We start from the raw sequence: 72,089 nt of genomic DNA, 5'->3' as shown, positions 1-72,089 counted from the left end.
GATTAAAACTCTATTCAAAACTCTATTTATGATATTTTAGGTAAATTTTATGTATTACTTTTTGAAAATTTGAATTGAAGTATATCTAGAGTTTTAGAGCCCTTATATTGTCTGTTACTAAGCTAGTGAGGATTTAAGTTAATTTTTAGAGTTGCTTTATCAAGGTCTTATTTACTTATGATATTTATGTTGAGTGTTAGAAAACCTAGTTGAGATATAATTCTATAATTAGTTCTATATGCAACATGTTATTCTTGTAAGACCCCATGAGTTTTGGTTTTGGTTAATCTTTAACTAGGAGTTGGTGTTTACTAGTCTCATAGGAATTGGTTTGGTTTTGACTATGTATGTTCTCACAAATGGTGATTGTTCTCACATTGAGGATATATATATATATATTTTTTATATTTGAATTTATATTTTATCTTCGGTTTTGGTGGTCAACTGTTAATTGGAGTTTCTTCGATAAAAGTTTCACGGTTATAATAATTGATTTAAAGCTATTTAGAGTTTAAAATATTTCATATGTAGATTAAATAGAATAAAGAAGGAATTTTAATGGTTATTAATTTTCTAGGTTTTATGGGTTAAGTTTTTTTTTAGTTTGGTTGCTCAAGCTTTAGGTATTATAACGTGTATAGTGTGTCTTGACTATAGTGAGAACATATATTATAGTTTATTTGGAATTCTGGATAGTTCTTCAAAAGATTACGAGAAATTGAAATTTGGTGTAAGTCTTTGGATTGTATGTACGTATCATCTGACTTCCTACTGTACCGGCCCTACTGTGAGTAGGGAAGGTCTCGGTCCTTAAGGGGAAAAGATAAACGGGAGATGTTGGTTCTAAATTTGTAGATTTGATTGGTGGAGTCGGTTTTGAAGTCGTTGTCTCATCTAGAACAGATCTAGTCTTAGGTCTCTACGCCACGACCAAAAGTGGCTGAAGAATTCAAAGTGTGAAAGAGGAGAAAAAAAAAAATCATGCCTAGCATTAGACCATCTAGCTTTCTCTTAAATAAGTTAGAACAATTGAGCTTAAACTTCATCATGTGATTGAATTAGATTGATTGAAATAATGAGGATGTTATATTATCCTAGGTTTATGTGATTGAGGTAGTTTATATATGATCGTGAAAGAGAGTAATGACTTTGACTGGTTGTAGGAATCTTAATGGTTGTTGACTGAGTGTAATATTTTGATCTTTCATAACTGTGGCAATATTTAAAATTTTGAGGACAAAATTTTCATAAGGGGAAAAGAATGTAATATCCGGAATTTTTAGAAATATTTTTAAATATGGGGACTAAATTATTTATTAGTTTTCCTTTGAAGAAATAGAAAAATCAAACTTCTACTTTATAAAATTTGAAATATATATATATGAATAAACTATATAAGTTATTTAAATATTTAATAGATTTGTTTTAATCTTATTAATATCACTTTCAATTCAACCGAAAGCCTCTTAGTTTATTTTTATATAAACAAATAGTTTATTTAGCCAAAACCTATTATGTTTGAGTAACCAAACATATTTATTTTTCAAAGAGAGAGAGAGAGAGCCGCCACTCTACTGCTCTTCTCTAGCTTGGTGATTAAACAAAAGCACTCCAATTTCGATTCTCAATTGGGTTATTGCCATCAATTACAGAAAGTTTGATGTTGTTAGATGGATTGAGGAGAATGTTAATTAACTCAGGCTTGGATCTAGCTCTTACTCTGAATATCAGGTGAGTGGTAATTATAGTACATGGCGCTATTTGATTGAAATATCAGATTAATTACTGTTTATCAAAAATTGACATTTGATTTTATATTATCTTTTTAAAAGCGTATAGCTTGAACCTTCTGTTTACTAAATATCCTTAGTATTAGAGCGTATATTCTGGGAACAGGCCTTTATATTTGATTTGTTTTACTATCAGTTACAATGAAATTGTTAAGATTTTGATTTGATATGATTTGTACTTTCTGATACGCAATTTGTCGCAGTTATTATTTTTATTTTATAAATCTGATAATTCGTTCAATCAGTTATGATTTTCTGATTTATATATATATCCTATATGTTTTTCAAACTGGTACAAGTGCTCAGTATATCTGTATCTGTTATCTGGCCTCTCACCGATCTTCATAACATTAGGTCTTTGCATCTGTCTTTGAGTCAGGTTGTCAGTTGTCAGTTTGTCGTCAGTTGTGTCAACATTAGAATCATGCATAAGATCGGTGAATGCAATTATCTGTTATATGTATCTGTTATTTGTAGCGCGCTTACCATTTATCTGGCCCTGGTGGTGTGCAGTATCACCACTCTGTTACACTGTACCATGTGTTTTAAAGCTTTTGCCTTATTTTCTGATTATTCTATTATTTGAAATTTTGAAAGGCTTCAGGATTGTGTTTGACAATTGAATTCCAGTATTTTGAATTGATTATCTTATATTGACCATTTACTTTAACTGATTTTGAAATACTATATTTTGAACTATAATCGCCATGATTTAAGGGTATCAGCCTGCCTGTCTGTTCCTTTTCTGTTGTGTGCTGTAGCTACTACTCACTGAGGTTTTCGCTCGCATAGACGAAAATCTCATACCACGTTGAATCTTTTTTTTTCAGATTAAGGTCCCTGTTCGTGAGGTAACCCTTGGATTGATGTTGAAGGAGACTGATTAATAATTTAGATTTATATTATTTTTGGAGACTTTTGATTATTGAGATTTGACTTGAATAGTTAGGTTCCTTTAAGGTGTATGATGTAATTTCAACGAATTTGATATTCTGTTAGTAAATTTTGGAATTTCCATTAGTTCAGAATTAAGGCTAGCATATGTTAAAGTTAATTTAATTTATGCGCCGGTCATGGCCTGGGTTGGGTCGTGACAGTTGAAACTACGAAAGTCCCTAAAGCCCATTCCACCTTTAGATTTTGATGTGCACATTTGTTTCCAATTCATCCAAAAAATGCCCCTACTGGTATTATTCGAATTTCTCCACCAGAACTGACTTAGGATACTAGTAACTTCACTACAGAACTGATCAGGTAAAAAGAAGACACTCAATATGAAAGTAGGAATAGACTGCAGCACGGCTTTAATTAATACCTCTTTCCCCGCCTGAGAGAGAAATTTCTCCTTCCAGTTCAAAACTCGTTGTCTGATTCTATCCTTCAAGTATCCAAAAGTGTGCAATTTATTCCTTCCCACCTCGATTGGAGCTCCGAGGTATATGCCATGATTTTCGACTTCCCGAACTCCCAAGGCATTCCGCACCATATCCCGATCTGCAACTGACGAGTTCTTACTGAACATGATGGCTGATTTTTGAAAATTAATTTGTTGACCAGATGCTTTTTCATATAGGTGAAGGCACTTCTGAATAATCCTCGCTTCTGATATATTAGCCCTGAAAAACAGCATACAGTCATCAGCAAAGAACATGTGAGATATCTGCGGAGCATTTCTTGCTATCTGACATCCGTGTATCCTTCCTGCCCGTTCCTGAGTATAGAGTATGGCAGATAATCCTTCTGCATAAATGAGGAAGAGAAATGGAGACAGGGGATCACCCTGACGTAAACCTCACGTCGGAATAATAGCCCCAACCTCCCTTCCGCTATACATGATTGAATACTTCACAGTGGTCACCCCCATCATTATCCACTCAATCCATCTATTAGGAAAACCCATTACAGCCATCATTGATTGGAGAAAGCCCCATTCGACCCTGTCATATGCCTTACTCATATCCAGTTTAAGTGCCGCCACTCTATTCTTACCATGACGAAGCCCCTTAAGTTTGTGAATTGCTTCATATGCAACAATGATGTTATCAGTGATTAATCTTCCAGGAATAAATGCACTCTGGCTGTCAGAGATAATAGCGGGAAGGACAATTTTCAGTCTTTGTGCCAACATTTTGGAGATGATTTTGAATAGCACGTTGCACAGTGAAATGGGACGAAGATCAGTGACTTTTCCAACCTCTTTCTTTTTTGGAATTAGGACTATATGTGTGTCGTTCAACTTGGGCGGCAGGGTAGAATTATGCAGAATGGATAGACAGGTCTTCGTTACATCAGAACCGACAATACTCCAAAAGTGTTGGAAGAAAGCAGGATTGAGACCGTCCGGCCCCGGACTCTTGTCAGGATGCATTGAAAAACATGCATTCTTCACATCAGCAGCGGTAAACGGTTCAGACAATATTTCCCGATCTTCCGCCGTCACTCTTGCTGTAACATTACTCAATATCTCCTCCGTCTGGCTTCCTGTACTAGCAAAAATATTGGAGAAATAATCAGTTAATAAGTCTTCCAATCCCATTCCCCATTCCATCCATTCTCCAACAGAATTTTTCAAAGCTTTAAAAGAGTTATTCCGCCGTCGAGAAGAAGCTTGAGCATGAAAATATTTGGTATTACTGTCACCCTCCCGAAGCCAAAATAGTTTAGTTCGTTGGCTCCAAAACTCCGCCTGTTGTTTAAGCGTCAGTTGATATTTATCTGAAAGAGCAGTAAACAGTCCCCTACTATATACATCCAGTTTACCCCGAAGACTCTCAAGCTCACACCGGATGCGCACCAGGGACTTGCTGAAGTTCCCATCGAGGGATTCGCTCCAATCACTTAAAGCCTTTGTACAGCGATTAATTTTCCCGGAGATGTCTACCGATTGATCAGAACCCCAAGCTTGTTGAACCACGCTGCTGCACTTTTCCTCTAACAACCAATAATTCTCGAACCGAAACCGCTTTATCACGCTGCTTTTAACCCATACCTGAAATTTCAAAACAAGGGCAGAGTGGTCGGACACAATCGTGACAACATTACGAAGGTCAGCATTAGTAAACAGTTCCTTCCACTTTGGATTGATAAACGCTCTATCAAGGCATTCTTCAATCCATCTTTCAGTTCCCCTGCCTGATTCCCAAGTAAATTGGTGTCCCTTCATATATAAATGCTCAAGCTCACAATCCTCGAAAGCCCCTTGAAAGCCTTCCACCAGCCAATTAGGTTGTCTATCTCCACCTCTCTTATCCGAGTGACTTAATATGTCATTAAAATCCCCAATATAGCACCACGCCATATTCCCCGGTCCCTTCAAAGAACGTAAAAGCTCCCACGAGTCCCCCCTCCTACTCCTTTTCGGGAACCCGTAAAATCCGGTCAGTCTCCATGGGACAATTTGGTTTAGAGTAACTGTAACATCAATATGGTTTAATGAGGAAGAGTTTACAGAAACCCCAACCCAATCTTTCCATAAAAGCGCTAACCCACCTCCATGCCCCTGCCTGTTAATTACAAATATCCCTTCATATCCCAGCCTTTTACCAATCTCAACAACTTTATCTTCAATTGCCATTGTCTCCATAAGAAATAGAAACAACGGCTTATAGGCCCGAAACCAGGTCCCGAAGGACGTTAACTGTCCGGGGGTTGGCCAACCCCGGCAGTTCCAACTTAGAATACTCATTGCCCTTGGCGGGCCTGGTGACCAGTTCCCGCACCTCCTCCACTTTTTGACTGATCGGTACAGTTAAAATCAACATCCATATTACCTGAGGTTGTTCGCTGGCGTTTTGGGTCTATGATAATTACATCCTCTGGTTCCCTGGATGAATCAGCAGTGTTTTCCTTATCCCCCAATGCTACATGCCCCACCTCATTATTGTCCCATTGTGCATTACCTTCCGTTGGATCCCTGAGCCATTCCCTTCCCACTTGAATTCCCGGTTTCCTGATAACTGCGCGGAGACTACTGTCAAAGAGACGTGTAATACCTCCATTTGGATCATCAAATAATTTGGGGCAGAATTTATCAATGTGTCCGATTATACCACAAAAGAAACAGAATTGTGGTAAGCGTTCGTACCGGAAAGAGATCCACAGCCACTCCCCTCCGCTGCGTTTAATCTTCTGACCCTTTCTAAGGGGTTTCCGAACGTCCAAGGACACTTTAACGCGCAAAAAGCTCCTCCGAAGCCCAGTGAAATTCTTGGGATCGGCTTCAATAAACTTGCCTATGTGGTTGCCGATTATCTTACAGGTTTCTTCAGTCTGGAAACCAATCGGTAAATCAGCAATCTGAACCCATATTATCAGTTCACTAATGTCTGCTATCGCGGCTTGTTCGGTATCCAGAAGTTGTCGAACCATGATAGTGTTTTGGTTAAAGGTCCATGGACCGTCATTAAGAACCCTAGCCAAATCGATTTCATGATAGAACTGAAAAAGATACCGCCCCTCGGTCTCTGTTTTCGTAATTGTAACCCCTTTTACCGGTCGCCATATTGTGGCCAAAGTATTTTTCATAGAGTCAAAATGGGTGGGTTTAGCAATGAGAAACTGACCGATGATGAACAATAGTTTCTGATTGGGATTCTGAGTTGACGCCTCGCCAAGAATTATGACGTCCGAATCATCTTCAGCAATACGGAGATGAGCGTACGCGGCATCGAGCCCCTTCCCCTTATTCATTAGGAGATTGATTGAAGGAGCTAGAATGATTCTTTTGGATTAATCGGGAGAGAAATTGGAGCGATATCACACTCAGATCAAGAAAGATACCAAGAAAATTAGGGTTACTCACCGAAAACACTCCACCCAGGAGAGACCATTAGTTTGAATATTTAATAGCATAAAAATATGCAGTCGATGATGTGTTTAAAATTGCCTCATCCAATTGTTATATAAATAGCTCAATTCCAAATGTATTCCTATAGAGAGATTTTACTATATAAGTTTTACGGTAGAATATCTCATGAACAGTTTTGATTTAGAAATAATAAGAAGTCTTAATCAAAACATGTTTTTTTATCCGTTTATACATTGATAATCTAGTTACTTACTCATATCAGGCAATTATATAATTAGCAAAATACGATATTTAGAATATTAATCAATTGCGTGTAGAATATAATTAACAAAAAAAACCATGGTTTAATAGAAAAAGAGCTAAAAAATTAATAATTAAATTGATTTGCAGTTGGGTTAGGTTTTGGATTAGCGTAAATTTCACGAAGTCCCTACAATTTTACTAGATACTGTTTTTATTATTATTATTTTGAACTTCAAAGCCTATAAAAAAAATAATAAAAAAATATATCTATGGTTAAAAATTAATTAACTATGATGGATTATTAGTAACATATAAATATTGTAGTTTCCAATTAATAATTAAAGGGATAAGGGCTAAATTTGATCGTAACGATTTTTTTTTGTGAAGTGCAGATTTAGCTCTAACGTATTAAAGAGTTCAAATTAAATTTTAATGTTTTCAATCGAGATTTAACCATACGTTACTGAAAATTTGAAAAGATTGGTTTGACTGTTATTTAACTGTCACATCGGACCATCAAAACATCAATTATATTTAAAATATTTAATGTATTGCTAATACAATGTCCGTTAAGATCTAATAATAGTTTTTTATACTAATATCTGACATATTCTCGCATGTGAATGCTTATTGGGCTTGGAGCGTGTACAACACAAGCTCATCTCACCATGTTTTTTAATTCTATCAATTAATGAGGTTGTCGGGATTCGAACTATCAGTTTTTTGGTCTAAGAAGCTCTAATTTCATATCATAGGACCAACTGAACCAAAAGGTTAAGCTCATAGTTAAAGCCCAATAATGTTTTTTTATATTAATATCTGACACACAGTGATAAACAAAAAAAAACTTGTTAAAATATTAACAATTAAGTCCACCATATATGAGTTAATCGTAATTTTTTTATCCTAAGAGTTTAAAATATTTACAGATCGGTTTCGGGACGGGTTAGTTTTAATCGTAAACTAAGAAAAATATTTTTTCTCAAGCTAAACTTGAAGGAGTTAATCCCAATTTATGGACTAAATCTATACGAATAATGAAATCCTCATTGTTGAAGGTGAAAACCTTAACAAAGCTTCTTGAAGAAGATTATAATTTGATTGATAACAAGTTAAGGAATTACAATGAAAGAGATGAATTTATATCATCTAAAACCTACTGTAATTGCTAAATTACAATAAAGGGTAAAGCACATAGCTAATTAAAATATCAAGATAATGGTAAATTGGGTTAAATATAAAGGGGTGGCATGTATGGTAAATAGATAGTGGCATGAGTTGTAGATAAGGAGTGGCAGGATTAATTGTAATTAAGGAGGAAGCTGGAGTAAGGAGCAAGTTCCTTAAAATAAAGGTACGCGGAGCGTGCCTAATTCTACGCGGTGCGTATGTGACCTCCTGGACTTCTCTCTGAATCAGTATTCATTCTACGCGGGGCGTGCCCAAATCTGCGCGGTGCGTATTTGACCTTCTGGGCTTCTCTTCGGATCAGTATTCATTCTACGCGGAACGTGCCCAAATCTACGCGGAGCGTGGATTGGCTACTGAAATCTTCTCCGGATCAAACCTTCCTTCACGCGGAGCGTGCTTTAACCCACGCGGAGCGTCCCCGAGCTGCTGGTGTGTTGTGTGGCACTATTTTGAGCCTCTTTACTCGCTTGTTGCTCGTACTTGGTTCTTCCTCCGACTTCCTTCGTACGGACCCGATCCCAGAAGGAAATGCCCCGCATCAGTTATTAATATAAACTAATAAAAAAATATATGAAACAACTCAAATTTATCAATTGGAAAGTCAGATATGACAGCAAAATTACCGTCAAACCATTTTTTTCAAAATCTAGTAATATATGGGTAAAATTAAAATTGCTTCAAAAAGTTACAGTGAAATTTACAAATTTCATACATTAAGGTTAAATTTGTACTTCTTAAAAATGTTAGGATTTTAACCCATAATTAAAAGATAAAACAATTAATAACATATGAAAGTAGCTAGGAAAGTGAACATAAAGGTAGTTCAAAAAATTTATTTGATTTAATTTTTTAATATATGGTTCATGCATTAGCTAGCTAGAGATTGGTATTTAACTAGGTTTTAGATATTTTGTTTTATAATAAAATAACTAAAGGAACAAAGATGCTCCCCCTTTACTTGCAAGAAAGTTTCTATTCAAACATGAAAATATTATAATATAAATTAATATCATACTTACTCAAAGTGATTAGTACCCTTCAATCCTATAATTTTTATTATATTACTATTATTATTATTTTGCCAATATAACTCCAAGTTTATCAAGTTAGTGAATTGTTAATGTTAGAAGTTTCTATTATAACAAAGGAAAAAAAAAACTCAATACGCTAATTACGGCTCCGTTTGTTTCAGTTGTTCCTATTTAATGTTTGATGTTTATTGTTACTAACATATAGTAGATATTAATTATTTTTTTCTACAAAAACAACTGTATCAGAATTTTACTAAACATTTTTTTATCTCATTTTTAGTATTGAAAGACAAATAATAGATCCGAAAAATGAAACAAACGGACATTACATTTAAACTTGTCATGTTTCTTGTTTCACACTGTAAACTTATACTTGGATTTATCGTATATTTAAATTTCTTAATTTTAGATTTCTCATATTGTTATTTACTGATGTAATATGAAACCTACTTAGATCGAAGTTTGATTTTGAGGTATAATGTTAGTTTTGAACAGTGGTGGATTTAGTTTAGTTTAGGGGTTCCAGCCTCTCTAACTACAGTTCCACCTCAAAGTAACGGTGATTTTGGCTTTAACAGTTCCTCTAATTTTGATTTATATTTATAGTATTATTTTAATATTTTAAAAGTTAATTCTTTTAGGAGGTATAATTTAATATAAAAATTATGAGTTTAAATATTATGAAGTTTTTTTCTAATATATAGTTAGTAACTGAGGTATGTAATTGTTGAATATTTTTATTTTTTAACACCTCCAATTAGTAGGGATGCACACAAAAATCCGAAAAACCGAAAAACCAAATCAAAACCGAACTGAAAATAAGGTTAATCGAAACGGATGGACTAATGTACGGTTTTTAATTTTAAAAATAGTGGTTAATGGTTACGGTTACGGTTTTTGTATTTTAAAAACCGTGGTTAACCGAAACCGACCAAATATCAATTAAATTTTAAAAAATATAAAAACATATTTATATATATAATTGCATATTATCTCACTTAAAATAAATACAGGATCAATAACAAAAATTTAATAAGAAACAATAATTATTTTCTGCGACTAAGACTCTCCATTCATACTACCAATTTGTCACAAATTAGATAATGAGTGAAATTAATACACCTGAATAAAGCTTAGTTGGTAAAGCATAATAATTCTAGTCTAAAAAACAAGCATAGAAATTTGATTCTGGAAAGGGATGTTGTAAAGGGAAAATACAATGACTGTTTGGTTTATCTGATATTTGTTATTTGTTGTTACAGTTTGTTGTTTCCTTCTGTTTTTTGGGGAAAAAACAATTTTTCAGCTATAAAAGACAAAAAGTAGTTCTCTAACTAAACATATAAAACTCTCATTTTTAATATGAAAAGGCAAACATGAGGTAAAAATGGAGTAAAAAAAACCCTCTATGTGTCCAATCCATAGTTCATAGTCCACATAGACACAATGTATGCACATCTCCTTCTCTACGGTTAATTTTACCCCTAACGTCTAAAATTATGCAATTTTGCCCCTAACGTTTGTAGCCAAGAGCAATTTTACCCCTAGCGTTGGTAATTTGGGTCAATTTCAGACACTATTATAAAACACATATATTTTTGTTCATTATTTTGCACCAATTGCATATCAATTCATTCTAAAAAAATGATTTCATGTTTTTTGTAATTTAATAATAGAATTGGAGATTAATATTTATAAATTCGGTGAATTTTTTGAATTTTTTTTGTCTAATTCGTACAAGAGACAGTGTATTTTTTATTATTTTTTTTCACATCCCAACATATGTTTATGATTTGTTACTGATAAAATGACGCACATGAAGTGTAGATGATAAGATTCATGACCGAGAAGACAGTTTGATGAATTATTTCTGAAATTGACCCAATTTATCAACGTTAGGGGTAAAATTACTCTTGGCTACAAACGTCAGGGGTAAAATTGCACCCTTTTAGACGTAAGGGGTAAAATTGCTCCTGACCCAAAACGTTAAGGGTATTTTTGCACCTTAACCCATTAATTAATTTGATGAATCAGAAAAAAAAAGGGAAATTAATTATATATCCTTGTTTTCCAACAGAACAGTGTGTGCAAGCTGTCTAGCTTTAAGGTATAGTATCTTGAAATTGCATTAATAAAATTAAATTAAATAAAATAAATAATAAAATAAAAGCTGGAACTTTGTATTAAATTGCAGTTGATGTGTTCTGTTGTGTTGTACTCAGATTGCACGGCTATAATAATGCTTTCTTGCTGTATGCAATTTATTTCATTTTAATAACTTAATATTTTTGTTTTGGTAGTTTTTTAATAATTTATCCGATTTTTCATCTTATTAAATATCTTTCGATAGATGTCTCTCAATTAACGTTTTCTGCATACGTAATACTTGAATATGAAATCTATAATTTAAGTAATTTGAGACCTTTAGAGCATGTTTAGTTCAACTGTTAGCTAATAACTGTTACGGTTGCTGTTAGCTGTTTGCAGCTATTGTTGTTAGCAGTTTGTTATTAGCTGTTTAATTATTAGTGTTTAGTAAAATTATATTTGTTCGGATTTAAAATGTCTAATATGGACATGTTTTAAATTAATCAACAAAAAAAATTTATGTTTGTGATATGTTACTAATAATGATAAAATGATGCACATGTGAAGTGTAGATGACAATATTCATGACCAATAAGACATTTTGATTAATTATTTTTCAAATTGACTCAACTAGGGGTAAAATTGTTCTTGACTGCCAACATTATGGGGTATAATTACACAATTTTAAACATTAAAGGTAAATTGCTCCTAGCTATAAACATTAAGGGTATTTTTACACTTTATCCTATTATAAAATAAAAAATGCATTACACAAATTAATAAAAATAATCTATATAAAAAATAAAAAATAAAGAGAAAAATATTGAACGCAATAAAACCTAGTTTTTCCTGTAATTATGTTCTTAGAATTATAAATAATGTTAAAGAATAAACATATTTTGTGAAAATAAAAAGAATAATTTTATCAATAACAAATAATTACAAACAGTTGTTTATCAAAAGCTCTAAATATAGACTTTTCGTGAAAAGCTCCAAAATGACGCGGTTTAAAAAAAAAAGATAAATGATGCGATTATATAAACCTAACCAAATGCTATATTTCTTGCGGTTTGGAGTGAAACGCTAAACACTCTCCCGAAGAGCTGAAACAAACACCCCTTAATCACTAAAGTCAACCTTAACTCGTTTTTAATTTAGCCCTTGTTTGGGAGGAGGTTAATGGGAGTAAATGGAAGTAATGGAAGATTAAGTATTAAGTTAACCTTGTTTGGGAGTTATTTTTTGAGACTAAATGGAGGTTAATGGGGTTAAATGTTTACTTCCCCTAACCTCCAAACTCTAACCTCCAAATTGGGGTTAATGGGAGTAACGTAAAGTTTTTTAAATTTCTTATCTCTACAGAGTAAATTTAATCTTTCTTCCCCTCCATATTTAAACTCTCAAACCAAGTTAAACATTTAACCTCATTTACATCCTTTAAACTCTCAAACCAAGTTAAACATTTAACCTCATTTACATCCTATAAACTCTCAAACAAGGTTAATTTTTAATTTTCCTTTCCATCACTTTCCTTCCCTTTCCATTACTTCCTTTAACTCCCACCTCCATTAACCTCCAAACTTCCAAACAAAGACTTAGTTTTAGTATTCTACAGCAAATTTGAGTTTAAACAATTCTAGAATAAATATTAGGATAAGGTATAAAAATACCTTTAACATTTATATTTAGGAGTAATTTTATCCATAACGTTTAAAATTGTACAATTTTACTCTTAACGTTGGTAATTTAGAGCAATTTTACCATAGTGTTAAATTCTGATAAAAATAAATCCAAATGTAAAATTTTACGAACATTAGAATTGTGTTGGCAAAAAAGAATACAACAAATACCTATTTGTAAATCCGCGAAACCACGAACATCTATATATCTATATGTAATTAAATTTTTTTTTCTTTTTTACAAGTACAGAACACTAAAATTAGCTCAACTTACATACATTGAACTATCAATTATAATACCATTGATAGTGTTAATTTCTCTTATTCGTGGACATTAGTAGACAATAATAGAGCATTTTTATACTTATCTCTATAATATATAGGGTAATTAATTTATTAGTCCCTATATTTTGACAAAACATACTGTTTAGTCCCTGTATTTTCGAAAACACGCGATAAGATCTCTAACCTTTTTCTCAATAAATTGTTTAATCCCTAATATTTTTTTTGGTGAACTGTTTAGTCCCTGCCGTTAGATTCTTTTGAGAATATGGAGGAAATTAAACTTTCTATTGAGAGTAAGAGGATTTCCACCTTCAATTCTAACAGGAAGAATAAGCGAGAGAGATTTGAGTCGATTTCTACCTTCAATTCAAACAGGAAGAGTGAGCATGAGTGATTCGATTATGAGTTAGGGATTCAATCCTTTCTCCATTAAAGACATAGAGGTGTGAATTGTTTTTGACTGATAAATAGTAAAAGGTAATTTAGTCATTTCCGAATTTATAAATGGTAAAAAAAATCTAACAAGCAGATGGAAGGACTAAATAGTTCACTGAGAAAAAGATTAGGGACCTTACTGTGTGTTTTTGAAAATATAGGGACTAAACAGTATGTTTTATCAAAATATAGGGACTAATAAATTAATTGCCCTTATACAACTTTGTAAAAATTCATGGTCCTATAATGATTAAAATCAAAGTGGACCAACCATATCTTTTGTTATAAAGACACCTAACTCATTATTTAATTATTTAGGTAGGTGGCTCTAATTAATATCTTCATGATTAAGGCAATCTTTCTTTAATTTTTAATTAGGATTTTGTAGATATATTATATAGTTTGGCCAATTGTTAGGCGTAGATACTCTATGTGTGTGAAATGCATGCATTGTCTAGCTATTTTAATTGAACTTTAGTCTTTTTATTTATATCAAAATCTTTATTATTTTGTTATTGGGTTAATGCACAAAGTTCACTGAGGATAACTAATTAATCCAATCATTCAATGTAACAACCTTAATTAGACAAAATATTACTTTTATTTAGAGAAAGTTGTATTATTATTTACTGTTTATTTGCTTATAATTGATAGGTATTACTATTTTTTTTTTTTTTTGAAGTTTATATATAGGTATTACTAATTAGTTGTTGTTTTTGTGGTGAATCTCTTATCCAGTTGGTTGAGAGCATACCTATGATCTTAAAGTTCATGGGTTTGAATCACATAGGACGGGTAGAGGGTTTTCCATTGTTTTTAATATAAGTGCATTGTGCACAACTTTTTTTTTAAAAAAATAGTTGTTTTTTGATAAAAAAAATAATTATTTTTTATTACAACCAAATATATTAAGTCCTTAATATTATTTTTTTAACTTTTTTTTATTTCACTTCAAACAGTAGATATAAACGTTTGGGTAGAATTGAGAAACAAATATTTGTAACTATTTTAAAAAGAAAATCAACAAATATATACCAACTACGAGAAACAATATATGTAAGGCATTACACTCATTTGACTCCCTAAACTAAAGTTTCAAAAACAATTAGAACCCTAAACTATCAAAATCATCAATCAAGTCCCTAAATTAAGCAAATATCATCAATTGAGGCATCATCATATCCTAAAATCAACGTCTGTGACTATTTGATATAGACTGTAATAATCTGTGTATTGGTTCAAAATAGGTTTGAGGAATAGGGTGTGAAACTGTTCATTTCAACCGAATGATTTTCGATGAGGCCGCAATTGATGATTTTTATTTAGTTCAGAGACTTGATTGATGATTTTGATATTTTAAAAGTCTTAATTGACTTTGAAACCTTAGTTTGAGGAGCCAAATAGGTATCATGCCTATATGTAATTAGTTTGGTTCGAGTTATGGGTAGATTCACCACCTATCTATTGACATGCGCTAAGGTGGACCATTTAGATACACTCTAATGCCAAAGTTAGTACCCAATCAGAATGAGAGAATGATAATATGTCATAACGAAGAAAGAGAAAATAATGATTATTTATTTATAAATTCTTAGTCGTCAAAATACCATTTTACCCCTGGCATTGGAAGTGGGACAAGTTCTGTTATGGGTCTCCCTTTCGTTACTGGGAATTTGAAAATGGAACGAGATTTTGGAAGTGACATAGGTTTGTAGTTGCGCTTAGTCTGGAATAAATTTCCCCATTTCTCTTAACTTGAACATTAGTATCAAACAAACTTAATTACTCTGCCCTTTTTCACTTATCCCAAGACATAACTGCTGTTAATTGAGGCTTACAACCGTTGATGTGTAAATTGAATTCAGATATTAGAGTCGAAGTCCCAATAATGAAAATCTTATATCGGTCACTGTAGAAATCTGAGATAACAATTGGGGAAGAAAAGTACTAAAAGTCTAGAGATCGATCAATCACGGTCGGATAGAGAATTCATAACTATCAAGCCGATATAAATTTGGATTTAAATATTAATGAAATGTGTAATATGCATCAAAAGCTTCCAACGCACCTAACCTCGTCCAATTCGTGCACATAATGAGAAAGTTATGCTCTACAAAAGTTCTGATCAAAGTAAGAAGTTTCTGAAAGTCAACCTCTTTAGCGGGATCTAGTTGGATCTCTAGGATTTAGTACTCAAGATTAGCATCCTAATAAGACTAATTAGGCTAGATTTGGAGTCGTATCGAGCAAGTCACACTCTTTAGAAGTTCGGAATGAATCCAAAATTTAACTAGAATGATCATTTTAAAATAAAGTTTCACCTTAAAGGTCATTACATAGTTATAAATAGCCTCATTACAAATCTATCAAAACTGGCTGGATCTAAATTGAACTTTTTGTTTAAGAGATACACTTCCAAGAAGCTCTGTGAGTGTGTAAGCCATCTCCTGACCGACCCATGGTGCATATCATGGCATGATTAAGACTACATATATACGGTCCCAATCATGTATGGACTAGGTATATGCGGTCATGTACACTTCCATGTTAGAACCAATCCGGATCACATATACACAATCCGGATTGTTCGCGGGGCTATGTATACACAATCTTCTAAATGCGTCATTTTTGGCCAATCTAGATCCCTTATATATGGTCTGTATTATCCACCAGATTGTGTATATGTAGTCCTATGAATGCATCCTCTTGGAAAAATTTGTACTACGTATATGCGGCTCAGATTTGATATGTATAGCGTGATTAAGACGGTTTATATGTGATTCCGCCCTTTATAATTTTTTTAAAATCGATTTTTTTTTAATCTGAGTTGAGATTTTTGGGTGATCTCACTAGGTAATCACTCTTTTAATTTGATCCTTAGAGGAATTGAAGTTAGGAATCCATGGTTGGATAACAAAATGGTTAGCAACGATGTATGGACCTCCCTGGATTGTAGCTTGGTAGTCCCTCTAGTTCATAAAATTAATTACATAGTAATCATTAGCAAGGTCAATTATATTAATTGTCCCACTCTTAATGAAGAATTCCTTGAAATGTTGTTCTAAGTAACGAAACTCCACCTTTCTACCCATAACATTGAATATGAAGGACCACCTCCAGTAACCCTAAAGAATCCATTTTTCATCCCCCGAAAAGCCACACAATAGGGAATTCGGGGTCCTCTTCCTCGTCCTTATCACCCTAATCTGGAACAACTATCTAGTGGCGGAGCTAGAAATTGACAGTTGGGGGGCTAATTTTAGTCCGATTATTGGGATTAATTTTTCGAATTCCAGCCCGTCAGGGCTGGGCAAATTTTTTTAAGCTTCCAGCACACTGAAACTTTGTCGTTTTGGTAGGTTGACTAAAGATTATAATATTTTCACACTTTTTATTTTATTTTTAGCTATATTTTTTTTTCATAAAATTTAATTTAGAAATTAAGTTAATTGAGCCTTAAAAGTTAGAAGTTGATTTTTTTTATAGATAATAAATTCTTAAAAAAATAAGTTCAAATAAAACAATAAAGAGTCCAATTGAAAAAATAAAATTCAAATAAAACAAAAAAAAATGAGCTTGGTATGGTTTGAACCTATGACCTCTCACCTTAAAACAAGACTATTAACAAACTTGACTACTTTAAACTATTGAAACAATACTACATAGGTTATATATATATACCAATAATAGGGGGGCTACACAAGATAAAACTAACAGTACTTAAGGGCGGAGCCAGTGGCCGGGGGAGGGGGGAGGGGCTTCGGGCCCCCCTCCGGGCTCTAGGCTGGCTCCTCCCCTGCAGCTATCTACCCAATCATCTTCCGAACATGAATCATTCTCCATACAATCATCCTCCTCACCCTGATCATTTAGGGTATTCTTTTAGAAAATTTTCCTTTTAGCACGGGATTCCAAAGGGTTATTAGAGTTTATGGGGTTTTCATCCAGATGACCATCAACTCCTTTCAACTTTTTAATGTGTCGGCCTACTAGACAGGCAAGATTCACTCCTTCTTCATTTATTAGGGTTTTTGAACCTCCACTCTCGACCTCCTTCTTTTTAACACTTATTGTGTGGTTCAGTCCATTCATGTTCTTAACATATTTTCTTAGAACCACTCGTTACTTACGCACATCATCCATTCCAGACCGAGTCTTTTATATTATATATATATATATATATATATATATATATATATATAATCTTCTAGAATTATAACTAAAGCACATATGCTCTCAAATCAATTAATGGAAATTACTAAATTAATTATTAATTAAGAAATTTCATAAGAAGATATATATTATATATGCTCATATTGGAAAGTTCCTTTGCTTTAATTATATTGATGTCATTGTTAAGAATATATTTCTCTTTCATATTATTGGAAAATACCACACCAACTTTGTAAAAAAATCTACTTTAACACTTTTAGTTATTGTTTGTTTTCATTGATGTTACACTCACTCATACATTATATACCATGTTGTTTTTTTAATCTTTTTAGTAACATGTGATTCTTGCTAATTGCATGGAAAATATCTTCAAAATGATGGATTTTATATATTTACTTTTAATTGATAATTAATTATCTTCAAAATACATTTATTACAAATTTAGAGCATGACAATATTTTTTATTAAGTATATATCTTGTATTTTATAATTTGTTGTGTTTATGTGTTATTTGTGTATTTTTTTAATTAATATCATTTTTATGTATTTCACATTTAAATATTAAATTGTAATTGTATGAACTAAATTTACATATAGTCAATAAAATTCATAAATAGACATTATAATATTAAAAAATACATATACTAAGTTTTTGATATATTTTATTAAAATAAAAAAAAACTTATATATGATAATAATAAACTATTATATGTAGTAAGGAATTTTCTTTTAGATTTGAAAATAGAATAATAAGTTGGAGATGATCTAAATATTTTAAATGTTCCATTCCCCTAAAATTTAAAATATAGCTATTAAATTGACATCTGTTTATTACCTAAATTAAGAAAAGTAATATAAGGAATAATAATTTGGATTTTTGTATCATAGCGTTAGGCTATGCTTACTTATATAAAAATAATATACACATCATTGAATATAAAAATATTTAATTTTTTATTTAATATATCATTGAGTTAAACATGCTCATCTTATGAGTTTCTGAATTTTTCTTTTTTTAATATATTACCTTTGAATTGGGTGACTTGACATTTATATTTAGTTGATTTTATGTAGAAAAATATAAAATATTTTATTATATTTATATTACATGTAATCATATAAAATATATGAATACCAAAATTATTTTGCAATTAAATGTTACACTAAAAAATGCATTCTCCTTTTAAATTAGTAGGGAAGAGGAGAGGGTAATAAAAGAGTCAACTACCATTATTACAGCTAAGCAACAAAGCTTGGACATAAATACTCACCCTTAAACGTACAAAAAAAATATATATATATACTATATAATAAACTATATAGTTTAAAAGTTGGTAAATGAATATCTTGAGGTTGATTCTGTTAGCAATTACAGTTCAAATTGACTAATAGTGTTAAAAACAAAAAGGAAAAAAGTTAATTTTGTTCTTATATTTATTTATTTTTAAATTAACCTTCTTAATTATTATCTAATTATCATAAAAAAAATCCAAAATGAAATATATCATCTTCTCCAGACCCATCACTGAGTCTGAGCAGGAGGGGCGCTTGTCCAAGACCCGGAGATGAGAGGAGACGCAATTATAGTAATGTATAGTGCTATTATAGACTTTTAAACTATACTTTATTAAATTAAAAAAATATATATACTTTAATTAAAAACATTGTCATCAGATTCTTTCCAAATTAAAAACGTTGGCATTAGATTAAATTAAAATATATATATATATACTTGATTAAAAACATGGCCATCAAGTACTAAGCAGTGTTTCCAAATTCTCTAATTTACATCAGATTCTTTCTAAATTTCCTAATAAAAATGTTGGACATCAATTCTCTAATTTATCTCAGAGTCTCTCCATAATTATCTCCCTCATCCATCAATCCTAACAAAATTTCTAATTTATCTCTCCCTTCTTTAATCACACTTCAATCCCAAAAAATATTAAACAGTAATATTATCCTTCATCTTCAATTCATTAGCTATATAATCAATTTTGTTCTCTAATCACCTCATTGTCAAACTTCCAATTGCTAATAGCTTTTTTTTTTACCTTTGAAAGACTATAAGATTTTGATTTACTTGGTTGCAATTTGGGAGAAACGCATCAAAATCTTCCAATTTCAAGAACTTACCCGCTAAATTCCGTTAAGTGAGATGATCATATTTGATTTTTCATTTTTCTGTTATCATGCTTTGTGTTCTGAGGAGCATAAAATCTATTAGAACTATTTCACAATTTATTAAATTTGAGAATTTTGCAAATAGAAATGCTCATAGACATCATTTTGTACAAGAAATTGGGTACTTAAGTAATATCCCTTTATACAATTTTTGTTTGCTAAATGTAACAAAACAATGTCATTTTTTTCCTTTAAAAAAAACAATGTCATTTTTAAGTACTATTTTTTTTATACCTTTGACTTTTCTACTTTATTTTTTTTACTAGGCCCCAATTGGTAACTCGAGCATGGGCTTCTAAAATCTCAGGATCGGCCCTGATGTTCAACATAGTTTGAATTGAATTTCAAAACATTCGTACAAAATCTCATTCTGGGAGTACGTTTTAAGGCCGTAGTCCCAAGTTTTGCAATCTGGGCTACAAACTTTGTTACTTTTATAGCCATTATTTTTAATGAAAGATTGTGGTTTTGGGACTCTATGGGTGAAGATTGGAAGTTTTTATTAGATTATATTAGATGTATTTTATATACAAGGGTATATATGTAATTTAGTCAAGTAGTATGTAGTCAAGTAGTATGTAATAGTATAAATACATTTGTATCCCATTAATAAAATTAAGAGAGTATTATTTACTTTACCATTGTTTACATGGTATCAGAGCAAAAGTTTCTTTTCTCTCTCACTCTTATAACAAAATCAATAGTTTACAGGATCTATTCTGAAATTTTCATCAATTGCTAAAGGATCTATTCTGATATTTTCATATCTTGCTAATACAACAAAACGAATTCGAGAGTACGTAGTGCATCGATCGCGCTACCTCGTGAAATCGTTTTTCTTTTCCTGCTTTTCTCTTAACCGACTGCAGATCGTCTTTTCCTACAAACAGTAGCGGCGATGGAGCAGCTTTCCCTTCCTTCCTCTCTTTATCGGTACTTGATTCATTCAGTAATGTAAGTTTTCTGTTTAAAGTTTCTGCAGTTTGCTTTCTCTGTTCCCTGTATTTCATCACTGTTATACTCGATTTCTACTCGGTTCCTGTAAACTTGATCTTTGTGTTGTGAATCTGCTGTTGATACAACCTCTGCGATTTTCTTTCCTGCCTCTCTCTCATCGATCTTCTGGTCTCTGAGATTTGTGGATTTCTTACTGGTTTTTAGCTTGATTGTGTGCTCCTGGTCTTTGCGTTTTATCACTTCAGCGTTGATTCAACAAGTTCTCTGGTTTTCCGGTTCTCTGGTGGTTTCTTCTTTGCTGTTAAGTGAGATTTGCTATTTCTGGTCTTCTTGCGCATTGATTGTTGTTGCGTTCCTTTCTTCTGGATTTCTTGAGAATTAACTGTTGTCAACGGTTTCCACTTGTGAGGCTGTTTTCTACTTAATCTTACTTCATTTCAACAACACTTATTTCATATGGATACTGGTGGTTTTGTTGAGCCTGGATATGTAGATTTTGAGGTCGACGATCTCTCGTCGGATTCCTCACCATTGCCGTCTGAAATTGCTAAGTCACCTGCACTTCACCCGGAGTTAGGTTTCAATGAACTTTCGTTTCAGCACCGCTCTCCAGCTTCACACCGTAGGTCGTCTTCTTCGTAGAAACTTCTTTCTACTGGTTCTGAGAAACCAAAATCAGATGGTAATGCTAAAGCTCCTGATCTCTCTTTTGTTCTTAAGGATAAAGCTCACACATATGTTTCTGGTGAGTCCTCTAAACCTAAACATTCATTACATGCATCTTTTGTACAAGATGAGTATACTTAGTCTCTTCTGCTTACTACGGTGGATAATCCCGGGATTTGCCTTGTTACGGCTCCCTTGACTGGTACGAATTACATAACTTGGAGTATGGCGATGTTGCTTGCACTCTCCACTAAAGAGAAGTTGAATTTTGTTCTTAATGATGACTTTACTCCTGCTCGTACTTCTCCTGAGTATCCTTAATGGAAACGAGCAGACTCTATGGTTATCTCATGGATTTTTAATTCTATTTCTCGTGATTTGGTTGACGGTTTTATGTTCACATCTTCTGCCCGAGCTCTTTGGAAAGAGCTGGAACAACGATTCGGAGGTTCTAACGGACCTCTCATCTATCAGTTGAAACGTGACATAAATGTTCTCCGTCAAGGCAGCCTCTTTGTTGCAATCTATTTCACTAAGCTGAAAAGATTATGGGATGAATTGGTATATATGTGTCCTCTTTCTATTTGCACTTGTGAAGCTTCTGAAATGTGTGTTTGTCTATGTGTTAAGAAAGCATATGATTCTTATAATGTTGATCTTCTAGTTCAGTTTCTCACGGGTCTTCGAGATGAGTATTCACATGTGAGACATCAGATTCTTCTTTTAGATCCATTACCTAACATTCACAAGGCTTATTCTATGATTCAAAATGTTGAAAAACAGAAAGAGGTATATTCTGATGTTTCTCAATTAGAGATTGTTGCTCACACTTCTCATACCAAATTTGCTGCTACTCCGTCCTCCACTTCTACTCGGGGACAGAAACGAGATTCCGGTAATAAAGCTGATCGTTTTTGCACTCACTATAACAAACTCGGTCATGAGAAGGACACTTGCTTCAAACTTCACGGTTACCTGGAGTGGTTTCAGGATTTTAAGAACAAAAAGAAGGTTAAATTTTCCAAACTAAAGGCTAATTGTGTGTCTTATTCTACTGATACTCCTATGGATTTTTCAGATTCTGAAGCTTATGAGAATAAGGAGAATCATAATTCTGCAAACTTCTCTATGCCTCCGGGTTTTGCTCAACTTGTTCAAAATGAAGTTCAGAAGCTTATGAAAAGCAAAGGGAAAATGAATCATGGTGATGATGGCACTTCTTCATCTCCTACACCTTTTGCCAACTTTTCTGGTTTTGCAGGTACTATTTTTCCTTCTGTTTTTAATGCAAATATGAACATTCCTCCTTTTCCTACATCAGTTTTTACCTCTAATTTTCCTTATTGGATTATTGATACGGGAGCTACTTCCCACATGAGTAGTCATCTTACTCAATTTACTCACTACAAATCTATCAATTCCAATAACTTGGTACATTTGCCCGATGGTTCCAAAAGTATCATCAAACATGTTGGTTTGGTTACTATTGGACCTAATTTTACATTACAGAATGTTCTTCACATTCCTACTTTTACACATAATTTGTTATCTGTTGGCAGATTGATACATGATTCATAATTGGTGATTAAATTTTTGTCCAATGTTTGCCTATTTCAGGACCCACTTACTAACCGTCTCCTCGCTGTTGGATTTTTCCATGGAGGACTCTACTATCTTACATCTCACTCCTTTACGCATACTATTTTAGAACAATTTTCTAGCAATATTACTGCAAATGTTGTAACTTATTCTCATACTGCCGATTTATGGCACCAACATTTAGGACATGCTTCTGTTTCCAAGTTACAACATATTTCTGTTATTTCTACTATATCAAATAGTTTGTCTTGTTCTGTTTGCCCTTTGGCCAAACAACAATGACATTCATTTTCTCGTATTTCTATTTCCACCATTGCTTCATTTGAATTGTTACATATTGATCTATGGGGGGCATATAAATTGCATTCTTTAACTGGAGCAAAATACTTTCTTACTATTGTTGATAATTTCACACGTGCAACGTGGACAATTTTACTCAATACTAAAGATCAAGTTTTTTTCGCTATTTCATCTTTTGTCTCCCTAATTGAAACTCAGTTTCAGGTGAAAATTAAACAAATACGTACCGATCATGGTACCGAATTTCTTAATAAAACTTGTTTCAAATTTTTTCATTCCAAAGGCATTCTACATCAGAAATCATGCATGTATACGCCTCAACAAAATGGCATTGTTGAACGCAAACATAAACACTTGCTTGAAATTACTCGGGCACTTCTTTTTCATGCTTCTTTACCTAAGCAATTTTGGGGAGAGGCTTTATTGACAGCCACATACCTCATAAATATCTTACCTACTCCTTTGTTAAATTGGTTATCACCATATGAAAAATTACATAATAAAGTTCCACCTTATGGTTTTTTAAAAACCTTTGGCTGTCAATGCTATTTTTCTAATCTTCATCCCTCTCGGGACAAATTGGATCCACGTGCATTTTTCGGAATTTTTTTGGGATACGCTTTTGACCATAAAGCATATAAAATTTACAATCCTTTAACTAAAAAAATTATCATTTCACGAGATGTCGCCTTCCATGAAACTATTTTTCCATATTCCTCTATTCCTACTACTACACCTCCTACATTTTCTTTACCATTACCTACATTCTTCCCATACCCGGATCCTCCTACTCCGCTCACCCCTATCACCACTTCTTTACCACTTGACCCGGATTCTCATACTCCGAACATTTCTACACCCACTTCTTTACCACCCGACTCTTCATCTTTACCTCACGATTCTCTTACTTCTCCCATTAATTCATCCTCACCTATTTTGGAACAATCTCCCGTTCTTTCTACAATTCCTACCTCCTCTCCTATGAATCAGAATTCCCCTTTACCTTCTTCCTCGACTAATTCTCCTGTTTCTTTACCCAATTCTACACTACCCTCTTCTTCTTCTATTGTCCCATTATCCGTTCCCCATTCCCCTACCATTGATTCTAATGTTGAACCTACTACCTATCAACAAGCATGTTCTAATCCTAAATGGGTTCAGGCTATGGAAGCTGAATTACGTGCTTTGGAAGAAAATAATACTTGGGATTTAACTACTCTTCCTAAAGGGAAAAAGACTATTTCTACTCGATGAGTTTTTCGTATTAAACGAAAGCCTGATGGGTCTATTGATTGTTATAAGGCTCGATTAGTAGCACGAGGGTACAATCAAATTCAAGGTATCGACTATACTAAGAGTTTTTCTCCAGTTGCTAAAGTTGTTACTGTTCGTTTAATGATAGCCTTTGCTTCGGCTCATACTTGGCCCATTCATCAACTAGACATTAATAATGCTTATTTACATGGCTTTGTGGATGAAGATATTTATCTTCAACCCCCTAATGGGTATTCCAAAGCTTCACTCGGCCAGGTTTGTAAATTACGCAAATCTCTATACGGTCTTAAACAAGCCGGTCGTCAATGGAATAAAGAACTTACCTCCCAACTTATTGCATATGGCTTTAAACAAACATCTTGTGATCATTGTCTTTTCACTTATGATCATTCTGATATTTTCCTTGTTCTTATTGTCTATGTTGATGACATTCTTATTACTGGCAATTCTTCGGATGGTATTCAAAATGTTAAAAATCATTTACATTCTCTTTTTACCATAAAGGATCTCGGTCCTGCCAAATATTTTTTGGGCATTGAGTTAGCTCGGGACACTAATGGTATTTTTTTTGTCTCAACGCAAATATATCTTGGACTTATTATCCGATGTGGGACTTAAAAATGCAACTCCTTCTCCTTGTCCCATGCCACCTAGTCTCATCTTAGATTCTGATCTTGGCACTCTAATTGATTCTCCATATCAATATCGTCGTTTAATCGGTCGATTATTATATCTGAATTTTACTCGTCCAGATATCAGTTTTGCGGTTCAACAATTAAGTCAGTTCATGGCAAAACCATGCACTCATCATCATGATGACGTACTTCATCTTCTTCGGTATCTTAAGGGTACTATTCACTATGGTCTTTTTTATAGTGCTTCCGCTGATTTTCGTTTAACTGCTTATTGTGACACAGACTAGGGACGTTGTAAAATATCGCGCCGTTCTGTTAGTGGTTTCTGTATCTTTTTGGGCACTTCTTTAATATCTTGGAAAGCTAAGAAACAGCCCACTGTTAGTAAGTCTTCCGCTGAAGCCGAATATCGCAGTATGGCAAGTACGAGTTGTGAATTGAAGTGGTTGTCTTACTTACTTCGTGAATTTTTTATTCCTTTACATCTACCCATTCCTCTTCATTGTGATAACAAGGCCGCAATTTATATTGCTTCGAATCCAGTTTTTCACGAACGTACCAAACATTTAGATATTGATTGTCACATTGTTCGTGAATTATTACTTTCTGGTTTTCTTTCAACTCCTCATATTTCCACCAAACTACAACTTGCTGATCTTTTTACCAAACCTTTATACGCCCCATCACTTCGTTCTTTCCTTCCCAAGCTGGGTCTTGTTTCATCACAACCTCCGTCTTGAAGGGAGGGGGGTATTAGATTATATTAGATGTATTTTATATACAAGGGTATATATGTAATTTAGTCAAGTAGTATGTAATAGTATAAATACATTTGTATCCCATTAATAAAATTCAGAGAGTATTATTTACTTTACCATTGTTTACAGTTTTTGTATTTGAATGATAATGATATAATACATGCTGCTAGGATGATATTATTGAATTTAAAGTCAAGTTTATGCTGTTGAGAAGTTAGGTACTGTGTTAAGAAACTAAAATAGTTTCCTCAGTATTCTGATTGAGATATTCTTGTCACCCAACAGTAGCTTGAATTGAATCAATGCTCGTTGATTTTCAAACATTGTATAGTTTTCTATTTTAATGAATAACTTCGAAAATTCCCTAATAGAAGGAGTAGAGACCCAGCCAAAAATTAAGCTAATAATGTCGAAAATGAAATTCCACCACCTAAATTTGTTAATTTAATTGATTTTAAAGAGAAATTAACAAAAAAAAATAGAGAGAAAAATGAAAAATAAGTAATTAAAAAGAGATCGAAAAATAGTATATTTGATTTTATTTTTTTATTTTGAGGGTTTTTTTTATGGTAATTAGATAATAAGGGAGTTAATTTATAAAAGGCATTATACTCATTTGGGTCCCTAAATTAAAGCTTCAAAATCAATTAGGACCTTAAACTATCAAAATCATCAATTAGGTCCCTGAACTAAGCAAAAACCATCAATTGAGTCTCTATCCTATCCTAAAATCGGAAAATGTGTCTATTTGATATAGACTGTAATAATATATGTGTTGATTCAAAATGAGTTTGAGAAAGAAAGTATGAAATTATTCAACTGAATGATTTTCAATGAGGCCTCAATTGAAGATTTTTATTTAGAATGTGGACTCAATTGATGATTTTTAGCTAGTTCAGAGACTTGATTGATGATTTTGATAGTTTAGGGTTCTAATTGACTTTGAAGCCATAGTTTAGGGATCCAAATGAATGTTATGCCTTTATAAAATAAATAAATATAAGAAAAAAATTAACTCTTTTTCCTTTAACTTTTGATTTTTTTTTAACACCATTAGTCAATTTGGACTGTGTTTGTTAATGGAATCTACATCAAGATACATGTTTGCTAATTTTTAAGCCACATAGTTTAGGTTTGAAAATGGCCCAACCACGGAATTTATTTTTGTACTTTTTCCTTTTATTTATTGGTTTTGAAACTTATCACACATCTATAGTTCATTTTAAAAACCTCTCACATATTTATAATTGACTTATTTTGACCTTTTTGTATAGCATGCACACGTCACGCCATCCGTCAAAGATAACATGTCAATAATTTTGTGTACAAAAGATCCAAAAAGTTAACTATCAGGTTTTTAAAGCAAACTATAAATGTGTAATATGTTTTTTTTAAGCCAATTAAAGAAAATGAAGATAAGATTTACGAATTTGACTATAGGTTGGAAGCTAAAATAATGAAGAGGAATAAGTTGAATTCAATAAGATTTGAAGAGCAATAAAAATGCATATAGAAACCAATAAATGTACACTTTGATATTATTTTATTATGATAGACAGCTACTAATATTGCTATAGAAAGAAAATTAAGAGTGTCAAAATAAGATATCATAATGCAATTGTGTTATGCGCATGATTATATAATATAAAGGGTAATTCATTTATTAGTTCTTATATTTTGACAAAACACACTGTTTAGTCTCTGTATTTTCAAAAACACGCGGTAAAGTTCTTAACATTTTTTTCGATGAACTGTTTAGTCCTAACATGAAGAGTAAGTGAGAGAGATTTGAGTTGATTTCTACCTTCAATTCAAACAGGAAGAGTGAGCATGAGTGATTCGATTATGGGTTAGGGATTCAATCATTTCTCTATTTTTTTGTGAGCGCGAGTTGTGAGAGAGACATAGAACTGTAAATTACTTTTGACCGATAAATAGTAAATGGTAATTTAGTCATTTCTGAATTCATAAACGGTAAAAAATCTAACAAACAGACGGAAGGACTAAACAGTTCACTGAGAAAAATGTTAAAAACCTTACTATATATTTTTGAAAATACAGGAACTAAACAGTATGTTTTATGAAAATATAAGAACTAATAAATTAATTACCCTAATATGAAAGGTTGAAGTATTTTGGGAAGAGAAAACCGTAAGGAAGAGGAAAGGGAAGGGAAAGATGAAAGGTTGAGGTATTTTAGAAAAGTCGCAAAAAAAATAATCTAAATATATAGTAGGTTGGGCAAATGGACTAAATATATAAATGAATCTTCCATTTGATTGTAATTTTTCCTAATATAAATACTAGTTACATGAATTGGTTCGTTTATATTTAGCACAACTCCTTTGTAAGTCCTCTTTATTAAAACTAGATCATTACAATGCAAGTAGTTAAAGTTTAATAATATTTATTATAATCTTTCATACATTCAAACACACAAATGTTCAATTAGATTTGACGCATATAAAACACACGAGCACATCCTACTATGTGTTAAAGTTCCTTTTTTTTTTAAATAAATAGTATTGTTCGAATTGATCAAGAGGCTATAACATCATGTTAAAGAATCAAGGCCTAATACTCATTTATTCCTCTTAACTTGTCTAAATTGATTATTTTACCCTTCCAACTCATCGAATGTCTTATTTACACTCTTAACTCTATAAAAGTGGTATTTCCTACCCTTTTATAGTGCAAAATTAAAAAGACTTATTCAAATGAGTTTGAAAACATATATTTTTTAATATCGACTTTTTATTTTGTTTTAATTTGATAATTATATTGATCCTTCATGTGTTTATTACAATAATATTGTATTACAATAATTAGATAATCAAAATTTAACTAGCCACAAAAGTTGAAAAGAGAAAAAATGAACAATTGTAAAGGATGAGAAATACCATTTTTATAGAGTTAAAGGGGTAAATAGAACATTCTATGGGGGTAAATGGACAAGTTGAAGAGATGAGAAATACCACTTTTATGGAGTTAAGAGGATAAATCGGATATTCGAATAAGTTGGGAGGTAAAATGACCATTCTGAGAGATTTAAATGCTTTTCTCCTGCAATTGCTACTTCTAAATCATTATCCAATTCCAATAACCCTTCTTCCTCAACTGCAACCGTAGCGAGATTTACTGATTTCAAACATATCAAATCAACTGTCATTTCCATCCATATCCTAAAATAACCACCGAGTCCAAATTTGATGCCCCACTTATTTTGGGCTAACCAATAACTAGGTATGGTATTAATATCAGAATCATAACAGTCACCCCAACCTGTGAGTAGCATGGCATGTTCCGAACAGGGTAATCCGGTGATTCCATGTATGGCTTTTTTCACCTTCCCCATACCACTGTAAACTAACCCTTTATTAGTCAGATAAAATTCAATCTCATTAGTTATGGTAATCATGCCCACCATAGGGCCATGTGTACACAACATAGACTTCATTTCAGCATGACTGAAGGCGGTGCTCCAACTGTGGAGCGTCTGCCCAACCGTTAAAAACTGTTAGCAATAAATAAAAATTATTAGAAATATTAACAAATTAATCTGATAGTTTCGTTAATCTCACAAAATACAGGAAAGCTCCTTTTATACGGGCTATGAACAAATTATCTGTTACAAAAAAAGGAGTGGTAAATAACAGTTTAACACCTAAGAACTAATAGATAATTACAAAATAACCCCTAAAGTTATATAATATTTATTATTTGTAAATCAAGTATGCACACCACATTCTCTATCTCAAGTAATGAAATCTAACTCAAGTATCCAAACCACATTCTCTATCTCAATTTTTACAACTATGTCAAGTCGAATCTCGATTTAACAACTATTATTCTAAATCAAGTATCCACACCACATTCTCTATCTCAAGTAATGAAATCATATTGTTTTGCTTGAATTCATATTGAAAAGGCTCATGAATAAGGTTATAAACTAAAAATTAAATACACAGAAAAACAGAACAACAATAAAATATTATTATATAAAACAACCAAATATATGTGAAGGAGCCAATGATGTTTTCAAGATTGAAGGTTATGGTTTCTTCATTTATAATCCAACAATAGCATCATTGAAACATTCTCCAATAACTCTTTTATAAAAATCAACCATTTATAATATAATAGAACAGAAAGAAAGTATGAACATCTCATTTAAAAATTCTTAAAATATGACTCATTTTCATTCTCCTATTTACCTTCTCACTTCGGAATGAAGAGTTTTAGATGTTTGGTTAGTGACCTCTTGTTTACCTTTTACATCTGAAAAGTAGTCGTTTACAAAAGTAGAGAATACATACTTTTTGAAAAATCAACTATTTTTTTCAATAGCAAAAAGCAAACCATAACAGCAAACAGTGAACAATTCAAAATCTTTTTATGTCACATTTTATAAAATCTTATACCCATATTTCATATACACGGTAAACCTGAAATAATCTACAATTCAACTAGAAGCTTAATTGATAAAGCATATGGACATCAAATTCAAAACATTGTGAAAACCAAACCGTACAATGACCAATTCAAAATCTTTTTATGTCATTGATAAAGCATATGGACATCAAATTTAAAACATTGTGACAATAACATCAAAAATTATAAATTAAAACAAACACTTACTAAATGAATGGTCTATTAACACGAAACCAATGCCAATACCAAAAACATTAGTATCCAAACTAGATATTTACACCAAACAGAATATAAACTAAAACTCATTATACAATATTGAACCAAAACAAAACAAGCATTCTCATTTCATCGGACAATATAAGTATCTCAATACCAAAGACCGAACCTTGGTAGTCTGAGCCCGGCTCCAGAATCAGCAAGGGCTTAGTCATATTAGATTTACTACGGAATATCATTTTGAACATAGAAGCATATGGCTCAAGAGCCATTGACAGTTTTTTAGAAGTACTAACAAAAACCAATATATACACAAATTAGGCCAGTCCACGCAGACAATTTTAATTCCCTTTAAAACCAAAAACAAACATGAAAATAAAATTAAAACCATAAATAAAAAATTACTTACCAAATTTTCCAAGACTCCCAATTCTACCGGATGAAAGAACGATGTGTTGCTCATCAAGATTCCATTGATTAAACCTTCAGAAAATTCTCGGAGTGAGAAAAAGAGAATGAAAATAAGAACAACTGACATCCTGAAGTTTTCGTTACCTGCAGAGCCAACAAAGAGCAGAAAAGAAACAATTAAATCCAAGTAACTGAGTTTAGATCAAATAAACACAATATATAAGCAATAAAAGAGTTTAGATCTCTCTGTAAAGTCTCACCAGCCTCTCTAACTCCAGATCTCTCGCAGATCCACTGTTCCGAGCCTGAAACGATGTCGCTTCTGCAATTCTCTAGTCCCCGAAGCTGATTTGCGAGGATTTTCTTGCTGTTTGGTTAGTACGAAGCCATTGATGAGTACAGAATTTGAATTTGAGAAACTCCTCTCTATATGCAGAGCATTTATAATGAATGTGACTGGAGATTAGGAGCCGTTGGACGAAGGGGGGTTAGGTCATGGGAGCCGCCTTCAAAAAAACAGGAAATATAGAAACACAAAAAAATCAGATCCAATATTTAGTTGATTCTTATGACAATCCAGTTTTGGATGATCAATCCATCAATGGAGGAAGGGAACTCTCATTCTCAACCTCAAAGATGGAGGAAGACGTGGATAGGAATCGCAGCGGCAGCGGCAGCGGCGATTAACACCAGGAATCACAGCGGCGGCGATCTCGTTGTTCACTGCTATCGCCAAAACATAGGTCGCCGTCTGTGGGAAACGCTCCTTTCCAAATCGTGTGTGAAGATTAAAGCTTTCACGGAAGGGAAATAAATGCTTGATTTGATGAGTTCAATGAGATGTTGGGGGAGAAATGCGGCTGCTTGTAGGCGTATATATCAATTCGGTTTAGAATAAATTATTTTTTACATTTCGGTTTGGTATCGGTTCTAATTTTAAATGTATTTCTATATTCGGTTCAGTTTGGTATGACAAACAAATGTAAAAAAGCGAAACCGTACTGATTTATACATATTTTATATTTTTATATATACATGTATATATATTTAATTTTACAAGTTTAATTTTTTTATTATTATTATTGAAATAATAACCCAATATAGATATAATTTGAAAGTATTTCATTTTTTTTGTTGAGGTAAATTTGATGAGAAAATATAATGAGTTTTATTTTTTATTTTTAACTTAATTCGGTTTTTTCGGTTTAAAATTGAACTGAACCAAAATATTATTCGGTTCGGTGTTGTCGGTGTAAATTATTTTGATCATTTCCAGTGGCGAATTCAGGATTTGAGGGAGGGGGGGCAAAACTCTATATAAAATTTTTTTAGACAAAATAACATTAATTGAAAGAAATATACTTTAGTACATAGTGCTGAAACGCGTGTCACGATGAGTTTCCGTACATCATAGGATATAGGCTATTTGATTAATGAACTCTTCTGATACTGATAACTAAGAAGGATCTTAGATCCGAGAAAAAGTGCTACACTGGAAATCAAAGAAAATACAAGATAGAATTGAGCTGAGATGAACTGAACCCCACTGCATCAAAGGATTCCCTCTCTACCCAAGCTGAGCAGAGCCGAACTCAATAGGAGTACACTGAATTATGCCTACTTCTCCCCACCCCATTCTCTCCTTAAAATACCCTATTGTATAACCTGAATTACTCTTATAGCAGAGTACAACTCAACAACCCCTATAGAATAACTAATTTCCCAAACCTCTTGTTGATCTCTCACACTCTTCACTATTCCTTTCTTCTAGAATACCCCTGCCAATTATGTGGCTCGTTCATAATTTGATCTAGCAATAGGTCTTTCTCTATCAAGAGTTGGTGTTGATTATGTGGAAAAGATGATTTGGGTCTATTTGTCCAAACATGCCAAGTTTAGGAAGTTTAGGGTTATTTTATACTTTTATCCACTTCTTTAACATTGAATGCGTGGAAGTTCATGATATATAATAATGATTAAGTAGTATGACATTCAGAAAAAAGAAGAAAAAAATCAAAGTTCAAGGGGAAGAAATTTCCACCTTATCTACATGAATAGAAGAAAAGCGAAAAAGAAAACCTATTCTTCTGGTTATTCTTTCAACTGATTGAGCTTCTCTCTTGTATATCTGGTTTTATACAACCAAACATGCCAAATCAATTCAACCAATAATGCCAAATCAATTCAACCAATTCAATCCATTAATCTAAAATTAAGAACAATCTATCAATCAATTCAATCCATTAACCTAAAATTAAGAAGAATACCTAAAATTAAGAACAATCTATCAATCAATTCAATCCATTAATCTAAAATTAAGAACAATCTATCAACCAATTCAATCCATTAACCTAAATTTAAGAATACCTAAAATTAAGAACAATCTATCAATCAATATCCATTAATCTAAAATTAAGAACAAACTAACTATCAATCAATATCCATTAACCTAAAATTAGTTTAACTTAAAATTTAAATTAAAAAGGACAAAAAATAGTTAAACTAACCTGTTGGACGGATTGGAGATGTTGGACACCGGCCGGCCGGAGAGAAGGAGAGGCGTCGATCGCTGCTGGAGGAGGAGAGGAGGGGGGTGTGCGTTTGCTGGAGAGGAGGAGAGGAGAAGGGAGCGCTGTGTCGTTTCGTTTGCGTGCTTTGCGAGAGAAGAACATGATGCTTCTGTGTGTGATGCGCGTCCCCTTCTGTTTCCTTTTCTAAATTAAAACCATAAACCAAAACGACGTCGTTTTGGTTGGAACCAAAACGACGTCGTTTTGGTAAAAAAAATATATTTTTTTTCCCGGTTGAAAGGGGGGCAAATGCCCCCTTTGACTAGGGGTGAGCATCGGTTCGGTTCGGTTACTAACCGAACTGAACTGTCGGTTAACCGAATCGAAATTTGCCCTATTTTCATAACCGAACCGAACAAGTTTTGTAACCGAATTTGATTTAACCGAAAATTTTCGGTTCGGTTCGATTACCGACCGAATAACCGAAAACATAAAATATTTAATTTTTTCTACATTTTTTTAATTAGTTTTCAAATAATATCGTTGTACAAAAGTTACAATTGAATAAATTAAAGGCTACTAAACCAAAATATATATATACAAAGATAAAAGTGTATTTTTTAGGGTTGGACTTTTTATTTATATATATATAAAGATAAAATTATATTTTTTATATTTATATATGAAGTTCGGTTCGGTTATCGGTTACACCGATTTTTTTTTTCAATAACCGAACCGATAATCGATTACCAAATTGAGCTAAAATGAAAACCGAACCGAACCAGAATGTTAAAATAACCGAACCAAACTAAAATTTTGGTTCGGTTATCGGTTTGGTAATCGGTTACCGGTTATTTTGCTCACCCCTACCTTTGACCCCCCCTAAATCCGCCCCTGATCATTTCGGTATTCGGTTTTTTCAGCTCGGTTTTGAACCGATACAAACCCCTGGCTGCTTCGACTTCAATGATTAAAGGTTTCATTTCTTGTAATTGATATAGAAACTGCACATCGCTTTTGAATATGATATTATCTTTGTGGAACACTATTATCGCGGGTTTTAGAGAGAGAAATGAAGAGTTAGAGAGAGACTGTATTCGTTTTAGAAAAAGGAATTGATCCATGAAGATGGAGGAGAAGAGTAAAATGAATATATAATGTGGTGAAGTTCTTAGCCTATCGATTGAGAGCTTACTTATTACTATAGAAGTCATAGGTTCAAATCACATCGGTTTTTCTTTTGTTGCATATCTTTTAATTAAAATATATATATATAAAGTTTTAGAAAGAGAGAAGTGGTGAAAATAGAGAGTTAAATGTAAAAAAAGCAGTATAATTTACCCCACCATGATTTTATTTTAAATACTTGTACTCTTACTGAATTCAAGATTTGCATTAAAAGCATATATATATATATATATCCATTTGCACTAAATGAACACTCAAAAGATCCTTTTTAGTAATTAGCAGAAAGAGGAAGGGTAATAAAAGAGTCAACTACCACAATATTATTACAACTAAGCAACAAATCGTGGACATAAATACTCATCCTTAAAACATTTAGGCCCTGTTTGGGAATTAGCTGTTAGCTGATTACATTAGCTGTTAGTTGTTAGCTGATTACATTAGCTGATTTGATTAGTTGTTTGTGTAGACTGTTTGGTAAAAATTAGCTGATTGATAATAGCGGTTTGTGCAAAAAGATGAATAAGGGCATTAATTTTGGCGCAGGAAAAGAGGGAGTCTATCTATTAGGGTTAAAGAAGTCCATTAATTTTAATATTGCAAAACGCCAATTGAAAAAACTCTTAAAAGGAGCTTTTTCAATTAGCTCCAATTAGCGTTTCTAAATTAGCGTTTTCATCCAAAAACTCTCTCCCAAACCTCTTTCCACCAAACACTCCAATTAGCGGTTTCAGTGGTCAAACCTCTAAAGTTGGTCAAAACTGCTATTTTTATCCCAAAACGCTCTTTACCAAACAGGGCCTTAAGCTTATTCACACCTTAACTTTTAAATAAGGTATCTCATACTTATAATTGGTTTTAAAAATTTATTGCATATTTAATAGTTCGCTTTAAAAATCTATTACATATTTATAGTTGATTTATTATGACCATTTACACATAAAATCGTTAATTTATAATTTTTTACAAATGAAGTGATATAGAGAATGAACTCAACGTTTTTTTTAATGATTTTGTGTGCAGAATGTCCGAAAGAGCCAACTATAGATATGCGATAGGTTTTTAACGATAATTATAGATGCGTAATAGGTTTTTAAAGCCAACTACAAGTGTGTGATAAATTATTTTGAAAGTTCAGAATGTCAATAGGCAAAACTTATGATATTTAAGGGTGTACATATACATTAAACCTAAATACTAAACTTGTAAACTTGATGAGATGCATAAGTTGAATTCAATAAGATTTACAGAGCAATAAAGATAGATTGAGAAACCAATAAATGTACACTTTGATATCCTTTTATTATGACTGACAGCTATTAATAATAATATTGCTATATATAATGAAAATTAGGAATGTTAAAATGGGTTATCATATGCATAAATATATATAGAAATGAAATAAAAAGGCTTAATACATCAATTGCCCTTTGAATTTGTCCAAAAAACTTGATTGGCCCCCTAAACTTTCAAAGTGTTCTGATAGCCTCCTGAACTTGCAAAAAAATGTTTAGTTAGTCCCCTGAACTTGCGTAAAACGTAATCAATTGATCACTCGGTCGTAAAAAAGTAAGTTAAATGCGGAAGATGTATTCCCCGAATCTTATAAAAAGCAAAACGACCAAAATCGGAATATACGATTCTAATATTAGAGAAGACAAGTTGTATAGTTGAGCAAGCAATAACTTCCGTTTTAATCTATTTTTTAATTATGCAATAACATTTTAAGATACGTGGAATACATCTTCCGCATTTAACTTACTTTTTTACGACCGAGTGATCAATTGATTACGTTTTATGCAAGTTCAGGAGGCTAACTGGACATTTTTTGCAAGTTCAGGGGGCAAATGATGTATTAAGCCAAATAAAAAATGATAAAATTTCACATTCATCAGGTTCTCTTTATAAATCATTTTTGTTTCAGAAATTGACAACTTTAATGAAAACAATATGATTTCTTTCATGGTTTTGTTACAACATGATTTTTACCTCCAATTAGTAAAAATAATTATGAACTTTAAGAGATATTTAATTTTTATGATCCAATACTTTAAGAATCAAGAGTCTTTAAAAGAGAGCAAAATTTTTATTTAAATTTTAAAGTTACTTAAAAGTCTAACGGTAAATGAGATTATAATTTAAGTGGGATTTTTTTATCTTAGTAATATACTAATATGACAACAAATAATAATACATCGATAAACATTAAAGTTTGGAGCCTTTTCACAAATAACACTAAATTTCATTTTCTTTCAATGAAGTCATTCTGACATTTTTCCGAGTAATAATTTGAAATTTAAAGAATAAAAAAATATAATTCACTAAATATATGATTCTTAATCAAGCGAGAGATTTAAAAATTCTTCTCCTACAAGTAATTCCTCAAAATCATCATCCAATTCCAATAGTTTTTCCTCAACTGCAACCATAAGAAAATTATTGATTTCAAGCATATCAAGTCAATAATCATTTCCATTCATATCTTAAAATAATCACCTTGGCCAAATTTGATACTCTAATTATTTTGGGTCAACTAATAACTAGCTATGATATTGGTATCAGAATCGTACCACTCACCCCAACCTATGAATACCACAAGAAGCAGGATAGTCCAGTGATTTCATGTGCACCTTTTGCTCACCGACCCCATACCATTGTAGATCAACCTTTTATTATTCACATAAAAATTAATCTTTTTAGTGATAGTAATTATGCCTACCATCAGGCCAGTGCTTCAACAGTGGATACAATAACTTCTATGTAAAAACTGTTAACATAAAAAAACAAAGAATAAAAATCATTATAAAACAATCAAAGTTCACGGGCTTAATTATGGTTTTTGCCAAAATTAAATGTCTACTATTTTCACATTTGACAATTTAATAGACATCACACTGAAACGATGATGTTTTAACGTGGTGGAAGCTAAAAAAAGTTTTACCCAGCCCATTTTTTGAAAAATTACTTCCAATCGCACAAGTAAAATTGGCTCCCCAAGTTGAAATTCCTAGCTCCGCCACTGGACTCAATTTAAGGCGTGCCCCCGACGACACGAGGCGCACAAAAAAAAAATCATAAATTCATAATACTAGTCACAAATAATCACAAATAGTCAAATACCAACAATAAAACCATAAAATGAATGAGTTAAGTTCTAGTTAACTACTAAAGCATAATCTAAATCCAAAAAACCCTAAACAGCCCTAACGAAGCCAAGGCGCGTGCCTAGCTCAAGGAACTATAAAGGGGCGCCTTGCTGACTGCGCCCACCTCTATCATCCAGAGGCGCTAAGGCTGGAGGCGCATGGAGAAGTCAAAGCTTTGGTATATTGACAGTCCATGCTCGAGGCACATGACCGGTGATGAAACTCAATTCATCACACTTGAGCGTAAACGAGATGGAAGTGTAAGCTTCGGAGACAACAAGAAAGGTAAGATAGTAGGTTCAGGTACTACCGGAGGTAACCCTATTATTGAGTCAGTCTCCTTAGTCAGCGGCCTCAAATATAACCTATTGAGCGTGGCTCAGCTGTGTGACAGCGGTAGAAAGGTTGTATTTGATGCCACTGAGTGTCGGATACTCGAGGGAAAAACAAACAATTTGATTTTAACTGCCCCTCGTGTTGACAATGTGTACATGTTGAGTTTAGAAAAGAATTTTTCGAAAAACATATGCTTAGTGTCAAAGGAGGATAACTCCTGGCTATGGCATAGGAGACTTGGTCATGTAAGCATGGACCTCCTTGCCAAATTAGCAAGAAAGCAACTAGTTGAGGGATTGCCCAAACTTCGATTTGAGAAAGATCAATTATGTAATGCTTGTCAACAAGGTAAATAAACCAAAAAGTCTTTTCAAAGTAAAAATATTGTCTCAACCAAACGACCATTGGAATTGCTACACTTGGATCTTTTCGGACCGGTCCAGCCACTCAGCTTGGGCGGTAAGAGATTTTCCTTAGTCATTGTAGATGATTTCTCTAGGTATACATGGGTTCTCTTGCTGAGTAGCAAGGATGAAGCCTTTGAGATGTTTTCAACATTAATAAGAAAACTTGAAAATGACAGAGATTTAAAACTGGCTCACATCCGTAGTGATAATGGCGGGTAATTCAAAAACCAATAGTTTGATGAATTCTGTGAAGTCAGTGGCATTGACCATAATTTTTCTGCTCCTAGAACTCCTCAACAAAATGGGGTTGTTGAAAGGAAGAATAGAACTCTAGTTGAAATAGCTAGGACAATGCTGAGCGAAAATAGGATTCCAAAGTATTTTTGGGGTGAAGATGTCAACACAGCATGCTATATACTCAATAGGGCTTTAGTTAGACCTATTCTTAAGAAAATCCCCTTATGAACTTTGGAAGGGACGAAAGCCCAATATTTGCTACTTTTGTGCCTTTGGGTGTAAATGTTTTATACTCAACACAAAAGAAAACCTTGCTAAATTTGATGCTAAAGCTGACGAAGCGATTTTTCTAAGGTACTCAACTAACAGTAAAGCATATAGGGTGTATAATAAACGAACTCAGGTTATAGAAGAGTCTGTACATGTTGAGTTCGACGAAACTGACCCTGCAGGAAAGACAACTCAGTCCGCCGAAGATGACCCAAGCTCAGCTTCCGCTTACCAAAATGGAGCCGCTGAGTCATCACCACAAGAGTTGACCAAAGGTAAACACGAACCCGAAATTACCTTTGCTGACCAATCTACTCCTGCTGATATTGTAGAAACACCTATTCCTGACAACTCAACATTACCCAAAGAAATCAAGATTCCAAGAGGACACTCAGAGAAGTCCATTCTTGATGCTGCTGAGAACAACCTGATGACAAGAAATCAACTCAGGAGATATCTTAGCAATGTTGCGTTCGTCTTAGTCTATGAACCAAAGAACTTCACCGATGCTGAGCACGATGAATTCTGGATCAATGCTATGCAAGAAGAGCTTGATCAATTCAAAAGAAATGAGGTATGGGATTTAGTACCAAAACCTAGGAATCAAAAGACCATAGGAACTAAGTGGGTCTTTAGAAACAAATTAGATGAGCAATGCAATGTAGTCAGAAACAAAGCCCGACTTGTAGCCCAAGGCTATAGTCAGCAAGAGGGCATTGACTATGGTGAGACCTTTGCTCCCGTTGCTAGGTTAGAGGCTATATGTATATTATGTGCATATGCTAGTTTCATGAACTTCAAACTATATCAAATGGATGTCAAAAGTGCTTTTCTTAATGGATTTATAAACGAAGAGGTATATGTTAGTCAGCCTCTAGGGTTTGAAGATCCAAAATTTCCAAACCACGTTTATAAACTCAAGAAGGCCCTGTACGGCCTAAAACAAGCACCACGTGCTTAGTATGAGAGGTTGACCAGTTTCCTGCTGACCAGGAACTATGTCAGAGGTAAAGCTGACACAACCTTGTTCATTAAGAAAAAGGGTAAAAATACCCTGCTGGCACAGATCTACGTAGATGATATAATCTTTGGTGCTATTGATGAATCTATGTGCAAAGAATTTAGTAAACAGATGCAAACTGAATTCGAAATGTCAATGATGGGGGGAACTCAACTTCTTCCTTGAACTACAAATAAAGCAAGGGAAGAACGACATCTTCATTAGTCAGTCTAAGTATGCCAAAGAAATGTTAAAGAAATTCGATATGGAAGAATGTAAGCCCGTATCTACCCCAATGGGTACTGACACTGTCCTTTGTGCTGACGAGAAAGGTAAGTAAGTAGACAGTAAGTTATATCGAGGTATGATTGGCTCTCTACTTTATCTTACCGCTAGTAGGCCTGACATTCAGTACTCAGTATGTTATTGCGCAAGATACCAAGCTGACCCCAGGGAATCTCACCTTATAGCTGTAAAAAGAATTTTCAGATATTTGCAGAGCTCAGGTAATACAGGTTTATGGTATCCAAATACAAATGACTTTACACTCATTAGATACACTAATGCTGACTATGGACGAGATAAGCTAGAGCGTAAGAGTACTTCAGAAGGGTGTCACTTCCTTGGAAGCTGTCTAGTATCTTGGTTCAGCAAGAAGCAATCGTCAGTGGCCCTGTCAACAACTGAAGCTGAGTACATTACTGCTGGAAGCTGTGTGGCCCAGGTCCTATGGATTAAGCAACAGATTGAGGATTATGGTGTAAAAACAGAGACCATCGAAGTCAAATGTGACAACAAGAGTGCCATTGACTTATCCAAAAATCCAATCCAACATAGCAGGATGAAGCATGTCAGCATAAGGCATCACTTCATAAGGGATCATGTATTCAAGGGTGAGATCAAGCTGACCTATGTTCCAACAGATGAACAGCTTGCAGATATCTTTACGAAGCCTCTAGCTCATGAGCAATTTAACATACTAAGGGAAGCTATCGGTATGTCTAATCCTCTTCACTAAAATTCTATGTTGAAATTGAATGTTGAGTGATTACCATGCTGAGTGATTTGTGCTAAATTAGTAACTGTTGCATGCTGAGCTAAATATGATCTATATCACCCTATGCTGAGTAGACATACATATTGAGTGATTATCATAATCTGAGTTACTAAGCACACGAACATTCCTTCTACGTAAAACTGACTTCCTAGAATCTCAAACGATTAGGATTCTCGAAACTGAGTAAAACTCTCATGCACAATAAATACTAGCACGCGCATTAATAGCCACCTATGATGACGTAGGCGCAATAATTAGAAAACACATGCGCCGATTGTGTCATAAATGCCAGGATACTTGTCGATTGATCATCTCGAGGTCAAACCGCCACTCCAACGTATCAGATCAACTCGGCATTTCTATAAATAGTGGACTAATTCCCACTTATCCCTCTTTACATCTGAAATTTCTGGCATTTAATCTCTCTCTCTCTTAAATCCCAAAACCTCTCAAAATCTCTGAAGAAAATCATGTCTGATTCTCAAAATATCTCCGGTGCCGATTACGACCAAAATCGCTCCGACGAAAATCCTTCATCTCATGCTGAGCTAGAGCACGAGGAGACTTCAACTGAGTCTCATGGACATGGTCAGCATGACCAGACTAAGGGTTCAACTCCAAGCAAAAATCCCCAAGCTGACAAGGCCACTCCGTCGAAGAAACAAAAGAAGAAGAAACAACCTAAGGAGGAGGTATTTCTTCAGGTTTACAATAGTGTATAGAATTGCGAGGTACTCCGGTGCCGCTGGTTCTCTAAGGGATTTGTTGAGGCTGAACAACCCTTCTGTGAGTGGATCTCCAAAAATGGCTGGTCTGGATTCTTCTCTCTCCCCGGAAATACCTTCCCACAGTTAGTAAGGGAATTTTACTCAAACCTCAGGGTTAACAAGGACAATGTTGACCATCTGGTAACCAGTGTCAAAGGCAAGAAAATAACAATTACTCTGTCCTATCTAGCAACTTTGCTAAAGCTGCCGGCCAAAGGTAAAGAACTCAGGTCCACAAACTCTAAACTTGACTACCCGGTTGAGTTCTGTAAACCGAAGGACCACAAAGGAGAAATAGCAAGCACGTGTATGGGTCAGAATCAAAAAATGGCTCATTACATCCTGACCAACTTCATATTCCCTAAGGTCAACTCTGCCTCATCAGCCTCCAATTTCGAGCAAAACGTCATCTGGCATATGCTGACCTACAAACCACTCAACATGCCCGTATTTCTTGTCGGTGCATTCCAACGGAGCACATGTAAACTCAGGATGGGCTCCCTCATCAGGAAAATTCTCCAGGACCACCAGGTGAGCACTGTCGGGGAAATAGAAATATAGGGTACAGAAATAATAGCGGCCCTGCTGTTCGGATTAGCATACAACCAACCCCTCAAGTCTAAGAAAGGAAAGGGGGTTATTGAAGAAAATGAGGAAGAAGTTGTTGAAACACCTTTCCACAAGATTTTGATTTGACAAAATCATCCATGATTAAGAGGCAATTAAATTTAAATACTTTGATTTAATTGTACTAATGTGTTTGTTCAAAATTGAGTGCAAATATATATATAAAGTTAAACAGGACAAAAGTCAGCATAAGCCAAGCTGAGTTGAAATGGAACTCAGCATGAAAGAAGCAGAGTGGAGTGGAACTCAGTCTCAGAAGTCATCTTCAAAGTTGCCAGAACGAAGCTGACCAAATTAGAAGACTTTCAGAATTGAATAAACAGAACGGAGCTGACTAAGAACGAACTCAGCATGGAAGTTGAACATTCGAAGATAACGAATGAAGCTGAGTAACAGTCAGGACAGCATGAAGGATCCGTTTACTAAAGGACAAAGTCTGCAAATCTTCTGCACCAATAATTGAAGCCTCGAAAATACAAAGAAGACTAATTCCAAGAATCATGGGTCAATGAATTATTGGTAAAAGACAACTGGCACAAAAAGACAAGTCTGATGCAAGAAGACAAAACCTGACGCCTGAAGAAAACAGAGGAAGGGAATGGCAGAACAGTCTGGAGCTGACCAGAAGATGTTTCCTAAAAGAGCCGTTTTGGACACAACGGCTAAACCAATTCAAAATGATCCAAGATGAGATTTCCATCTATAAAAGGACAATCAAGAACCTTGGATCACTGGCCGAAGTATCAAGAGAAAAATACAAGAGAGAAAATCTTGAAAGCACTCAAATACAAAAAGATCTTACACCAACTTTTCTATTCTCTGTGTAAATGCTAGATTGATTGTTCTGTAATCATCTAAGGTGTTCTTTAGTTGAAAAAGAACAAGTGTGTGATCAATAGGAATATTGAGAGTGTTGAGCTGAGTACTTGGTTGTAAGTATTCAGTGGTAGAAAAATCTAAGTGCTGGGTTGTAGTACTTAGTAGGAGCTGAGTAGACGAATAGAGGACGTACTCTTGCATACTCACTGCCTTGTAAAGGGTTTGTGCTCTACCTTGAAAGAGCTCAGTATTGGATTGAAAATCCCAGGAGGAACTGGGGACTAGACGTAGGCAGAGAGGCCGAACCAGGATAAGTCGTGCTGAGTAACTTCTAAACTCTTTCTCTCAATATATATATATACATGTGCATGTGTTGTTTGTGAAATTTACTCAGCTTATAAATTGTTAAAACTGAAACTGAGTAAATCTGAGTGCTGATTTGGAAGCTGACCTTTCAAGTGTCAATTCCCAACTCTCAAGTCAAGCAGTCTTAGTCAGCATAAAACTAAAACTGTCTGACTAATCAATCGGTCGTGCTGACTAACACGCTGAGTTATCAAATACCTAAAATAAGATTAAGTCAGCTTAATTAAAAGTCGAAAGAGTTACATTAGTTCCTAACCCCCCCTTGGAACTAATTACCAGGGACCAACAAGTGGTATCAAAGCCTAAGCTCACTACTCAAAGATCTAACAATCTTGAGCTGATCCCGAAAAATGGGTGAGAATAGCACTCGGTTCCTCCTAGGAAACCAAACAACACAGATACTCCCTGAGGGATTATCAATCACTAGACCTCCCCTATTCTTTGGGTCAAATTATACATTCTGGAAGAATAGGATGAAGAACTTTATACAAGCCATAAACATGAGTGCATGGCTTGCAATTGTTCAAGGTCCACATGTGCCATACAAAACTGTTAACAATGAGAAAATTGTTAAAAGTGAAGCTGAGTGGACAGAGGATGACCTCAGAAAATTACAAAATAATGCTTCGGCTATCAATATGCTTCACTGTGCTCTAGATGCTGCAGAATGCAATAAGATTTCAGGTTGTGAGTCAGCACAGGAGATCTGGAAAAATCTTGAAGTGACTTATGAAGGCACCAGCAAGGTCAAGGAATCCAAAGTGAACCAACACATGCGATTGTATGAGCTGTTCGAGATGACTGACAATGAGGAAATCTCAGCAATGAATGCCAGGTTCACTAACATAATAAATGAGCTTAAAGGACTCGGTAAGAATTTCACTGAAGAAGAACAAGTGAAGAAGATCTTACGAAGTCTTCCCAAAAGCTGGCAAGCTAAGAAGACAGCTGTAGAGGAAGCTCAGGACCTGACCACATACAAATATGATGAGATGATCGGTTCCTTGCTGACCCATGAAATTTCCATGAAAAACTTTGAAGCTAAAGAAAAATCTGAGGACAAGAAACAGAAATCACTAGTGATGAAAGCTGACTCCACAGAAGCTGAGTCAACTGATGATGAGGAAATGGCCATGTTTACTAGAAAAATGAAAAAGTTGTTCAGAAGAAATGAAAGAAATAGTAAGCGGCCATACAAGAGAGGAGATAGATATAAAGCTGAGTCCAGTGACACCAGATACAAAAAGGACAGCTCCAAGCCTGTCACATGTTATAAGTGCCATCAAACTGGGCATATTAAGTCAAGCTGTCCTAATCTGAAGAAAGATAAGAATGGAAGCAAAAAGGCAATGGTGGCCACGTGGAGTGACAGTGATGAGTCGACATCATTTGAAGCTGAGCAAAATGAAACAGCCAACATATGTTTCATGGCAGATGATGGAGCTGACCAATCTCAATCTGAGCAAGCTGACCTCTCTGGAGATTCTGAGCAGGAGGAAAACAACAATGAGGTAACATCCTTACTCTTCCTTAGAAACGAAATGGTAAATGCCCTGAGTGACTTATATACACTAACTAAGAAGTGTAACAAAAAGATTAAGGCACTCAGCAGGCGCTGCGACGAGATTGAGGAGGTCAAGCTGAGTGACTTCCGATATCTCCTCCAGGACAACTCAGATTTACATACCAATATGCAAATCTTACATAAGTTTGTCACGGAGGTTCAAACTGAGTCAAAGAAACTTAGAAAGGATGTCACAACCTTACAGAACCAAATAAAAGGTTCAGCTAAGAATAAACCACATGCTGAGTACTCAGGTACTGGTCAGCATAAACAGTTTACTCAATGTAGCTGTTGTGGGAAGAAAGGACACACAAAAGCTGTGTGCTGGCATAACAAACAGACTGTCCAATGTGACTTCTGTGGTAAGAAAGATCATACTACCAAGGTATGCTGGCATGCTCAGCACAACAATGCTGACCACACTCAACATCACCCTCAAAGGGTAACTCAATGCGGCTTTTGTGGTAAAAGTGGCCATACTACAAAAGTATGTCGTCACAAGTTAAAATATGACTTTGCACCTGTTTACACTAACAAGAAAGGACCCAAAAAGAATTGGGTACCTAAAAACGAATAGTTTAAAATGCAGGTCAGCTTGACATGCGTGGAGAAATCAAAACTTTGGTACATAGACAGCGCATGCTCAAGACACATGACAGGTGATGAAACTCAGTTCATCACACTAGAACTTAAACGAGGAGGTAGTGTAAGCTTTGGGGACAACAAAAAGGGTAAGATAGTTGGCTCAGGAACTATCGGAGGTAACCCTAAAATTGAGTCAGTCTCCTTAGTTAAAGGTCTCAAATATAATCTTCTAAGCGTAGCTCAGCTTTGCAAGAGTGGAAGAAATGTTATATTTGATGATACTAAGTGTCAAATACTCGAGGGAAAAACAAATGATTTGATTTTAACAGCCCCTCGTGTAGAAAATGTTTACATATTGAGTTTGAAAAAACAATTTTCAAAAAGTATATGCTTAGTGTCTAAAGAGGACAACTCCTGGCTATGGCATAGGAGACTTGGGCATGTCAGCATGGACCTCCTAGCCAAATTAGCTAGAAAGCAACTAGTTGAAGGATTACCCAAACTAAAATATGAAAAAGATCAACTATGTAATGCTTGTCAGCAAGGTAAACAAATCAAAAAGTCATTTCATAGCAAAAATACTGTCTCAACCAAAAGACCATTGGAATTACTACATTTGGATCTTTTCGGACCTATCCAGCCATTCAGCATGGGAGGTAAGAAATTTTCTTTAGTTATTGTAGATGATTTCTCTAGGTATACTTGGGTCATCTTGCTGAGTAGCAAAGATGAAACATTTGAGATGTTTACTACATTAGTCAAAAAGCTTGAAAATGACAAAGACCTAAGAGTAGCTCACATTAGAAGTGATAATGGGGGAGAATTCAAAAACCAAATGTTTGATAAATTCTGTGAAACTAATGGTATTGACCACAATTTCTCTGCCCCTAGAACTCCTCAACAGAATGGAGTTGTTGAAAGGAAGAATAGGACAATAGTAGAAATTGCTAGGACAATGCTGAGTGAAAATAGGCTTCTAAAGTATTTTTGGGGAGAAGCTGTCAATACAGCATGTTACATACTGAATAGGGCTCTAGTTAGACCTATACTTAAGAAAACCCCATATGAGCTTTGGAAAGGACGAAAGCCCAACATTGGATACTTTCGTGCCTTTGGGTGTAAATGCTTTATACTCAATACAAAAGACAATCTTGGTAAATTTGATGCTAAAGCTGACGAAGCGATCTTTTTGGGGTACGCAACAAACAGTAAAGCATATAGAGTATTTAATAAAAGAACTCAAGTTGTAGAAGAGTCTGTACATGTTGAGTTCGATGAAACTGACCCTACAGGTAAGTCAGCCCAGCTCGAAGAAGATGAACCAAGCTCAGCTTCCGATGATCAACCAGAAGCCTCTGTGTCATCTATACAAGAACTGACCCAAGGTATGCAAGAAAATGAAATATCATTTGCTGACCAATCTATTCCTGTAGATATTGTAGAAACACCTCTTCCAAACAATTCAACATTACCAAAGGAAATAAAGATTCCAAGAGGACACACAGAAAAGTCCATCCTTGATGCGGCCAACAACAAGTTGATGACCAGAGATCAGCTTAGGAAATACCTAGGCAATGTTGCCTTCGTCTCAATGCATGAGCCAAAGAACTTTGCTGATGCTGAGCAAGATGAGTATTGGATCAATGCTATGCAAGAAGAACTTGACCAATTCACCAGAAATGAGGTATGGGATCTAGTACCTAGACCTAGGAATCAAAAACCCATAGGAACCAAGTGGGTCTTTAGAAATAAACTCGATGAGCATGGAAATGTAATTAGAAACAAAGCTCGACTTGTAGCCCAAGGCTATAGTCAGCAAGAGGGTATAGACTATGGAGAAACGTTTGCACCAGTTGCTAGGCTAGAAGCTATACGTATATTGTGTGCCTATGCTAGTTTTATGAATTTTAAACTATACCAAATGGATGTAAAAAGTGCATTTCTTAATGGTCTTATAAACGAAGAGGTATATGTTAATCAACCTCCTGGGTTTGAAGATTCAAAGTTTCCAAACCACGTTTATAAACTCAAAAAGGCCCTGTACGGCCTAAAGAAAGCTCCAAGAGCTTGGTATGAGAGGTTGACCAACTTCCTGCTGACCAGGAACTATGTCAGAGGAAAAGCTGACACAACCTTGTTCATTAAGAAAAAGGGCAAACACACCCTACTTGCACAGATATATGTAGATGATATAATATTTGGTGCTACTGACGAATCTTTGTGCAAAGAATTTAGCCAACAGATGCAAACTGAGTTTGAAATGTCCATGATGGGTGAACTCAACTTCTTCCTTGGACTTCAAATTAAGCAAGATAAGAATGGCATCTTTATAAGTCAGTCCAAGTACACCAAAGAAATGTTAAAGAAATTCAGCATGGTAGATTGCAAACCCATATCAACCCCCATGGGTACTGATACTGTCCTATGCAAAGATGAGAAGAGTAAGTCAATTGATAGTAAACTCTATCGAGGTATGATAGGTTCCTTACTTTATCTCACAGCTAGTAGACCTGATATACAGTACTCAGTATGTTATTGTGCAAGATATCAAGCTGACCCAAGGGAATCTCACCTAATTGCTGTAAAAAGAATTTTTAGATACTTGCAGAGCTCACTTGATGCAGGTCTATGGTATCCAACTTCAAGTGACTTCACACTCATTGGATATACTGATGCTGACTATGGACGAGATAAACTAGAACGAAAGAGTACTTCAGGAGGATGTCATTTTCTCGGAAGCTGTCTAGTATCTTGGTTCAGCAAGAAGCAATCATCCGTAGCCCTGCCTACAACTGAAGCTGAGTACGTGGCTGCTGGAAGCTGTGTTGCACAAGTCCTATGGATAAAGCAACAACTTGAGGATTATGGAGTTAAAACAAAGACTATAGAGATCAGATGTGACAACAAAAGTGCCATTGATCTATCTAAGAATCCAGTCCAACACAGCAGGATGAAGCATGTTAGCATAAGACATCACTTCATCAGAGATCACGTACTAAAGGATGAGATCAAGCTGACCTATGTGCCAACAAATGAACAGCTTGCAGATATCTTCACCAAGCCCTTGGCACGAGAACAATTCAATATACTAAGGGAAGCCATCGGTATGTCAAATCCACTCTAAATAAATCTATATGAAAAATTGAATGTTGAGTGATTGCCATGTTGAGTGGAAATTTGAATGATTATGCAAATGACATGCTGAGTAAATTAACAATAAGAAACTTCTACTCACCAAGCTTGAAATATCACCCTATGCTGAGTTGACATATATATTGAGTGATTATACTGAGTAGATACAAATGCTGAGTAAATATCCTGTGCTGAGTAGATAAACATATTGAGTAATCACCTTATGCTGAGTAGATGTACATGCTGAGTGATGAACGTATGTTGAGTAGATGAGAGATAGAAAATCCATCTACGTAGAATTAAACACTCAGTATCATAAACGACTCATATTCTGGCAAACTGAGTAAAAGCCCACTTGCACTGATAAACAATGACACGTGTAACAAATCATACCTAGAAAAACGCAAGTAATAATGAATACCCATGCGCCGAACCTGTCATAAATGGCAGAATTTTTGTCGATTAAAGTCCCAAGATGAAAACGGCTAGTTCATTAATGACCCAAAACTCTATAAATTGTGGAAGGATTCCCACTCATTACTCTTTACGCCTACAAACTTCTGAAATCGAATTCTCCTTTCTCCCTAAATCTTAAAACCTTCATCTGTAACAATGGCTTCCGGCAAGAACGAAATCCCTAACCTCACCACTCAGCTTGGCCAAACCTCTGGCAAACCTACTCAAGCTGACCCCGCTGGTTCTTCGAAGCAAATCGAAAGGAATATGATCAAGGTCCATAAAAAGGTCAACAACTTGGAAGTACTGAAATGCAGATGGTTCTCTCCAGGATTCGTCACTTCTGAGAAACCATTCTGTGACTGGATCGAGAAGAACAAATGGACCGGTCTCTTCTCACTCGCCGGAAAAACATACCCCAGGCTGGTCAGAGAATTTTATTCTAACATGCTTGTTGATGAAGAAGATGCTGACTATTTGGAGACTACAGTCAAAGGTCAGAAAATCACCATAACCCCTGCCTATCTAGCTACTTTGCTTGATTTACCAGACGAAGGAATAGAATTTAGGACAACAAAAGAGAAAGTACCAAAGGAAAAGCTTGACAAGATCAAGGGGTTCTGCAAACCCAAAGATCACAAGGGAGAAATACCCAGCACGTGTATGGGGCAAGACCAGAAGATGGCACACTACATACTGACCAACTTCATATTCCCCAAACTCAACTCAGCTTCATCCGCTTCCAACTTTGAGCAGTGCTTCATATGGCACATGCTGACCTACACTCCTCTCAACCTTCCAGTGTTTCTAGTTGGAGCTCTTCAACGCAGTGGAAAGAAGCTCAGGCTGGGTTCTCTGATCACTAAGATCCTCGAAGATAAGCAAATCGAGACCATAAATGAAACTGATACCTTGGGAAATGAGATCACAGCAGCTCTGCTAGTTGGATTACTGTACAATCAGCCTTTGAAAGGATATGAAGAAGTTGAAGAAGTTGAGGAAAATGATGAAGCTGAACAGGAAGAGGTGCCTGAAAATGAGCCTGAGAAAGAAGTGGAGGCTCCTGCTGAGTCCCCTAAGGAAAAGAAAAAGAAGAAGAGAAAGGCCATTGAAACATGTTCCAAAGATATCAATGCTGTCCCAAAGAAAGTGAGACTAGTGTCTCAAGAAAAAGTTAAAACTGACCAGGCTAAGGAGAAAGCTGAGTTGGCAGAGAAGAGATAGAGGCCAGAAGAGCCTGAGGATGAAGAAGAGGGAACTCCAGAATCCCCCTTGATAAAAAGGAAGAAGGTTAATACCTTAAAGACAGTTGAAGCTGATCCCCTAGATTGGGTTGTATCTTCCAAAGGTCATGGAACTGACCTAGAAAAGGAAGCTGGGAAAGAAACTGAGCAACAAGCTGAGAAACCAAATGTTGAAGTAGAAAGGGAAGCTGACAAAGAAACCTTTGTTGAGGAAGACGTCCATACTGAGCAGGAAGAACCTGCTGATGTTGAGCAACCTCAGGGTGATGCTGAGCAAAGAGTTGAGGAAGAAGAAACTGTTGCTGTTGAGGATCATATTGAGCAACATGAGCATCCAACTATGGCAGAAGAGACAGTTGATACTGATGAGGAGAACATTCATGCTGACCCATCTCCTGCTAAAGAAACAAAGTTCAAACGGCTTAAGAAGAAAGCCCATAAAACTCAAGTTATTGATCTCCTTGCAGACTCTCCTCCTCAAGATACTGATGCTGAACTCTCCAAAATTCAGTTGAAGTATTTCTCTCATGATGCTGAGCCTGAGTCTCCTCAAACGGATCTTGTGCAAAACCAAGCCTCTGTTACTCATATTGAGGAACAAGCCAAGACTCTGGAGAATCCAAAGCATACTCAAGATGATACAAATCCTGCTTCAACTTCACCCACTCAGGATGAGCAGATCAACATAATTAATCAAACTCCACCTCCAACTCAGCATGTTGACAACTCAGCTCCTGAAAATAATCTGCATCAAAGTCCAGTCACCAATCAGGGTGATCAATCTGGCAAACAGCCAACTCCTCCACCCTCAAGCTCAATTCCAGCATCTGAGACAAATGCGGCTCAATTCACCTACTTGAATGCCACTGAGTCAGGCTGACGCATCATTGCCTCTGCTCAGTCCTTGCTTCAAGAATTGAACCCTCCTCAAGCTGATGCTGCTAGATCTTCTCATACTGAGTCCTCTCAACTGCCTGGAATCACTCAGCTTCTCAATGAACTAAGAGGACTCAATGATCTAGTAAGTGTTATGACCACCATTCAAACTCAGCAACCAAGGCAAGACCAAATAACAAAGCTGGCTGAATTGGTTCTCACAATGGTGAACCATCTGAACTCGCTTGAAGGCAAAATCCAACAACCATCAGAAGTTAATCCAGGGTATGCCACTTCCGCAAAACTTCAAGGATATTTTGCTAAGTTAACTGCAGAACTGACCAAATCAAGTGCATCTGGCAATACTGAGTTTGCCACCTCTGCTGAACTTCAAGAATGCTTTACCAAGCTTAATGCTGAGCTGACCAGTACGCGTGACTTAGTATCTTCCTCCTCTCAGTGTACAATTGACCAACTGAGTGAAGCAGTCAGCCTACTCAACATCAACAAAGCACAGATGGATGTTGATCCAGTGTCCAATAGTGAACTCTTGAGCTTTTCCCAGGCGATTATGAAGGCAATGCGCATCAACAATGCTCAGCGCATGTTTTATGACTCTGCCTTGCTTAAGATGTACCACCAATCTTTTGGTCAGCTCACCAGCGCGCACACGTGGCTTAGCAAATCACATGAATGCCTCCTCAGCATGATTAGCAGTTCTCTGCGGGTTCCTCGCCATGTCTAAGATGACAGTGTTTCTATCATTGATGGCTTGCGTGAAAGCACAAAGAGGCTCCAGCGCTACTCAACTCACTTATCCACCCATGCTCGCAACGATACCTTCCTTTATAAACCCGATGATGGCAAAACGGGGGAGAAAAGCCAAGAGGGAACTTAGAGCCACGGAGGAACTCAGCCTACAGGTAATGCCTCAGGAAGTAAGGATAAAGGCAAGGGAGTATATCAAGCTGAGGAAAAGAAAAAGAACTAGATATAGCTTAGTCAATGTCTAGGACTTAGCATAAGAATCCTTCTTCATATGTTTTTTTTTGTTTGGCTTAATCTATGACAAGTACTATTTCCTCAATCTGGTTGATAAAATTGAACAAACAAATTAAGAAGTAAAACATACTCAGTATACATTAACACTAAAAGGTAATAAACTGAGTAACAACATACTTCTAATATTTTTTGAAAGCTGACTTAAATCCAATTAGCTCAGATCTTGAAAAATCTAACATTAAACTAAGTCAGTATACACAAATGTCTTAAGGTTAATTCAATTAAATCTTGGAAGATTTAGAATTAAGTTAAGTCAATATGTGCAACCCTTACGGGGGAGTTATTTCAAAAAATAAATCAATCATGGGGTAACTTATAACTGAGTTCCATAATTATGTATTTTGCCAACATCAAAATGGGGGAGTTTGTTGAAACACATTTTCACAAGATTTTGATTTGACAAAATCATCCATGATTAAGAGGCAATTAAATTTAAATACTTTGATTTAATTGTACTAATGTGTTTGTTCAAAATTGAGTGCAAAAATATATATAAAGTTAAACAGGACAAAAGTCAGCATAAGCCAAGCTGAGTTGAAATGGAACTCAGCATGAAAGAAGCTGAGTGGAGTGGAACTCAGTCTCAGAAGTCTTCTTCAAAGTTGCCAGAACGAAGCTGACCAAATTAGAAGACTTTTAGAATTGAATAAACAGAACGGAGCTGACTAAGAAGGAACTCAGCATGGAAGTTGAACATTCGAAGATAACAAATGAAGCTGAGTAACAGTCAGGACATCATGAAGGATCCGTTTACTAAATGACAAAGTCTACAAATCTTCTGCACCAATAATTGAAGCCTCGAAAATACAAAGAAGACTAATTCCAAGAATCATGGGTCAATGGATTATTGGTAAAAGACAACCGGCACAAAAAGACAAGTCTGATGCAAGAAGACAAAACTTGACGCCTGAAGAAAACAGAGGAAGGGAATGGTGGAACAGTCTGGAGCTGACCAGAAGATGTTTCCTAAAAGAGCCGTTTTGGACACAACGGCTAAACCAATTCAAAATGATCCAAGATGAGATTTCCATCTATAAAAGGACAATCAAGAACCTTGGATCATTGGCTGAAGTATCAAGAGAAAAATACAAGAGAGAAAATCTTGAAAGCACTCAAATACAAAAAGATCTTACACCAACTTTTCTATTCTCTGTGTAAATGCTAGATTGATTGTTTTGTAATCATCTAAGGTGTTCTTTAGTTGAAAAAGAACAAGTGTATGATCAATAGGAATATTGAGAGTGTTGAGCTGAGTACTTGGTTGTAAGTATTCAGTGGTAGAAAAATCTAAGTGCTGGGTTGTAGTACTTAGTAGGAGCTGAGTAGACGAATAGAGGACGTACTCTTGCATACTCACTGCCTTGTAAAGGGTTTGTGCTCTACCTTGAAAGAGCTCAGTATTGGATTGAAAATTAGTATCTTTTATCTTTGTAATTTTCTTAGCTTTTCATCTTGAGAAATCCTTTCCACCTCCTCCATATCCTTCAAACCTCCATTGAAGACACCTCCGAAGCTTCGTTCACCGAGGATTGCTCAAGCTCCATCCTTAAGTCCTAGGAAGACGCCTGCATTGGTAGACAGGTTCCCTGAAAGGGATTTTTCTTCTTTTATATTCTGTCTAGCCTCTGATACATGTTATGAATCCTAGGCTCATTGTAACTTCGTGACAATACTTTCATCTTTGATATATATTATAGTTCTTATTCATTCAATTGTTTTAATGCTTTAATCTTTGTCTTACGCTTTGTCTGATTGGTTTAACTCATTCGATAATCCCAAAATCAAGTTGGCACATATTGCGAGCTGAATCTGACCTAGTCAGTGCCTATAGGATTGACGACCCTATAGAAGATTAAGCCCAAATTGCTGAGCCTTAGAGCTAGTTTCGGCCTTACAATGGAATCACGAACTAGGGACTTTAGGAGGATAGGTCGGGTTAATCGTCTCGGACACAAGTGACTTAGGTTTTAATTCAATTGCTTAAACAATCTATTTTCATTATCATCGTATCCTTTCATGTTCCTTCGGATAATTGCATTGGTAAAAGATCACTTAGGAGTAGTTTAACTTAATTAGGGGTAGAGTAACTTAATTAGGCGTAGAATGACTTAGTTAGAATCAGATAACTTAGCTAGGAATAGTATAATTCAACCTAGGAGTAAATTAACTTAGAAAAACCAACTCAAAACCCCCTAAGCCTAGATAACACCTGAAACCAAGTAACTCGATACTTGCAGAAATAAATCCTGTGGACGATAACCTGGACTAAACCAGAAATTTATTACTTGATAACGACGGGGTACACTTATCCCTAAGATCGGCCTCGCTCCACAACCGCGTGAGGCCGCGTCAAGTTTTTGGCGCCGTTGCCGGGGATTTATTTCTTCTGCAATATCGAACCAAAAGTCGATTTGTTAGTTTAGGCATTCCTTGTTATTATCCTTTGTTTATAATCGTTTATACTTGTTTATATATAATCCTTTATACTTTTCTTTGTGTGAATATTTGTTTTTAATTTTTATTGTTATTTCTAATGATTCTTCTTTTTTGAGAAAATGGCTAGAAACAATGGAAATAAGGAGTCTATTACGCATTTGCTTAACTTTCTATCTACTCACGAAGATCAAACTGACGATTTGTATGCCTCAATTAAAAATTTATGCATACAAAAAGGGATCCTAGTTGATTCAACCGCGGACGAATCAATTAAAGAACCCAATTTGGTAGGTCAGGTTGATAAGGTAATATCTTTTCCCATTAACAATGAAGAACTGATCCCTAATTATAAGAAACCAAAAGTTTCAATATTAATTGAGGAATCAGTTGAAATTGAGCCTCTAGAGAAGAATCCGAAGATAGAAGAGTTCAGTTTTTCTCCAAGTCCAGAAATTTTCATTCTCTTTGATCTACCTAGAGAATCAAAAATGGAGCAAACTAAACTTTTTCATAATTTATTTAAATTTGATCATTTGTTTTCAATAAAATTCTTTGAAACTGATAATCCGTTTTGCAGGTACGGATTATTTATTCAGGAATTTGAATTCCTAACGCGAATGTCAGCATACACCTAGGCGGGAATTCTATGTCAAGCTCACCGACTATAACGTAGCGCTTCTTGGGAGGCAACCCAAGTTTTAATAAAACTTTTCAGGTTTATTTTATTTAGATTATACATTGATCTTTTAGTTTAGTCTTTTTAGTTTTCTTTTACGTTTTTTTTTTGGTAAAGTTCAAATAAAACCCCTGTGGTTTCACTAATTTTCAGATAAAGGACTGTGGTTTACTTTTTGTCAAAACGAGAATTGAGGTTTCAAACTTGGATTAAATCTATTAAAACCATCTTTAACGACCTGAAAATGAAAATTTTCAAGAATTAAAGTTGTTCAATGTCATATTTTCTATGGAACTACATTTTCGATTTTCGAAAATCATCTTTTTTGGAACTTTCTCTCTCTAAACACTAACTTTCTCTCTCTTTACCAAACATCATCTAAACAATCTCAAAATAAAAAAGTTGAAGAATTAAAGTTGCTTAGAATATTAGTAGTTCTTAAAATATGTCATTTTCGAAGTCGTCAAAGGTGATTTTAATAGTATCAATCGAAAAAGTCCTTATTTTGTTAAAGTTAAAAACCTCAATACTCGTTTTGACAAAAAGTAAACCACAATCCTTTATCTGAAAATTAGTGAAACCACAAGAGTTTTATTTGAACTTTACCCTTTTTTTTAAAGTGTTCGTTAAAAAAATAATAATAATAAATAAATAAATATTTTTTTAGTTGTTTAGTTTTCTTTTATTTTACTTTATTTTTTTTTATTTATTTTTTTTTTAAGTTGTCAGGTTTAAAATAAACTATTTAAAAAAAAAAAAAAATTTTGGCCCCAAGAGGCCCAGCTGGGCACTGCCGCCCAGCTCGTCGCTGGCGCCCAGCCCGCCGTTGGGCACTGCGCCCAACCCGCTGCTCGGCTGAGATAAGCAACGGTTCGGGATTTTTTCCCGAACGGAGCTGAAATAAATAAATAAATAATAATAATAATAAAAAATTGTCACCGCAAATCATCAATTTTTTTGCGATTGCGATAAAATCAGTAAGTTGTCTTCTCCACCCTAACTTTTTGCACTTGTACTTTATGGTTTGTGATGCAATGTTGGAACTTATTGCATATTTTTAGTGTGAGGAGGAGGGGTAGACAAACTTTCAAAAATTTGTATAATTTTTAAATTTTTGTGGCGTCGTGTCTAGTTTAGTTTAGCGTTTTCGAGTTTTATTTATGTTTTTGCATGTTTAGGACCTAAAACCGTGAACCTCCTTCGAATCTAAACTTCGTTATTTGTCCTTGAGGGCTGAGAACCGAATCTAAGATTGCATGACAACTAGTTTAGGTGTAGGACACAATCCTTGTATCTGTAAAAGCATGAGCTAAAGTTTGTATTTAGACCCTACTTTTAAAGAAATGCTAAAATCATTACTTAGGTAGATAACTTAAGAATTAAAGGCATGTGATGTTAAACTTGAGTTTGGGGAAAACTAGTAAACACAAAATTGAAACCCAAAGAATTGTGAGTTAAATTTGAGCCCAATAGCGAACATCAAAAAGCTCTTTTTCTTGACATTTTTTGTGTGAATGCTTTGACTTGTGGAAAGATTACAGATTTTGCACCTAATACTGTGTTGAACCTACATGCAATGATTTGAGATGATAAACGATGAATCAGCCTCATTAGAATTAACCCTTTTCTTTACCTTATTTTCTCTTTTTCATCCACTCTAGGAAGCCCCTTTGAGCCTGTATTTTTGTAGTTTGTAGAATTTTTCTTTCGTTCTAACCCTTATTTTTGCAAACCATCACTTGGTTTGCTACTTAACCCAAAGTTTTTGCAAAGCTCACATCGAGCCTTTGTCAATTCTAGCGCTTTGTCTTTGTTTATGGAATCATAGTAGCAAGCCAAAAGGCTAAGAAGTGAATGAGCATCACTATCCCAAAAAAAAAGGGGGAAAAGAGAAAAACAGAAAAAGAAAAGAAAAGAAGAGAGACGAACAAAAAGGGAAGAACTTCATTCCCCAGTTCTTAAAATCAAAACGTCTCAAGAAAACATCCTAACAAGAGAGTAATGAATGAATAAAAAGCTCAGTCACTTCATATTTGCTAAAGCCATTTGAACTTTGTTTTTCTAGCGCTAGAACTATTAACCCTTGTTGTACCTTTAACCCTCTAACCACATTACAACCCCAATTCGAGGCTGTTTTTGATATCATCGGAGTCATATAGCATAGTAGAGGAACTCGGATGAACGTGCAAAATCAACGTAATCCTAAGCAAGAACATAAGCCGAGAGTAAACACTTTAGCCACCGAAAATTGTGTGAAATGAGTGAACTACCTATGGTGAGGTGTTTTACTTAGCGATCCCCTCAAGCTCGTTTAATTGAACATGTGTCCTTTTTCTTAAAACATATGACCTATGATAATTGAAATGCGGCTTTTGGATATCGTGTCTCTACTTTGTATTTCCGAATGCATGTAATTACAGATGCTCGAAATTGTGTCAAGCACCTAGTCAAACCGGGAGGTTTTCTAGCTTGCTTGTGATTGCGGGTTTAGTTTTTTAGTTTACTTGGGGACAAGTAAAGTTTTAAGTGCGAGGAGGTTTGATAGGGGTCAAAAACCCCTATCTTTGGGTACGGTTTTAGAACGGTTTTTAGCGTTATTTAGTTAATAAGCGAGCAATTCTCGCATTTAAATGCTTTTGTGTGAGTTAGTTAGGAATTGGAAACGTTTTATTTATTTTTCGTTGTTTAGGCTCGTTTTATGACCAATTTAGGCAATTACGGCCAAAATAGCATGCATAGTATAATTCCGTTATCTTTTGAAGCTAATTGGTCCGTCAAAAGTCGCACCAAACGAAGCGTTTGCTCAAAATAAGCGATTGGCGGGTCAATTTAGCCTTTGGACTAATGTTATCTGGAGTTTCTGTACATGCGCAGGTATAAGTTCGGACGAAAAAGGCATCGACGGCAGTCGGCAAGCACGCGGGGGCATACTGGACAAGAATGCTCGACGAGCAGGCCTCCGTAGGCCATGCCTGCTCGCCGAGCAAGCCCCTGGAGGCCTGCTCGCCGAGCAGGCCATGCCTGCTTGCCGAGTAGGCCACCAGAGGCATGCTCGCCGAGCAGGCCGCCAGAGGCCTGCTCGCCGAGCAGGGCGCTGCTCGCCGCGAGCAGCGCCTGCTCGCCGAGCAGCTTGCCCTGCTCGACGAGCAGACCTGCGGGAATTGGTCAAAAAGACCAATTCCGCCCCCACGATGCCACGACGTACCCCACGACTTCCTACCTGCATAAGGACACGAAAATAGGTCAAAAAGAGGGCCGAGCCACGCCTATAAATAGAGTTTTTCCAATGTAAATTAGTATCTTTTATCTTTGTAATTTTCTTAGCTTTTCATCTTGAGAAATCCTTTCCACCTCCTCCATATCCTTCAAACCTCCATTGAAGACACCTCCGAAGCTCCGTTCACCGAGGATTGCTCAAGCTCCATCCTTAAGTCCTAGGAAGACGCCTGCATTGGTAGACAGGTTCCCTAAAAGGGATTTTTCTTCTTTTATATTCTGTCTAGCCTCTGATACATGTTATGAATCCTAGGCTCATTGTAACTTCGTGACAATACTTTCATCTTTGATATATATTATAGTTCTTGTTCATTCAATTGTTTTAATGCTTTAATCTTTGTCTTACGCTTTGTCTGATTGGTTTAACTCATTCGATAATCCCAAAATCAAGTTGGCACATATTGCGAGCTGAATCTGACCTAGTCAGTGCCTATAGGATTGACGACCCTATAGAAGATTAAGCCCAAATTGCTGAGCCTTAGAGCTAGTTTCGGCCTTACAAGGGAATCACGAACTAGGGACTTTAGGAGGATAGGCCGGGTTAATCGCCTCGGACACAAGTGACTTAGGTTTTAATTCAATTGCTTAAACAATCTATTTTCATTATCATCGTATCCCTTCATGTTCCTTCGGATAATTGCATTGGTAAAAGATCACTTAGGAGTAGTTTAACTTAATTAGGGGTAGAGTAACTTAATTAGGCGTAGAATGACTTAGTTAGAATCAGATAACTTAGCTAGGAATAGTATAATTCAACCTAGGAGTAGATTAACTTAGAAAAACCAACTCAAAACCCCCTAAGCCTAGATAACACCTGAAACCAAGTAACTCGATACTTGCAGAAATAAATCCTGTGGACGATAACCTGGACTAAACCAGAAATTTATTACTTGATAACGACGGGGTACACTTATCTCTAAGATCGGCCTCGCTCCACAACCGCGCGAGGCCGCGTCAGTGCTTTACCTTGAAAGAGCTCAGTATTGGATTGAAAATCCCAGGAGGAACTGGGGACTGGATGTAGGCAGAGAGGCCGAACCAGGATAAGTCGTGCTGAGTAACTTCTAAACTCTTTCTCTCAATATATATATATATGTATATACATGTGCATGTGTTGTTTGTGAAATTTACTCAGCTTATAAATTGTTAAAACTGAAACTGAGTAAATCTGAGTGCTGAGTTGAAAGCTGACCTTTCAAGTGTCAATTCTCAACTCTCAAGTCAAGCAGTCTTAGTCAGCATAAAACTAAAACTGTCTGACTAATCAATCGGCCGTGCTGACTAACACGCTGAGTTATCAAATACCTAAAATAACATTAAGTCAGCTTAATTAAAAGTCGAAAAAGTTACATTAGTTCCTAACCCCCCCTTGGAAGTAATTACCAGGGACCAACAGAAGTTAATACTGAGGAAGGAGCACAGGATGTGCCGACCAAGAAGGGAAAGAAAGTGTTAGTGAAACCAACTGACCGCACTCGGCAGGACAAAAAGCGGAAAGCTGACCAAACCGCTAAGGACATTAACACAACTCCGAAGAAGATTCGGTTTGTATCTAGTGCAAAGAAAGCTGATGCTGAGCAAGGTCAGGAGGAACCTAAGTCAACAGAGAAACGAAACAGGCAAGTTGAGCCTGAGGAAGAAAGTGAGGAAACCCATGAGCAACCTTTGCAAAAGAAGAAGAAAACTTCTGGGTTAAAACCGATTGATGCACCTCCTCTTGACTTTCTGGTCTCTGAAGACTCACACTTCGTGAGAAGTCAAGAAATTGATCTTGAGAAGACTCCTACTGACCAGGAGGAAGAACTGGGTAATGATGGATGTCAGTTTGATGTTGAAAGGACAGATGATGTTGAGCCAAATAAGGATGTTGATGCTGAGAAAAATCAAACAGTTGATGCTGAGCAGACTGAGAAACCAACTGAGCAAAGCAAGACACTTAATGCTAAGTTCACAGCAAAAGACAAAGCTGTGAGTGATCTCAATGCTGACCTTGCGCTGAACTCCTCGTCTGAGTCTCCTGACTCCATTGCTGCTGATCCCTCTCCTCCAATAAATAAACTCAGCACAAGCAAACGCCTCAAACAAAAGGCTCAAAAATCTCTAGTCATTGACCTTCTGGATGATTCTCTGCTACAGGAACCAATCTCTGACCTCACCACACTCCAGTTCCAGTTCTTCAACACCGTAGTTGAACCAACTTTGGACCAAATCAAGAAAAAGCAAGCCTCTGTTTCTCAAACTGAGGAACAAGCCGATCCCAAAGCTCCTGAAGGTCCTGTTTCTGCCGAGCAAGTGCTCGAAGTTCCTGCTACTCAAGACAAAGAGTTAGCAAAGGAAAATCCTGCTCAGGTCAGCACTGAACTACCTCAACCTTCTGAAACTACTCAGCTTCAGACTGACTCTGAACAGGTCAATATCTCTGTCGATCCACCTCTTCCTACTCCTTTATCGTAGAATGATAACCAGTCAGTTCCTGCTGGTGATCTGAATAAAAGCCCAACTGTTGACCAAGCTGTCACATCTAAGTCTGGACAGCACCAAACACCTCCTCCATCCGGTGCTATTCCAATTCCGGCCTCTGAACCACAACATGATGAATATTATGCTTACCTGCATGCTACTGAGTCTGGACGAAGAATCATTGACTCAGCTCAAGCCTTACTTCAGGAAATTCATCACTCTAATGCCGATGCTGCTGGGTCTGTCAATGTTGAACCAACTCAACTCTCTTCTGTCACTCAGCTTTTGGCTGAAATCAAGGGTCTCAAGGACTTACTGAGTGTCATGACATCTTTTCAATCTCAACAACCCAAGCAAGAATCTATCGTGAAGCTGGCTGAACTCCAGCTGACAATGGTCAATCATGTGAACTCTATCCAGGGTCAACTCAATAATTTGTCAGCTACGAACTCAATCTATGCAACCTCTGCTGAGGTTAATCAACTTTTTACCCAGCTAACTTCTGAGCTGACCGGGACTCGTGAATTAATCTCCTCCTCCTCCTAGTGCTCCATTGAGCAAATTAGTGAAGTCGTTCACCTACTCAACTTGAGTAAAGAAGAAATGGATACTAACCAAGTAAAGACAAATGAGATTCTGCAATACTCTCAAGCTACACTTAAACATGTCCGGCATACCAACACTCAACGTCAGTTCTATAATGCTGTGTTGCTCAAAATGTACCATCAATCTTATGCCAAGCTGTCAGAATCTATAACTTGGATCGAGAAATCACATGAGTATCTCTTGAGCATGCTAAATGCTAACATTAGGATCCCTGCTGCCACTCTGGACGATGGCATGGCAGTCTTTGACGGTCTTCGGGAGAGTACGAGTCAACTCCAAGCATACTCAGCAAAACTGACTCGTGCTGTTCTTCGCGAGACATTTATCCCTCCATCTTCTGATGATGGCAAAACAAGGGAGAAAGAAAAGCAAGCTGCTGGAACTCAGCAGAAAATAGGGGAGGCATCTAGTTCCGCAACTCATTATCAGCAACAAAGAAACGCCAAAGGCAAAGGGCTAGCTAACCAAGCTCAAGTCAACAGGAAGAAATAGATTGGCTAGTCTTAATTTTTGACTTGTAATTTTATCTGGCGTGTTCTATTTTGTTAATGCTGACCATCTATATATATTTATGCATCCTTTATTCAAACTGATAAATCTTATGTGATGCTTACTTACTTATTGTGCTATGTGCTGATCTGTCTTAAATGAACAAACAAACAAAATTAAAAATGACCATACTCAGTTCACATTGCTCTGATACATCATTTCACAACTCTGATACCTAAACTGAATATGTATCAAACTGAGTAAACACATGTGTCAAGCATTGAACTCTTCTAAAAGCTGACCTAGGCTCATCTGAATTAGATCTTGGAAGGTCTAGAATTGAACTAAGCCAGTATAGGCATGTCTTAATTTTACTAGATTAAATCTTAGAAGGTTTAGAGGTAACTTTAGAAGTATAAAAAGAATTTCAATCATGGGGAATCTCAATGCTGAGTTCCATAATTAAATATTTTGCCAACATCAAAATGGGGGAGTTTGTTGAAACACCTTTCCACATGATTTTGATTTGACAAAATGATTTAAGTTAATCCATGATTAAGAGGCAATTAAATTTAAGTGCTTTGATTTAATTGTACTAATATGTTTGTTCAATGTTGAGTATAAGTATAAATGAAAACAGAAATAAAAAATAAGACAGGACGAAGTCAGCATGAGAACACAGCACAAGCTGAGTGAAGTGTAACTCAGTATAATAGAAGAAAAGTCATCTTCAGAACAAACGCTTGAAGATGGAGCTGACCAAATAAGCTGAGTGGAAAGCAACTCAGTATCAAAGAAGAGAAGTCTTCCTTTGAACTAATGCTTGCAGACGAAGCTGACCATGAAAGCTGAGTAAGAATATGACTCAGAAACAAAGAACAAAAGCAACGTCAATAAAGTCAAGCTGAGTATTCGTCAGGACAGCGTGATTGATCTGTTTGCTAAAAGACAAGATCTGACAACTGTCTGCACCAATAACAGAAGCTTTGGAATCACGCACAGAGTCAATTTCGAGATGCATGGGTCAACTGCCCGTTAGCTAAAAGACGAACTCGCGCTAGAAGACGAACCTGCCGGAAGAAGACAAGCCTAACGCCTGCCAAAATCAGACGACAAGATTGGCCTGCAAATCTGAAGCTGACCAGAACAATGACGCAAGAAAGAGCCGTTTGAATTCAACGGATAGATCCAGATAAAAATGATTGAGACTTCAGATTTCAACTATAAAAGGACAAGCTCATTCTTGGATCCTTTGCCGATTGTCGAAAAATACAAGAGAAAAAGAGCATACATACAAAGCACATTCAAACAAGAAAAAGATCTTACACCAAATTTCCATGTCTGTGTAAAAGCTAGATTGAATTTGTTTTCATCTAAAGTGTTCTTCATCTTGAAAGAACAAGTTTGTATCAATTGTAAAATTGAGAAAGTGGTGCTGAGTACTCGGTTTTAGTACTCAGTGGTAGAGAATATGAGTGTTTGGTTATAGCGCTCAGTAGGAGTTGAGTAGACGAATAGAGGAAGGTACTCTTACATATTCAACTGCCTTGTAAATGGTTTGTGCTCTACCTTTAAAGAGCTTAGTATTGGATTGAAAAAGCCCGGAGGGATTCTGGGGACTGGATGTAGGCGGAAAGGCCGAACCAGGATAAGTCTGCTGAGTAATTTCTAACCCTCTTTCTCAATATATATGTATGTGTTGCTTGATTAAATTGCTCAGGATATAAATTGTAAAAGCTGACACTGGGTAATCTTGGTGCTGAGTTGGAAGCTGACCTCAAATGTTAATTCCCAACTCACAAGTAAAACAGTTCTAGTCAGCATCTGACTAAAGCTGTCTTACATCTCTTGGCCGTGCTGACCTAAACTAAGTTAAGTAACTTAAAGAATTGATTAAGTCAGCATAATTAAGCGAAAAAATTACATTAGTTCATAACCCCCCTTGGAACTAATCATACGGGACCAACACGGCCATCTATAAAAAGAAGACAAAACAAAATGATATATAATCAATCAGTCATGATCATGGTTTTGAGAACCGAACCGGTCGATTCAACCAGAACCGGTTATCATTTCGGGCCGGAGGTGGTTCAGTTTTAAATGCTTGAAAACCGACCATAACCATCTAACCCGATCGGTTGAATCGTGACCCGTCTGAACCGGTCGCGATTAACCGGGGTGGTCGGGTTACATTTTATACTGAGTAAAAAAGACTTGTTTTTCCAGAGATTCGAACATAGGACCTTTGAACAAGAAATGACTGCTTAACCACTAGACCACTTATTAACTTATTTTTAATCTTAACAATATATATATATATATATATATATATATATATATATATATATATATATATATATATATATATAATCATTATAAAAAGTAAATATTTAAAATATTATTTATTTTTTATATTTCTTTTCTTTTGTCAAATTTTTTATATTTCTATAAATATTATACAAACATTATTTTATCATTTCAATACTCATAATATTTTATTAATATTTAAATATTTCATAAAATAAAATTTAAAACTCTAAAACATTGTATAATAACTATTTTATTATACTTATATGTTATGTTAATAATAATACTAATTATTTAGTTTTAAAAAATATATAATTTATATTTTTTAGTCTTTTTATAAATTGAATTTTTATTATATTTTTAATTCATGATTGGATTTATAAATTTAATATTTTTAATTTTATTTATATAATTTTTATAAGTTAAAATATGGATAAAATATTATTTTTTACACAATTTTTTTAATACCGGTTGAACCTCGGTTAAACCCCGATTGAACCTCTAATCCTTGACCCTTTCTCCTTTCCGGTTCTTTGACCGGTCCGGTTTTGATAACCTTGGTCATGATATAAAAGAAAAATCATTGCATGATTTGTCAAAATCACCCACTTCGAACAACAGTATAATCTAAATAAAATATCCACACCACATTCTCTATCTCTAAGTAATGAAATCTAAATCAAGTATCCGCACCACATTCTCTATCTCAATTTTTACAACTATGTCAAGTCGAATATCGATTTAACAAATCTAAATCAAGTATCCACACCACATTCTCTATCTCAAGTATTGAAATCATATTGTTTCGCTTAAATTCATATTGAAAAGACTCATGGATAAAGTTATAAACTAAAAATTAAACACACACAAAGAAAAAAAACAGAGCAACAATAGAATATCACTATATAAAACAACCAAATATATGTGAAGGAGCGAATGATGTTTTCAAGATTGAGAGTTATGGTTTCTTCATTTATAGTCCAACAATAACATTATTGAAACATTCTCCAATGACTCTTTTATAAAAATCAACCACTTATAATATAATAGAACAGAAAGAAAGTATGAACATCTCATTTAAAAATTCTTAAAATATGAGAGAGTGTTTGATTGCTCATTTTCATTCTTCTATTTAGCTTCTCACTTCAAAATGAAGAGTTTTAGATGTTTGGTTAGTGACCTCTTGTTTACCTTTTACATCTCAAAAGTAGCCGTTTACAAAAGTAGAAAATCCATACTATTTGGAAAATCAGTTTTTTTCAATAGCAAAAAGCAAACCGTAACAACAAATAGTGACTAATTCAAAATCTTTTTATGTCACATTTTATAAAATCTTATACACATATTTCACATACACGGTAAGCCTGAAATAATCTACAATTCAACTAGAGGCTTAATTGATAAAGCATATGGACATCGAATTTAAAACATTGTGACAACAACAACAACAACAACGACAATAAAGCCTTAGTCCCGAAATGATTCGAGGTCGGCTAACATGAACCATCATATAAAGCCGTGAAATCAAGTCGTGTCAGCAACACTTAGTAAATGAATGGTCTATTAACACGAAACCAATACCAATACCAAAAACATTAGTATCCAACCTAGATATTTACACCAAACAGAATATAAACTAAAACTCATTATACATATTGAACCAAAACAAAACAAGCATTCTCATTTCATCTGACAATATAAGTATCTAGGAGTATTAACGAGCTAAACCAAGACCAAACCTTGGGAGTCTGAGCCCGGTTCGAGAATTAGCAAGGGCTTAGTCATATTAGATTTACTACCGAATATCATTTTGAACATAGAAGCATATGGCTGACAGTTTTCTGGAAGTACTAACCAAAACCAATATATACACAAATTAGGCCAGTCAATACAGACAATTTTAAATCCTTTTAAAACCAAAAACAAACATGAAAATAAAATTAAAACCATAAATAAAAAATTACTTACCAAATTTTCCAAGACTCCCAATTCTATCGGACGAAAGAAGGATGTGTTGTGCTCATCAAGCTTCCATGGATTAAACCTTCAGAAAATTCTCGGAGTGGGAAAAAAAGAAGAACAAGTGACATCCTGAACTTCTTGTTACCTGCAGATCCACAAAAAAAAAAAACAATTAAATCCAAGTAACTGAGTTTACATCAAATAAACACAATATATAAGCAATAAAAGAGTTTAGATCTCTCTGTAAAGTCTCACCAGCCTCTCTAACTCTAGATCTGTCACAGAACCACTGTTCCTGGCTTGAAACGATGTCGCTTCTTCAATCCTCTAGTCGTCGGAGCTGATTTGCAAGGATTTTCTTGTTGTTTGGTTAGTGCGAAGCCATGGATGAATACAGAAATTGAAATTGAGAATGTGACTGGAGATTAGGAGCCGTTGGATTTTCAAAGTATTGATGGACGGTCGGATATCTTCGTGCTGTGTGTCACTCGGATCGCCATCTGTGTGCGATGTGAAATACCCAATGGAATTCTATTTATTTGGAACAAATTAAAACCAAAGGCTATGCTTACTTTGTTTTTGACAAAGTAAGCCTTACTTTTGTGTTTTCACCATTGGATGAATTTTATGATCCATCATCCAATGGTGAAAATAACCAAGTAAGGTTTACTTTGTTAAAAACAAAGTAACCATAGAAGGCATCAAAACCTTTTTGTGTCCGTTGGTTGCATATATGAGAAGAATAAGGTAAATTATACCCATGTCCCTGAACTTTACCACTTCTCTTTATTATAGTTCATGAATTTTAAAATTTAACATTATGGCCTTCAACTTTGTATTTCATTATTATTCATCTAGATAAATAAGCCAACTTCTAATTACCTTATCTTATCTTATCATGGAATTACCTTCAACTTCTAATTCTAATCCCATCCAACTTTCTTCTTCTCTTTCTATCCCATCATCCTTTCGACAAACCAAAACCTAAAAAATTGAAAATCTTGTGGAATACTCTTATGTTCCAGAAGATGCTCAAATCCACTCAACCAACTTACCCTTGATCAATCCCTACAACATTTATAGACGTGATTCTTCTATCACACGCAGTATCCGATCTTTGATCTCCACCAGACGACCGTATGCTAAAGAATATGTCCAAACTTCCAAAATGGACCAATGTTCTCTAAAGGCTACCAGTGCAGAACAATATGTAACCTTGGAGATTCCTACTTCTTTCATATCCAAATGGAGGCAAGAAGGATACTCACATTTCCACCTTGGGGCAGTACGTATTATTTTGACTCTTCATGGTAGGAAGGGTCTTCCAGTCACAGCACGAGTAAGCCTGTTGGATACTAGATTTCTTAAGTTTGAACATGCTGTCATCGGCACAGTTTTAAAAACACTCAATGCTGGTAGTATTGTTCTAACATTTTTTCCAAACTTCAACCTTTCATTACACGACCCAAACCTTCCTTCCACCTTTAAGATTCAAGTACAGCTAATTGGTGCTGAACAAATCTCAACAGCTGTTGCAGCAACAATTCACCACCAACTCATTTATCGGCTCCAGAATCATGCACTTGACATGCCAACCCAGAGTACTTCATCTGAAGCCTTGTTTTTAATTGCGGAGGAAGATGATAATCCAACAATTGTACAAATCCCTCGCCAGATCTCCAGGGAAGAGCTTACTCAGTTGATGCCTCTTGAATGGCTCACTGCATATGAGAAATTGCACCAGATTTCTCAGCCCGTCCAAACCACTTCTTCATCCTTTCAAAACAGGGAAGATGGACTGGTAAAAACAGTTTTTCAGCCCCCAAGGCACTCCTTTCACCAAGCCATGATGATCTCTCCGGCCTCTTTTCCGAGAGAAAAGAAAATTCCCATCCATAGTTTTGGGCCTGATGGTCGACACACCTATGTTTCACACATAGATGGTCATTTCATCTGGGATGTTCCCGGTAGTGGGATGTGTGATCCATCGTGCACATGTGTAGAAGATCTTGATTCTGATGATGATTCTTGCGATAATTACTCGCACAAGAAAACAACAAAGCCATCCAAAAAAGGAGCATGTCGCTCGTCCTCAACCAGAGCTCCGACAAAGCCTGATGATGATGATGCACCTTGGATCGGTATCCATCCCAGAAAAGATATCACTCCAGACCCTCAATTTAAGGTCACCCCAGCTTATCTAAATCCTCTTGCAATCTACAAAAGGGAGCTTGAATTTCTTGCAAAATTAAAAAGACGGTGTCATCCTTCTCCACCTGTTAATTCTCCAGAACTACCACCTCTTGTACAACCATGCATGATGAACACCAGTTTTATCCCAGAAGATTTCCCACCTTTGAAAAAACAAACCAACACCCAGTCTAAAACAGTATCCTTTCCTTACATACCTTCCCATACTGTTACCCACACTGGCCATCTTGAAGAACCTAAACCCTTTGAGTCTGTGCTAAACTGGCAGACTGACAATGCCATAGCCCAGAATAATTATCTTCAAAAGATTGATCACAAGCTTGAGCATATGGTTTCCTCCCAGAAACACATGTCCCAAAAGGTTGATTCTCTGACAGAGTTTGCACTCAAAACGCAGAAAGATCTGACACAGCAGATCCAAAAGGTTGACAACAATCTTCGAACTTTGATCTCTCAGCGAAGATTTGGTCAAGAATTCAACCAGAAAGAAGCTGAGATTAGGAGGTTAAAAGATCAGTTAGCTCAAGTAGAAGCAGACTTGGCAAAGGTTCAATCTCAACCTTCAACTTCTCCTCCAGAATTTGTGGATCCCTTTTCCAGATCCCCTCATCATTTTTCACCTTTTCCACCTCCAGCACAAACATATACTCCTTTTCAGATGATCCATGAACAACTTCAAGCTCCACCCACAAAAGTTTTATCTTCTTCCGGCTCATTTGAAGAAGATTCTCCGAAGCCAAAACATCACAGGCCCTCAAAAGACAAACAACCTATGTTTTCCAATATGGCTTCCATGATTAACCATCTCACCACTGTCCCGGAGTATTCTACAGACTCCTCAGAAGGAACATCTGAAGATCTTCCTTCAGAACCTGATGTCGATATTACTGATATTACTCAGATACTCATGGCTGATGAACAACATTCTTCTGCACCAACCCCTGGTGTGACAGAACCCACAGTTGAAGAACCAGCTGATGAAGATTTTATGTTCTATGAAGAACCTAAAACTACCAAGCCAACATCTGGTCCTTGGTTCACATTTGATCATCTCCCTCCTCATCGATGGCGAGACCATCTCCATGAAATGGCAGCATGGATAGATTTGCAAATGACTAAACAAGATGTCACCATGAAGGAAGTGCTAACTGAATTTGTCTCCCGGTTTACAGGCACGCTTCGAGAATGGTACCAAAGTCTTGGACCATACAAGATGGCCGCCTTTCTCAATCTTCCAACTGCTAGTCATGCTCTGGGAGAGATCCATCAACAGTTCATCGGCGATCCTAAAAAATATCACAACCAGATGAAACAAGAATTCTTTGATATGAAATGCTGCTCTTTGAAGAAAAAAGATCTAGACTTTCATTATCAAAGAATGGTGAAGAGGTACTACATGCTAAATGGGTATAATGATCCGAATCTTCGGTACACTTACATTGCCTCTCTACCAACCGAACTCCAACCAGAGTTACAACGTCTCATCACAGCTACAGGTAGAAATTTCGCCGACATCAGCATTGGGGAAATTCACCAATTCACTCTTCTTGCTCTAGAGAAATTGTGTGAGCAACAACGCCTCTTCAGCAATATCATGTCCCAAAGAAATCTTGCTCAGAAATTTTGCAACAAATCTTACCTACATATCAAGTGCAAGGATAGCAAATGTGACTGTCGTCCCTCAAAGAAGAAACACTACAGGAAGCTCTCTAGACTCTCTAAATTCCCTAATTCATATCAAGGGTCCAGACGGCAGAAACGATTCAAGTTTTTCAAGAAAAAGACCAACAGGAATAAGCGGACTGATCGGTGTTACATTTGTGGTCAAAAGGGGCATTACGCTCGTAAATGTCCAAATCAGCCACAAAAGGCTCAAAAATTGGTCCAACAACTTTCCTACAGTCTTGAAGATGCAGATGTTGAATCCTTGTACTCAGAGCAAGATGAAGCAACACCAGAAACCATCTTCGCCCTTGAAGATTATACAGATTCTTCTTCTTCAGAAGATTCTGATGATGATTTTCCAGTTTCTGATGATTTGCTTCCCATCTATTCCCTACAATCATGCTCATCAGAGAGTCTTACTCCCACTTATCCCCTGGTAAATATTCATCTATTGCCGTCCAAATATGACAGACCCATTTCTGTTATTGGTCTTATGGATACTGGGGCTCAAAAGACGATGGTTAATCCATCAATTTTGCCTAATACCTCATGGGAAACCCACTATGAGTATTTCAAGGCTGCAGATGGCAAGGTATTTTCCACTACACTCAGATCCAAAAAACCCATTGGGATTCAGTTTTTCCCTAACTGCATCATTTGGGTCAAAGTCCTTGGATCGGCACTTCCAGACAAAGACATCTTAGTTGGTTTTGATGTCTACCAGAAAGCTAAAGGGTTACAAATTCTTCCTGAAGGGATTCGTTTCAAACGACAATTAAAATTGTACACGTGCGTCCCTAAGATGTACTCCCTAGCTGAAGTCTCACCAGATTTTCAACAAATTACAAAACTTCTCTTGAAGTCATGTGCTGATTCCCACTCGCAATTCTCGCATCCCTCACCACTTTGGAAAAATAAAGATTTCTTCATCAAATTGCCTTTCAAGCTTAATGAAGATGTCAATCCTACAAAGGCAACGCATCCGGGCATGACACCTGCTGACCTTCTCCTGGCAAAAGAAGAATGTGCTCAATTGTTGCAACAAGGCTTGATAGAGCCAACCACATCTCCTTGGGCTTGTCAAGCATTTTATGTCGAGAAGCGGTCAGAAATAGTTCGTGCAAAGAAAAGGCTTGTGATTGACTACAAGCCCCTCAATGGATTTCTAAGAGATGACAAATTCCCCCTTCCAAGGATTAAT

The 72,089-nt window shown here is 35.5% G+C and overlaps 1 protein-coding gene and 2 long non-coding RNA genes across 8 annotated transcripts; 1 reads left to right on the top strand and 2 right to left on the bottom strand.

Annotated features, from left to right (window-relative positions):
- The first annotated feature begins 20,679 nt into the window (after positions 1-20,679).
- LOC136206819 (uncharacterized) lies at positions 20,680-23,382 on the top strand. The gene is made up of 2 exons (XM_065998000.1): positions 20,680-22,790; positions 23,147-23,382. The coding sequence occupies exons 1-2, from the start codon at positions 21,869-21,871 to the stop codon at positions 23,158-23,160; spliced, it is 936 nt and encodes a 311-aa protein (XP_065854072.1). The 5' UTR covers positions 20,680-21,868; the 3' UTR covers positions 23,161-23,382.
- A 5,101-nt stretch (positions 23,383-28,483) lies between these two features.
- LOC136206872 (uncharacterized) lies at positions 28,484-32,007 on the bottom strand. Of its 2 annotated transcripts, XR_010676465.1 has the most exons (4): positions 31,784-32,007; positions 31,415-31,660; positions 31,153-31,298; positions 28,484-29,610 (listed from the first exon to the last, which is right to left on the bottom strand). It is a non-coding gene; the product is annotated as an uncharacterized lncRNA (long non-coding RNA). The 2 variants fall into 2 exon arrangements; XR_010676464.1 differs by having other exon boundaries at positions 31,415-32,007.
- A 5,058-nt stretch (positions 32,008-37,065) lies between these two features.
- On the bottom strand, positions 37,066-67,502 carry LOC136206602 (uncharacterized). Of its 5 annotated transcripts, XR_010676345.1 has the most exons (4): positions 67,268-67,502; positions 67,019-67,157; positions 37,427-37,515; positions 37,066-37,268 (listed from the first exon to the last, which is right to left on the bottom strand). It is a non-coding gene; the product is annotated as an uncharacterized lncRNA (long non-coding RNA). The 5 variants fall into 5 exon arrangements; XR_010676344.1 differs by having other exon boundaries at positions 37,066-37,616; XR_010676342.1 differs by having other exon boundaries at positions 37,066-37,515.
- Positions 67,503-72,089: the final 4,587 nt, after the last annotated feature.

Source organism: Euphorbia lathyris, chromosome 9 (assembly GCF_963576675.1).
Source record: "Euphorbia lathyris chromosome 9, ddEupLath1.1, whole genome shotgun sequence".
NCBI lineage: Eukaryota > Viridiplantae > Streptophyta > Magnoliopsida > Malpighiales > Euphorbiaceae > Euphorbia > Euphorbia lathyris.
Note: the sequence above shows the minus strand (reverse complement) of the source record. Positions and strands in the feature narration are given on the sequence as shown.

Coding starts and splice junctions, on each gene's coding strand:
- LOC136206819 (XM_065998000.1), top strand. CDS start 21,869: ATGGTTATCTCATGGATTTTTAATTCTATTTCTCGTGATTTGGTTGAC.